The sequence below is a fragment of the Myotis daubentonii genome, chromosome 1 (assembly GCF_963259705.1).
Source record: "Myotis daubentonii chromosome 1, mMyoDau2.1, whole genome shotgun sequence".
NCBI classification, from domain to species: domain Eukaryota; kingdom Metazoa; phylum Chordata; class Mammalia; order Chiroptera; family Vespertilionidae; genus Myotis; species Myotis daubentonii.
Window position 1 is genome coordinate 50,602,429 of NC_081840.1, and position 72,089 is coordinate 50,674,517.

At 37.8% G+C, this 72,089-nt stretch overlaps 2 protein-coding genes and 1 long non-coding RNA gene across 7 annotated transcripts in view; all 3 read left to right on the plus strand.

Moving 5' to 3' along the window:
* Positions 1-21,959: 21,959 nt before the first annotated feature.
* Positions 21,960-60,667, plus strand: BNIP2 (BCL2 interacting protein 2). Of its 5 annotated transcripts, XR_009453319.1 has the most exons (12): positions 21,966-22,099; positions 26,364-26,470; positions 28,238-28,305; positions 28,727-28,903; positions 30,436-30,612; positions 33,625-33,727; positions 34,529-34,660; positions 35,802-35,888; positions 36,009-36,107; positions 55,772-55,890; positions 56,666-56,770; positions 60,372-60,667. XR_009453319.1 is itself a non-coding variant. In XM_059699637.1 (11 exons), the coding sequence occupies exons 2-11, from the start codon at positions 26,421-26,423 to the stop codon at positions 39,737-39,739; spliced, it is 981 nt and encodes a 326-aa protein (XP_059555620.1). In that variant the 5' UTR covers positions 21,966-22,099; positions 26,364-26,420; the 3' UTR covers positions 39,740-44,296. The 5 variants fall into 5 exon arrangements, 4 of the variants coding, with proteins under 4 accessions (XP_059555630.1, XP_059555620.1, XP_059555626.1 ...); XM_059699637.1 differs by lacking the exons at positions 55,772-55,890; positions 56,666-56,770; positions 60,372-60,667 and adding exons at positions 37,167-37,202; positions 39,688-44,296; XM_059699647.1 differs by lacking the exons at positions 28,238-28,305; positions 55,772-55,890; positions 56,666-56,770; positions 60,372-60,667 and adding exons at positions 37,167-37,202; positions 39,688-44,296 and having other exon boundaries at positions 21,960-22,099.
* GTF2A2 (general transcription factor IIA subunit 2) lies at positions 55,772-60,667 on the plus strand. The gene is made up of 4 exons (XM_059699664.1): positions 55,772-55,890; positions 56,666-56,770; positions 57,654-57,780; positions 60,372-60,667. Exons 1-4 carry the CDS (start codon positions 55,819-55,821, stop codon positions 60,395-60,397), a joined length of 330 nt encoding a protein of 109 aa, XP_059555647.1. The 5' UTR covers positions 55,772-55,818; the 3' UTR covers positions 60,398-60,667.
* Positions 60,668-71,791: 11,124 nt separating this feature from the next.
* Positions 71,792-72,089, plus strand: part of LOC132236448 (uncharacterized) — a 1,599-nt gene continuing 1,301 nt past the window's right edge. Inside the window, exon 1 of the long non-coding RNA XR_009453313.1 lies at positions 71,792-72,000. This is a non-coding gene — a long non-coding RNA (uncharacterized LOC132236448). The remainder of the gene's footprint in view (positions 72,001-72,089) is intronic.

The following is a 72,089-nucleotide window of genomic DNA, read 5'->3' on the forward strand; positions in this document are numbered from 1 at the left end:
ATGACTAACTGAACAGTTCATTGGAAATCAATCATGAACTTTATTCTGATATCTTTCCTGCTACCATATTGAACTATTATTGAAATATTCCACTTGGGTTTTGTGTATTAGCTTCTCAGCTGAAAGACAAGCTCCTAGCAGACGGAATTATTTAAACTTCACTGAATTCCTTCATGGAATCAAATGTTATAGATGTGAAATGATTTAGTTAAGTTACAACATACTCCACCACATGCCTATTACACTGGCTCAAATCAGAACAAGCTAACAATATCAAATGCTGACAAGGATGCAGCACAAGTGGAGCTGTCATGAATTATAGGGGCAATGAAAAATGGTATAGCCAGTTTAGAAAACAGTTCGGCAGTTTCTTATAAAGTTAGACATATGCTTATTCTACAACCCAGAAGTTCCACTCTTAAGTATTTACTCAAGAAAATTAAAAACATATACAAACACAAACTCCCTATACCTAAATGTTTATAGCAGCTTTATTCAAAATCGTCAACAAATGGAAACAACCCAAACATCCATCAACTGCTAGATAAACTATAATGTTTTAGGTTCTATACACCTGAAACTAATACAAAATAATATTAAATGTAAACTGTAGTTGAAAAATAAAATTTAAATTTTAAAAATGGCTACATGCTCTATGGTTCCATTTATATGACATTCTCAAAACTATAGGGACAAAGAGTAGATCAATGGTTGCCAGGGACTATAGTTGGGGGTGGGTAAAAGGGAATATCTCAGGATAATAGAAATATTCTATATCTTGTTTGTGGTAATGGTTGCAAGTCTGTATACACTTATCAAAATTCATGAAACTATATATCTAGACATGGTGAATTTAAATGTATGTAAATTATACTCTGATAAGCTTGAGTTAAGAAAACAAATTACAATACAACAAGCACTCTGTAGGCCAAGCATGTCAAACTCACAGCCCGCAGGCCACATGCGGCTTACAACAACTATTTTTGTGGCCCAGCCAATATAACAGTATGTAAGAAATGTTTTAATAAAAATTTTGTAACTTAATTTTTACAATACCCTGTTATACTTAATTATTAATAATGAACTACAATATTCACTAATGACTGATTACTATAATCATGTTGCATTCATTTCCCTTACACACCTTATGCACAGGCGCACCATTTCTCCCCACCATACTAGCAGCAAATATTTTAGCAGCCGATGGCCATGTTATTAGTCTTGGACTGACTTGTTTGGTGTGCACAACAGAAACTATTTCACTTTCAGAGAACAAGAAAAATAGGTTTACTAGTATTTGCGTTATGCTTATTGATTTGTACAGTTATTCAGTGTCCGGTAAGTTAATGTTCACGAAAAATATTAATTTTTATTAAAATGTTCTATTATTTTATGTTTATGATGACTCATTTATTTCAGCCCTTTGTAATCAGCATGTCTCTATCAAAATAAACCTACATTTCTATGAAAATTGAAGCTTTTGTTTTTTTGCAGCCACATAAACTTAGACCTTGTTTACTTGGCCCATGTTAGCCTTTGAGTTCGATATGCTTGCTGTAGTAGATTTGTTATCTGTCTAGTGATAGGACTTTGCCCAGATCTTCACAGCTTTTCAAGGCTAGAGGCAAAGCATAGCATATAATATCCTCCCCTCTCCCATCTCTCACCTCCCATCCTTTGTAAAAAATATATATGTATTAAATTAAGTAAAATAATTTATTTTTACACTGAGAAATCCAACAAAAACAACAGTTATTATACGAAAGGAGGAAAGAAAATATGTCAAACGGGCATGTTCAGGGCGAGGAAAAGGACTGGAAATAAGGAGGGGCTGCCAAGCCAAGAGAGCATATTCATGCGACTGTGTTCCAGGGCCTCCAATCTCTTTTTAGCAACAACAGGTAGTACCCACCCATCTCCACTCTCTTCGGCGCCATGTAGTAGCAGCTGCTTAAATCCTGAAAGAGTTTAGACCCACTCCAAACATGGGACTGTAGGCCGTTTTATCCCTACGTCCCTATCTTAAAGAGGTCTCTGCCTATAGCTAAAATAGACAAGTACCTATGGCAGGCCACTCCTTAGGAAGTTCTGTGGCAGCATTCCCATGTTCATACTTCTATTGATATAAAATGCAGATATAACTGGTAATCTCCTATTTATACTTAAATTGACTTGAATGTAATTTCTGTTTAATTGAGGGAGTAGTCTGTTATAAGACCCATCTCTAATCTTAAGGAAAAGGACAAGGGTTTACCTTATTCTCTTCTTGCAATCTCATAAACAGCACACAAACCGCTCGGGCACCCGGATGTCACAGTTTAGGAAAATACGTCAAATGAGAAGTTGGTGTCTTGGTGGAAAAGGAAGGAATAATAACAGTAGCACTAGTTTTAGTGAAAACATTCATACTAAGAGGACATTAGAAATGAAAGGTGAAAGCTCTATTTTAGCATGATGGAATCTTATATTCAGAGATGTACTCATTTCTGTTTTACTATATTGGTTGTCTTCCTTGAGTTTTATCTTTAAATTCAAGATGGGGGTATACATTTTTAAAAGTGATTAAACACCACTCCTTTTGAGAATAGAGGAATTTGAATTTAAAATTAATAATATTTCCAATATGTTAAAAGTTAACTACATCCCATGTTCAATATTTTCTTAAATAACGATTGTATATAATAGACCATTCTGAAGTATAATAAATGATGTCTTCTAAATTCTAATAATGGCTGGCATTACTTATGACCCTCTCGGTAGCCATAGCCAATAAAAAAGATCATATTTTCAGTATATACATATCATTTTGAAGACCTTAACGTTCAGAAGTAAGTCAATTTATTTAATTTATAGGAATGTGAAAACCATTCTAGGAATAATATTTTATGATTCTACTCTCATCAATATTTGATACTCTAAATTTTCTTTTTAAGCATCTCCATTTTCTGTTGTCATGTCTGAATTACCTTTATTATTGTATTTTACCTATTTCAATGTCTACTTCTTTTATTTTATAAATGAATTCAGCAGTTGAAGTCAAAATGAGCTTAGATTTAAAACACACTTTAATTATCATATATCATGCCATTAAGAAAAATCAGATATAGCTCCCTCTCTGATAAGAATCATGTTCATATTTATCTTGTGATTAAATTTGACTTATTAAAAACAATCCTTTAAAGCAATTAAAATTGAAGTATACTAAAAAGTGACTGTACTTTATTTCATTATTTCAAAATGTTTAAATCATTTGAATACTTGTAAAACTATATGTCTGTCATTCCTTCTGCTTGTTCTACTTAAGAAAAAAAAGCTACCAATTGAAAGATGTACATGCAATAGAACCTATACATAAAAACAGGGTGGGACAAAAACAGGTTTACAGTTGTGAGTATGCGAATCACAGAGTTTATTCTTGTAACATTATTTATTATTGTGTTATTTTCCATATGAACAACTGTAAGCCTACTTTTGCCCCATCCTATAAATAAAAAATAAATATATATACACATATATGTCATCAGACAATACTATAAAATGACTCTGTAAAATGTATCCTGTTAAAGATTCTTCCAGTACCAAAGATCAGAAAATTATCAGATATTTCTTTCGTTTAGGAAACAGCATAATTAATTGCAGATAAGCCCCTGTCTGATCAATTAAGTCCATGAAAACTTTCTTCTGGTTTTTCACTCATCATTTATGTTTCCCCGTTACAAATTTTATAACAAATCAGAAGAATAAATCCAATTTGTTCGGATCCAAGCATTATGAGCTTTTACAGTCTCTTAGTTAGCCTCCAGACTACAAAAAGCCCACGTTTACTTTCCATTGGAATGGGCATTGAGAGAAACTAGAGAGAAAAAGAAATATGTCTTTGTTTCATAAAGACTAATTATCATCTAAAAAAATAGTTTATTGTGCATGGTTAAGTATTTGACCCTTATAAAGAAATTGCATGATATGTTTTAGAATCACTTTAATTACTAATTGCATTTAACTGCTATAATTATTTGCAATTCTCACCCATTGCTTAAATTAATTTTCCCTTTGACTAGTTTATTTTAATTATCATGTTTATTTTTCCAAAACTAAATTTTCTATTTTCCATTATAGGATTAATAAATTTTTCTTGCTCTAATAACCTAAATATGGTGCATGCATATCTATTATTAAATGTGTTACAAAAGTTTCAGGATTAGATACCAGAAATAGAAATTGATGCCAATTTTTAGGAATTTTACTGAAAAGTTTTATGACACTCCTCTGGTCCCAATTTATAGGTGAGAAACTAAGAGCATAAAAATCCAACCTATAGATCAACAAATAAATAACTAGGCCTGACATAAATGTTTATTTCTCATGAACATGTCTCATCTACCCTGCTAGCTGATTAGCCTTTCTGGGACAGAGCCAAAGTCATGCCCCCTTGCATCTAGCATATGCCCAGTAAATATTAGGAAATAAATGTTTGAATTGGTTTTGTAAAACAAATGAATCTTTGCCATGTATATTTATTTATCCCAAAATATGTTATGCCACTTAAGGTGTTCAGCTACTAAATTATTTGCACACCTGGTGAGTTCTGCCAGTCTAACAAGTCAGTTAACTTTAATTTCTATGGTGAGTACCTGAGTTTACATTTCTTCAATATACCGATCACACGGGATGGGGTTGCTTTTGTTGCCCTAAGAGTGTAGGTCAATCTTCACAATATTCTACAAAGCAGACCATTTCTTTTAGAAAATAACTTTTGTTCCCAGCTTACCCTTTTTGCTTTTGACATTGACATTTTATTCTGGTAGAAAAAAATAAAATTATTCTAAATGTGCAAATGAAATAAAAGCCAACAAAAAAATGTTCCCTGCATTGGAGAATAGAGTTTTAATGTATTTCTGCTGTCGGGTTGGTGTATTTGTGTGATAATTTTATGTGACAACATAATTAAATTGTAAAACAATTCCCATTTCCTATGTATTTTATCTATTTATCATCATTTATTTCTTTACCTTCTTTTTCTGCAATAAATATTATTGTAAGGAGAGTTAAATAAGTTAAACCAATGCAATTACTTTTACAGATTGAAATTAACTTCATATATCAATTTGTACACATTTATACAAAATACCTACAACTTGCCTGGTATAAATAAATGTGTTTATTGCAGTATATTTATGATGTCACTATGGTTTCTATGTTTGCCTTCCTCTTGAGTAATGATCTATATGTTTAAACTTGACATTTTAACAGTATTTTCAAACAATTTCATTCATTATCAAATAACCATTTATTACACTATGGCAATTTCATACCATTTACTGGACCTTTTAGACACTCTTAAACAATGATTTATCAACCAATATAGAGTTTTTAATGCTTATCACAGCAAATATAGAAAGTAACATTAAACAGTGACTTGACGAGAGATAACTAAATTACCTTTTTCTTAAATCTTGATGAGTCATGTTTAGTAATAGCCAGTATGCACTTATAGCTACACTAGAAATTAAGAAAAGTATATTAGATTGTTATAGTCTTCAAGTATTAAGATGGTTCATTATAAATTCTATATGCACATCAACCATATAACCCCAAATGTTGATTTTTTTTTTTAAAGGAAAGAAGGAAGAAAGGATATTGTAAATGATTTGGATGTTGACCAGTTAGGTAGCTTTTTGTGTCTGGACTTTGCCATAGTAGGGACAACATTTCCTGCTCAGGAAAGTCATCTCCTGGTGACAAATCCAGGTGATATAGATGGATTGTGTTGTGTGAAACCAATGGCTAGTTACAATAATCCTATCTGCTTGCTGCACACAAGACATACCCAGATCATCCTCATGAGGTCTGACCATATTATCCTTGCCAGAGCATCCCACACAAGTTATGTGGTTGTGAGCTTTATTAAGGAGAAAATTTAATTTCTCCACCCAAAGGAGGCAAGTCACACAGCTGATCCAATGAAGACTCCCGTCCTTATAAAATACAGAGAGAAAATTTAGGTTTAAAAACCAACAAGGACGGAAGGGAGGAGAGAAAAACAAGACAACCTTCCTTTCAGGTAGGATCATTTACATAAAATATTAAACCTGATAAAGGTTTCTGTCTGTGTGTTGGGGGGTCTGTATTTCTTTAGTTACTCACATCCAGAATGAATTAATTTGACACTAATGGCAGAAGGATTAAATTTATTCAATCTTTATAGACTATTCCTTGACTATTAAAATTAAATGAAGAGAAAAATAAATTATTCTTTCCTAGATCAAAAATTAAACACCAAGCCAATTTATGAGGTTGCGGGGGTGAAACAGGCAGTGAAGTTCACAACCTGTGACTTTTTTTCCCCAGAGTAGATTAAAATAAGAAGCTAATTTAGGATAGATTTATTAATTTAACAAAAAGATCTCTTATTTAGGAGGCACTAAGACATGTTTAGAAAATATACCCTAGCTATAAGAACCTAAAATTATAGTATACATTTTTATTAATACTTTAATAATATATAGCTATGCCAAGAAATTGATTTCCTGGGGAACGGCGTTTTAATACCCAAAACACAAAAAGAATTATTAAAAGGAAAAAAGAAGGATAAGTTTCAAGTGATTTCATTTCAGCATGTGTCTTCCATAGATACCTCCAGGTCTGATAAGGAACTAAAGCAAGGACTATTATAAGAAGAGGCAATCATAAACTAAACTTTGAAGGAACACCTCATTTTCAGAATGGAACTTAAAAATGATCAGCTTAGACGCAGCCGTGGGCAAACTATGGCCCGCGGGCCGGATCCGACCCGTTTGAAATGAATAAAACTATTGAAAAAAAAGACCGTACCCTTTTATGTAATGATGTTTACTTTGAATTTATATTAGTTCACACAAACACTCCTTCCACGCTTTTGTTCTGGCCCTCCGATCCAGTTTAAGAACCCATTGTGGCCCTCGAGTCAAAAAATTTGCCCACCCCTGGTAGAGCAATGCCTGAGACTCCCTGATACTGCCATCTGTTTTCCCTTTGCCATGGCCTGTTTCCTAGTCTTAGAGAATGCATATTGCATACTGGCATAGATATATGTATGTATATGGATTGTCTTCTTTTTTATGTCATGATGACATGTAAGATGTGTAATTTTCAGATGTTTAACATCCACATAACATTTTATTGAATTCCTGAAGTTTAAGGAAAGGAAATGATAAGCCCCGCTTTAGGCAAAATGCTAAATTAGGTAAAAGGAGTCTTCGGCACCTCATAAATTATTGGCAAGGAAACTGCTGAAGTTCTAGTGAAGATATGCAACTTATTCAAGGTCACAGAGACTGTTGCTGAATAAGGACTAGAATGACTCTTAATCCCAATCCAGTCTCAGCCTTCCATTTTAGCAAAAGGTTTATGTGTTAAACCCTTCTGTGAAAAAATAATTGCATTTAAACATGAATCGGTGTCATAAACTAATTAAGGAAATACTAATAATGTAATTTCAGGCATTAGTCATCTTATTGATTCAAATTCACCCTCACACTCCCAAATCCCAAACTAAACTCATAAGACATATGATATACAATTTTTATAAATTGTGTAAATAGTGCCTGGGTAAAATTGTTAAATGAAATAGTATCTTGCCGAAACTGGTTTGGCTCAGTGGATAGAGCATCAGCCTGCGGACTGAAAGGTCCCAGGTTCGATTCTGGTCAAGGGCATGTACCTGGGTTGCGGGCACATCCCCAGTAGGAGATGTGCAGGAGGCAGCTGATCGATGTTTCTCTCTCATCGATGTTTCTAACTCTCTATCTCTCTCCCTTCCTCTCTGTAAAAAATCAATAAAATATATTTTTAAAAAAAGAAATAGTATCTCAATTTTATATAAATTACATATATATGTATGTAAAGTCCCTCATATTAATAGGTGGTCTACTGAAGAGTTAGTACTACTTTTAAAAAATCTATAAAGTACAGCATAGGGAATATAGTTAATATTGTAGCCTGGCCAGTGTGGCTCAGTGGTTGAGCATTAACCTATGAACCAGGAGGTCACAGTTTGATTCTGGTCAGGGCACATTCCTGGATTGTGAGCTTAATCCCCAGTAGGGGGTGTGCAGGAGGCAGCCAATCAATGATTCTCTCTCATCATTGATGTTTCTATCTCCTTCACCCTTCCTCACTGAAATCAATAAAAATATATTTTTAAATAAAATAATAATATTGTAATAACTAAGTATGGTATCAGATGGGTACTAGACTTGTCAGGGTAATTAGTTCATAAATTATATGAATGTCTAATCACCATGTTGTATAGCTGAAACTAATATTGTATGTCAACTTTTAAAAAATTTTAATTCTTAAAAATAACATTTTTCTTTAAATCTAGAATTTTAGAGATTAAAGATCTTTTAAAGATGATAACTCATGTTAAACTTTTGTCATTTTGTCTCTCCTCATTACATTAAAACCCTGAAACTGGAAACGTTTTCTTAGTAAAGTATATTTTGGTGCTTTAGCAATTATATTAGAAGTAAGTGTTTGTATTTTTTAAGTATCATAGGGGAAACATGTAAATGAAAAATAATGCTATAATATTAATATTTTCTCCCCATTTGTACTGAAATTTATTAAAAATAATTGAATTAGTACATTTTACCTACAGAGTTCCAATGTTTTAAAATATAATCACCTAGATTCTCTCAGTTGAGGTAGTTACTTTAACTAAGTTAAGTATCTTTGGAAACACATTTGCAGAACATTTAGCCCATTTCAATAGTAAATTTTAATTTTTGATATTTGATTAAGTAAAAATGCATTTGCCTTATATAGATCAATGTTAGCATTTTGTTTTATTAAATAGAATGAAACTCCCAATTAGCCCAACAATGATTGGTGTATTTTGAAATGCACTTGTTTTCTTGAAACAAGATTGTATTTTGACTCTAAAGATGCAGAATAAATGGTTGATGCTTTGATGAATGACAGTGTTCTAATTAATGTTGGGTTAATCTAATTGCAGGGACTATAATTGATTGCAGAATAGTTTACCTTAGTTTATCAATTCTCGCTTTTATTTACCCAGCCCAGAAAGAATTTAAAAAGCATTATCACTGGTAAAAAATGATCAATAAAGCAATCAATTGATCAATCAAATTCTGCTTTTTTCCTAATTGGGGGCTATTACTAATTTGTTTGTTTCTAAATATTTATGATTGTACTGCTACTAACATTTCAAATCTTAAAGAAGAGTGAAATTTACTTCCCTCTTTGAAATTAATATTTATTTTAGTCATAAGCCAAGCATGTGATATTATGTTCAGTACTTTTATAAAAGCATTAATTAATAAATGGAATGATTTTTTAATTACCCTTATTCAAGTTAGATGGATCTCTGTCCATTGTCTTCTTTCCAAATGATAAGCATGATCTCCAATGTATTTGTTATGATTTTGCCAAATCTTATGCTTTTATATTATAAAATGTATACCCTCAGTTTTAAACTCATTTGACATTTCCTTTATGACATTGCAGAAATGTATTCACAGAGGACTTGAATATGTACAATTGGTTCATACTAAGAGTTTTGATGAATGATCTAAAGTAATACTAGCCTTTCCTATCTTGTGTTGGATGAAGTGCACATCTCTCATCAACATGACTAGTCTAAATCTGAACTCTTGCTCTCACATGACTTCAATCCATAACTTAGGTAATTCCCTGAATGAGTTGAATCCTTAAAGTCCTGTGAACTAAAATTATCCAGCAAATAAGCTTAGTTTTCCCCTTGAATGGCCATAATCAAACTGTACATATGGAAGTACATGGTTTGGCAAAAGTAGGTTTACAGTTGTTTGTATGGAAAATAATACAATAATTAGTAAATAATATAAGAATAAAGTCACAGCTGTAAGCCTACTTTTGCCCCAACCTATATTTCTTAGAAATGTTTGCTGCTGCTTCCCTCTATGTGCTCGTGGAATGTGGAAGCATCACACAAGGTGATGTGTAATATATGTGTAGGTTCAATTTGATTTTCTGAAGTATGGAAGTACAAATTCTGTCTGGAATAATTTCTTTTATACTGGTTCATTATAGAAAAGAAACTTATCACCATGCCAAAGACAAAACTGCTTCTAGGTTAATTTTGAATTTTATAAAGTGAATAAGTGAAAAAATATATGTACATTCATTTCAGACTCAAGTTATAAATAATTAAATGACTATATAATTATATCTGGTTTTACCCTCGAGCTCAACCAGCAAAGACATATTCAGCCCATGTAAAAAGAATACTTTTCAAAAATTATGAGTGAACTGCCACACATCACTAAACATGTATGCTCATAGGCAAGAATAAAAATCTGTCTGTAAAATTATACATTGAAGAGTGTAATGGCATTCAAGAGTTTTGTTTAATGTACATTATGCCTTCTGAAACCTAAACTTACACAAGCATTTTCTTCAGGGTGTCTTAAATGTCTTTTTCATTATTTCTTGTCTTCTTTATCATCTCTTATCTTACCTCTAGTCTAAGGTTGGGGTGGATCTTGGGAGCAGGTACAGACTCAGCAGTCGGACATCCCTCTCGTAATCTGGGACTGCTGGCTCCTAACCACTTGCCTGCCTCCCTCATCGCCCCTAACCACTCACCTGCCTGCCTGATCACCCCTAACCCCTATGCCTGCCTGCCTGATCACCCCTACTAGTAACCACTCGCTTGCCTGCCTGATAGCCCCTAACTGCTCGCCTGCCTACCTGATCACCCCTAACCACCTCTGCCTGCCTGCAGAACGACGTCTGGAAAGTCATCCTGTCTAATTAGCATATTATGCTTTTATTATTATAGATAGAATAAACTTGCTTATTAGACCTGCTTTCTGATTTAGCTAAAATTTTTCCAGCCCAGTAAAGAACCCCCAACTTCTCTTTCAGGTGATAGTCAGCAATACAGCAATAAATATCAACACAAAGCAGATTATTATTGTAGATCACCAGGGAGAACAAAGAATAAAATATTCATCTGCAACAGTGTTTGACGATATTCTGCGCAGTGAGAAAACCTGAAGTCATTTTCAAGGTCCACCATTTCTTTCTTCTTTTCAGTCAGGTCAAGTTTCTAAACTTTCTAAATAACCCATTTTCCAGGTAATGAAAAGAAAATAGGATTCCAGTGAGTCTCCTATCTACCTACTCCAGGACTTCTGTGAGGATCAAATGAGATGAGACACAGGAAAATGCTTCACAGACATTTGGTTAGAGTGTGAAATGTTTCCACCTGGCTATAAAGCAAGTCGTGCTCCTGGGCTGAAGAAATTCCAAGGAGGCTAGTCACTAAGAAGAGGAAGCCAGGCGTTGCTACATGACATCATTACCCAGCACCCACAGCTACAGTTTCCAGGCTGGCCATGGGGTCTCAGCAGCGTCGGCTGTGATTTGGTGGGCTGTCACTCTGGGGTGGTGGCAGGGCCTGTGTCTCACTTGTGGGAAGCCGAGTGTTGGTTTGTTGGCACCAGGTCCGTGCTGCTGTTTCTCTGTAAATGGCCAGTGCGCATCATGGCAACTCTTGCGTTGAGCATCTGCCCCCTGGTGGTCAGTGCATGTCATAGCAACCGGTCAGATGGGCAGAAGGATACTTAGCATATTAGCCATATATATATATATATATATATATATATATATATATATATATATATATATATATATATACAGATTACTGGCCTTTCACACTGACTCATCCTCTCACTGTTTGTGCTCCAGTCATGATAAAAATGTGCAGTTCCCAGCAGACTTTTTGCATTTGTGTATGCCATTCCTTTTGCTTGAAAGCTCCTCCTCTTATTACTGAAGATCACTTCCTTTAGAAAATCTTCTTTTCTGACCACACCTCCCAACCCCCCAATCTGTTTAACTACCTTCTATTTATCTGCACCTTGGAAGTACCAAAGTCACCTCAATCCACCAAGGTGTTGAGTGTCTTCATTTGCCACTCTCCCTAACTAGTCAGTGAGCTCCCTGAAGGTAGACATTGTGTATTTTTTATCTGTACCCTCAGGGTCCAACAGTATTGACTCACAAGATTGTTCAATAGAGGTTTGTCCAGTGATGGCTTGTGAATGGATATAAAGGTTTGTCATACGATTTATGAATAGAAATTTGAATGAAGTGGGTAACTTAAGATAACTCTGAAGGCAAACATTCATTTGATTGAGACCTAGTACAGTTCAAGAATTACTGGAATATTTAATATATGATATTAGGCAAACTATTTCATCAGTTTAGTAAAATCAGATTCCCTCATTCTAATAAGTATATAGACCCAATTCCAATTAGATTTAATGTTCATGTTTTGTAAAGGTGAAACAAGAAACAACTATGACTGATTCTATAATTTTAGGGTGAGGAAGGCCTATTCTAAACATAATACCTAAGTCAGAAACCACAAAGCATAAGTTTAATGGTGGCTCTGAACTAATCTATCACTTTCCAAATGATACCTTCTACTTAGGGAATGGAAGCTATACTTTTTCCCTCTGAATTATTTTCCAAAATTTTAAAAGTCTAAATATCTGACTATTCAAGGAGATACATGGAAAAAACAAGTGATTATCAAAAATACACTAAAGATTATCCAAAAATCTGGAAACACAGGGAAATAATCTTTTTTACACTTTCATCAGATTATAGCTGGACCAATTATTTAGAGGCATTTCACCTAAGTGTTGAAGGAAAATATATTGAGCATATTATTTGAAAATGTTAACTAGAATATTGTTTGAAAATGTTAGTCCTATGTTTCTGACATTTTAAGCATTCTATTAAGTGTCATTTAACTGTAAAAAAAATGGAGCAACCTAAATGTTCAATAAGGAATTATTAGTACATAAATTATCCATACTAAAAATTTTATTGAATTTTATAAGACCTAAAAACAAGTTCATGATATACTAGTATTTTGAAATGAAAAGAAAAAATTAAATTAATAACTATTTGTTACAAATTATTTCATTTTTATAAAAACACATATGTGCTATTTATGTAGAAATGTATATAAAAATCTGAAAGGATATACATAAATATATTAATACAGATTATCTTGTTTGCTTTACTAGGTGTACCAATTAAAAATGCAGATTTTTTACAGAAAGTGAAACTACAGAAGCAATCCCATTTACCATTGCACCAAAAAAATTAAAATACCTAGGAATAAACTTAATTAAGGAGGTAAAAGACTTATATGCCAAAAACTACAGGACACTGAAAAAAGAGATAGAGGAAGACATAAACAGATGGAAGAATATACCGTGTTCATGGATTGGTAGAACCAACATCATCAAAATGTCCATACTACCCAAAGCAATTTATAGATTCAATGCAATCCCCATTAAATTACCAACGGCATATTTCACAAATCTAGAACGAACGTTCCAAAAATTCATCTGGAATAAAAAAAGACCCCGAATAGCTGCAGCAATCCTGAGAAAGAACAAAGTAGGTGGGATCTCAATACCAGATATCAAACTGTATTACAAAGCCACTGTTCTTAAAACAGCTTGGTACTGGCACAAGAACAGACATATAGATCAATGGAATAGAATAGAGACCCCAGAAATTGACCCAAACCACTATGCCCAATTAATATTCGACAAAGGAGGCAAGAGCATACAATGGAGTCAAGACAGTCTCTTCAACAAATGGTGTTGGGAAAATTGGACAGATATATGCAAAAAGATGAAACTAGACCACCAACTCACACCATACACAAAAATAAACTCAAAATGGATAAAAGACTTAAACGTAAGATGGGAAACCATAAAAATACTAGAGGAATCCACAGGCAGCGAAATCACAAACATATGCCGAAGGAATTTCTTCTCTGATAATGCTCCTAGGGCAATGGAAACTAAAGAGAAAACAAACAAATGGGACTACATCAAAATAAAAAGCTTTTGCACAGCAAAGGAAACCATCAACAAAACAACAAGAAGACCCACTGCATGGGAGAACATATTTGCCAATGATACCACCGATAAGGGTTTAATTTCCAACATTTACAGGGATCTCATGAAACGTAACAAAAGGAAGATAAACAATCCAATAAAAAAAATGGGCAACGGACCTAGATAGACACTTTTCAAAAGAGGACATACAGAAGGCCGAAAGACATATGAAAACATGCTCAAAGTCACTAATTATATGAGAGATGCAAATCAAAACGACAATGCATTATCATCTCACACCTGTCAGAATGGCTATCATCAACAAATCAACAAACAACAAGTGTTGGAGAGGATGTGGAGAAAAAGGAACCCTTCTGCACTGCTGGTGGGAATGCAGACTGGTGCAGCCACTGTGGAGAACAGTATGGAGTTTCCTCAAAAAACTAAAAATGGAACTCCCATTTGACCCAGTGATCCCACTACTAGGAATATATCCCAAGAAACCAGAAATGCCAATCAGAAAGGATATATGCACCCCTATGTTCATAGCAGCACAATTCACCATAGCTAAGATTTGGAAACAGCCTAAGTGCCCATCAGCAGATGAATGGATTAGAAAACTGTGGTACATATACACAATGGAATACTATGCTGCGGAAAAAAAAAAAAAAGGAACTCTTGCCTTTTGCAACAGCATGGATGGAACTGGAGAGCATTATGCTAAGTGAAATAAGCCAGTCAGAGGAAGATAAATACCACATCTCACTCATTTGTGGATTATAGAGAACAACCTATGTTGTTCCTGATGAAAAGGGACAGACCCAAAGACTGAGAAACAGCAATCAGGCTATCAATCCCCAGAAGGAAAGTAGGGGAGGGCGGGGGTAAGGGGAAGAGATCAACCGAAGGACTTGTATACATGTATATAAGCCAAACCAATGGACATGGACAACAGGGGGATGGGAGCATGAGTGTGCGGGGCGGGGGGTGGCGCGGAGGTCAGGGTTAATGGGGGGGGATGAGGACACATTTGTAATACCTTAACTAATAAAAAAAATGCAGATTTTTTTCAATAGATGGAGTTACACATATGTTGATATATATGCGATTTGATATGTATGCTATTTTGTTGTATTGACAGCAAGCTTCAAAACTTCATATGTCAAATTTTCTGAAGGTGTTAACATGACAGATATTTTTACTCTTAGAAATGTTGAATTTCGTGCCAAAAAAAAAGCATCTGTGGGAAGTTTTAATTCATTACTTTATTTTGAAGAAAAATGCTGCTGAAAGTTATCATATACTTGGGGACGCTTATAGTGAACATGCTCCATCTCACGATACTTGTGAATGCTGATTTAAATGCTTTAAAAGTGATTTCGATGTGAAAGACAAAGAACGTCCAATTCAACCGAAAAAGTTTGAAGACCAGCAATTACAAGCATTATTGGATGAAGATGCGTGTCAAACTCAAAAACAACTTGCAGAAAGATGAAACGTTGCTCAGCAAACAATTTCCAATTGTTTACATGCAATGGGAAAGATTTTAAAGGAAGAAAAATGGGTGCCACATCAACTGAACAAAAGACAAATGGAAAACCAAAAAGTCATCAGTAAAATGTTGCTTCAACAGCACGAAAATCTTTTTGTGTCAAATTGTGACTGATGATGAAAAGTGAGTTTATTTTGAGAATCCCAAATGCACAAAATCATGGGTTGATCCAGGTCAACCATCAACATCAACTGTGAGGCCAAATTGCTTCCGAAAGAAGACAATGCTCTGCGTTTGGTGGGATCAAGAAGGTGTGGTGTAGCATGAGCTTCTAAAACCAGAATTAATACTGATTGCTACCGACAACAAATAATCAATTTGAAACACGCTTTGATCGTAAAACAAGAAGAATGGGCCAGAAGACATGGCAAAATAATTTTGCTTCATGATGACGCACCATCACACCCTTCAAAACCAGTTAAAGACATGTTAAAAGATCTTGCCTGGGAGTATTAGCCTACCCGCTGTATTCACCAGACCTTCCTCCTTAAGATTACCACTTGTTCAGATCGACGGCACACACACTTTCTGAGCAGCACTTCAAAACATATGAAGAAGTGGAAAATTGGATCTCTGAATGGTTTGCCTCAAACCAAGAAAAGTTCTATTGGGATGGTATGCACAAATTACCTGAAAGATGGGAAAATGTGTATCTAGCGATGGACATTATTTTGAATAAAGCGCTTTTGATGTTTCTCTTGAAATTTTTGTGTTTCCTTTGGATTACAAAATCTGTATTATTAACCAGTTAATAATTAATCTGCATTATTAACCGATTAATGGTTAATTCATCTGCATTATTAACTGGTTAATAGTTAATCCACACTATTTATTAACCAGTTAATAATTAATCCACATTTTTTAGTAAATCTTTATTGTTCAGATTATTACATTTGTCCCTCTTTTTTCCCCCCCATAGCTCCCCTCCACCCAGTTCCCACCCCACCCTCTGCCCTTACCCCGCCCACTGTCCTCATCCCTAGGTGCACAATTTTTGTCCAGTCTCTTCCCGCATCTCCCACACCCCTTTCCCCACCAAGAATAGTGAGTCCATTCCCTTTCTATGTCCCTGATTCTATTATAATCACCAGTTCATTCTGTTCATCAGCTTATTTATTCACTTGATTCTTAGATACACTTGTTGATAGATGCATATTTGTTGTTCATAATTAGTAACTTTACCTTTTTCTTCTTCTTCCTCTTCTTAAAGGATACCTTTCAGCATTTCATATAATAATGGTTTGGTGGTGGTGAACCCCTTTAGCTTTTCCTTATCTGTGAAGCTCTTTATCTGACCTTCAATTCTGAATGATAGCTTTGCTGGATAAAGTCATCTTGGTTGTAAGTTCTTGGCATTCATCACTTTGAATATTTCTTGCCACTCCCTTCTGGCCTGCAAAGTTTCTGTTGAGAAATCAGCTGATAGTCGTATGGGTATTCCCTTATAGGTAACTGACTTTCTTTCTCTTGCTGCTTTTAAGATTTTTCTCTTTGTCTTTTGCTCTTGGCATTTTAATTATGATGTGTCTTGGTGTGGTCCTCTTTGGATTCCTTTTGTTTGGGGTTCTCTGCGCTTCCTAGACTTGTAAGTCTATTTCTTTCACGAGGTAGGGGAAGTTTTCTGTCATTATTTCTTCAAATAGGTTTTCAATATCTTGGTCTCTCTCTTCTTCTGGCACCCCTATAATTTGGATGTTGGTACGCTTGAAGCTGTCCCAGAGGCTCCTTACACTATCTTCGTATTTTCGGATTCTTTTTTCATTTTGCTTTTCTGGTTGGGTGTTTTTTGCTTCTTCGAATTTCAAATCTTTGCCTTGATTCTTGCGCTCCTCTGGTCTGCTGTTGAGAGTCTGTATAATATTCGTTATTTCAGTCCATGTATGCTTAATTTCTAGTTGGTTCTTTATCACAACATCGAGGGTCTCATTAGATTTCTTGAGGATCTCAATAACTTTATCAGCGGCTTCTAGACAGTTCTTGAGAGACCTTAAAAGTGTGGCTCTGAACTCAATATCCTCCATTGACAGTTTTGTCCTATTTCTTTGTCTCCGCATTTTTTATGCTTTCTTGGTGCACCCCCTAGTGGTCTTTGTGCACAGTCTTGTTGTAGTTAAGCCTTGATTGTTGTAGGTAAGACTGGGGGGGATTTGACCTCCAGGCCAACTGGCTGTGAGAATCAGCTGTGTCTGCAGTGGGAAAACTTCTGTCCTCTAGGGAGGTACTAATCTAGCCTTTGCCTGAGGCTATCTGGCAAATGGCTCTGCACAGGGCTTGGGCAGGGCGGGTCGCATAGGATCAACAGAGCGGGTGGAGGGAGCAGTTATGGCTGCTCTCAGTCCCGTCCCCAGAGGCTCTGCCTCTCAGAGTCCCAGCAACCGCTGCAAACCTCGGAGAGAAAGCTGCCTTCGAGTTCCAACCGATGCCAGACAGTCCCGCTTCTCCCGTTAGAGTCTGGGTCCCTAGAGACTCGCCCAGAACTGGAGCTCAGAATCTGAGACTCCCTCCCGATTGAAAACGACAACCACGCCCTCAGCTACCAGCCCACTCCGCACGCACCTCCGCACCTTTGTATTTTCTGCACTGCGCCTCCTCTGAGTCTCGTATGCTGTTCTCTTTCCTTCTAGTTGAAGAATTTCCCCTTAGCCAGTCTTCCTGTGGTTCTGGGCGATGTCCGTTCCGTCTTTTAGTTGTATTTGTGAAGTGGTTGTTTGAGGCAGCTAACTCCAGTGTTTACCTATGTCGCCATCTTGGTTTTCTCCCCCCCCGCCCCCCCCCCTGCGTTAATCTGCATTTTTAACAGGTCAATAGTTAATACGCATTTTAACTGGTTAATAGTTAATCCGCATTATTAACTGGTCAAAAATTAATCCCCATTAATCTACACTAATAAAAGAGAAACATGGGAATTGGTGTACGACCGCTACCCTTCCCATTAGCTAATCAGGGCGATATGCAAATTAACTGTCAGCCAAGATGGTGGCAGGCAGCCAGGCAGCTGAGAACAGGAGGCTTGGTTGCCCCAGCGATGAGGAAGCCAAGGTTCCCCATCGGCAGCTGCAGGGGCTCTGAGCTCCTGAAGCAACAACTCCAAAAGACACAATGTTTCAATTATAGAAGCTAAAAGATGGCGGTTAATTTGCATACTCAGGCTCCAAGCAGAGCGAAGCCAAACAGCCCTGAAGCGGCAGGGAAGAGAGGCCTCAGGGCCCTGGGAACAGTGGAGCAGACAGGCCTCCTGGCCTGGGATCAGAGGAGCCCAGAGGCCTCCCGGCCAGGATCAACAGAGCCTCGAGGCCTCAGGACCCCGGGATCAGCGGAGCCGAGAGGCATCCCGGCCCCAGGATCAGCGGAGCCGCGAGGCCTCAGGACCCCGGGATCAGTGGAGCCGAGAGGCCTTCTGGCCCCGTGACCAGCGGACCCAAGAGGCCTCCCAGCCCTGGTTATCAGCGGAGCTGAGAGGCCTCCCGGCCCGGGATCAGCAGAGCCGAGAGGCCTCCCGGCCCCTGGGATCAGCGGAGCCACGAGGCCTCAGGACCCCGGGATCAGCGGAGCCGAGAGGGGTCCTGGCCCCGGGATCAGCGGAGCAAGGAGACCTCCCAGCACCGGGATCAGAGTGACAGGGGGCAGCGACCAAACCCCTGATCGCCCTGCAGCTCTGTGTGTGACAGGGGGCGTGGCCACAACCTCTCTATTGGCCCTGCTCTGTTCCTGACAGGTGGGAGCTCCTCAACCCCCTGATGGGCCCTGCTCTGTGACTGATAGGGGGCAGCGCCCCAACCCCCTGATTGGCCCTGCTCTGTGCGTGACAGGGAGTGGCGCTGCAACCTCCCTATCGACCCTGCCTTGAGTGTGACAGGGGGTGGTGCCCCAACCCCCCAATCGGCCCTACCCTGAGCGTGACTGAGGGTGGCATCGCAACCTCCCGATCCGCCCTGCTCTGTGCATGACAGGGGGCGGCGCCCCAACTCCCCAATCAGCCCTGCTCTGAGCCTGACCAGGGGCTGCACCTAGGGATTGGGTCTGCCCTCTGCCACCCGGGAGCAGGCCTAAGCCAGCAGGTCATTATCTCCCGAGGGGTCCCAGACTGCGAGAGGGCACAGGCCGGGCTGAGAGACACCCCCCCCCAGTGCACAAATTTTTGTGCACCGGGCCTCTAGTTGGTTAATAATTAATCTGCATTATTAACCAGTTAACAGTTAATCTGCATTATTTTTTTCATATATTTTTATTGATTTTAGAGAGGAAGGAAGGAGAGAGATTGAAACATCAATGATGAAAATTATTGATCGCTGCCTCCTGCACGCCCCCTACTGGGGATCAGCCTGCAACCCAGGCATGTGCCCTTGACCGGAGTCAAACCTGGGACCCTTCAGTCTGCAGGCCGACACTCTATCCACTGAGCCACACCAGCCAGAGCTAATCCAAATCATTAACCAGTCAATAATTAATCTGCATTACTAACCGGTTAATAATTAATACACATTATTAACTTTGTAATCAAAGAAAACACAATATTTTCAAGAGAAACATCAGAAGTGCTTCATTCAAAGTAATGTCCATCGCTAGCTACACATCCCCCCCATCTTCAGGTAATTTGTGGATACCATCCCAATAGAATTTTTCTTGTTTTGAGGCAAACCATTCAGAGACCCAATTTTCCACTTCTTAGTATGTTTTGAAGTGCTTCTCAGAAAGTATGTGTGTCATCTTTCAGAACAAGTGGTAATCTGAAGGAGCAATACAACAAAATAGCATACATATCAAATCGCATATATATCAACATATATGTAACTCCATCTATTGAAAAAAATCCACATTATTAACTGGTACACCTAGTATCTGTAAGCTTCTAACGTTTCAACTATAAGTGTAGATAATTCATGAGATGGGGATAAGAAGACAAAGATTAGAAGGCCTTATTCAAAACTAAAGCAAACACTGATTAAGCTTATTAAACAATAAAGTTACTGAAATGAAAAATAAACTACAGATTATGAAATCATTGTATATGATTTCAAATTATTTCCTGCCACCCTGTGGAGAACACTACTCAGTGCAGGATTGAAATAAGCAAAATCTGGAACCATGAAAAGTCTGTAAATGCAGATGAAGTTACAGGAGCATGGCCCAAGAAGTTTAGTTAAAATTGTTCATCATTTGATCAGTTTTGTTTTCTCTGCCAGCTATTTAACAAAATCTCTAGAAGGACGATAATAATACCTAGCACATATATGATTACCATATGCCATGTACTGTTCTCATATACAGAGTCGCTAAAGTAAGTTTACAGTTGTGAGTATGCAAGACAGTTTATTCTTGCATTATTAATTATTGTATTGCCATACGAACTGTAAACCTACTTTTGTTCACCCCTGTGTATGTGTGTGTGTGTGTGTGTGTGTGTGTGTGTATGACTTTATCTCACAAAAACCCTATTAAGTAGTTATTAGCCCCTCCCTGCCCCATTTTATCCATGAGACACAGAGAGTTTAACCACCTACCAACAGTGAGCAAATGTTAAAGCAGTGCAAACCCAATTGCTGCATTTTGGATCAATGATTTATTTAGATTTTTGAACTTTTCAGTTACTCTATGCCCCACCATTCCCTAATGCTTTGCCCAAATAATAGACTGCTGGGCCTTTGTAGGGATTTAGTGAGATTTCTGTGCAGGATTATGATGTTCTCCAAACTAACCCCTATTTCCTTGAAGTTGTAGGGCAGGGCTGCTACTCAAAGTATGATCCACAGATCTGGTCCCTTTAGAGAACTGTTTGTTACTTGGTCTGCAGCAAGAATAGCACAGAAATTGAGAGTAAGCGTTTAGAAACCTTTATGGAAATTAAGCAGGTAATTGATGGGTACCGGCTCTAATGATAAAATGGTTATCATATTCTTATCTTACCAAAGCATGGTTCACAACTAATTGGAAATTTTAAAAAATAATAATAAACTGATCACTTCCCACATTACAGTTTGGGAATTCACTGTTTTAAGGCTGTTCACCCTCGAGTTTTACCAAACTCTGGATTCTTCTGAGGGCTCGTTCCCCAAAATGAGGCCTCGGATACCTTTCCTCCCTTCATTTTGTCCATCTTATAATATACAGTTACTGTAGCGATCCATAATGCCAACATAAAGAATATAAAAATGGCTATTTGGGACGCTAGGCTGCGTCCCAGCGCAGGTCAGGGTTGCGCCTACAGCCTTGGAAGGGCCCCAAACAAGGCGCCCCGCCAGCCGGGCAGTAAGGAAGGGCGGCCGCGCGGCGCATGCGCAAGGTAACTCTCCGCGGGCTGAGCGGGTAGGGGAGGGACTCAGGGATTTCAAGAGGATGCCGCGCTTGCGCCTGCGCCCCGGCCTGCGCCCCCGCCCGCGCCTGCGCCTCCACCGGGTGCGGCGCCTGCAAGAAGGTCCGCAGGTAGTCACTTCCGCCGGGGCTGCCCTCTGCATCCGGGTCAGCGACGCCGCTACCGCTACAGCTGCATCTGTGGCCGGGGTCCTGGGCTCGAGTCTCCACGGCGGTCCGAGGGGAGCGGGCTCCGCTCGGCGCTACCTTCTGCGACCTGGCCGTCAGCCCCACGTCGCCGGCCTGGAGGGGCGAAGAAGACGAGGGGGCCAAGGCTTCCTCCGGGGTGAGTGCGGCCCGGGAGGGCTGGGCATGCCGGGTCCGGGCTGGGAACCAGCGTAGGGGCGAGCGTCCGAGGGTCGCGTGCCCCCGGAGGGCCAGCGAGAGGCAGCGCGGAGGGTTACCCTTGGTGGGGGGCGCCCTAGAACCTGCCCGGTGGCGCTTCCCGGATCCCGCCCAGCGTCGGCCCCCGCCCTTGGCTCGGCTCCTGTTTGCTTTGCCATCCTTGCACCTCCACCCCCTTTTCCGTTCCTGGGGTTGTACACCGGCTGCAACCTACCCCCTTCCCGACCCTCCACCCCCGCACACACCCCGGTCTGGGTGCGGTGACTGGGCCACGTCGGTCCCCTGTTTGTGACCAGCCTCCGTCCCGGTGCAGAACAAAGAAGCCTGGGCTTCTGATGTGCCCCCTACCTTCGCAGAGTCAACACGGAAGCGGCATCTGCCATCAGGGCGTCAATAGACCTTCCCGCGTGAAAAGCCGGGTTTCTGCGTGCATTCGGACGCTATCTTTTGCCTAAGTATCTGGCGGAAAATGGTTTCGGTGTCCTGGGTGCATTTGCTGCCACTGGGGATCTAGGTCAACTCACGTGAAATGAAAAATTTATTTGGTTCTGCTGCGTTGCTTTGAAATTTCCTTGGTCTGTTCCGGGAGCTCTTTTTTTCTGCCAAGAGCCGTTTGGATATTTCTAACATCATTCGAGGGCCACACAAAATTATCAGCTTAAAAATTAGCCCGCTGTCTTGGGTCGTCCATTTAATTAACGCACCCCGAATGCCTTGGCAGGGCCAGGCCAGATGATTTCCCCGGCCAGATGCTGCCCGCCCCTGGAGGTGGTCGCAGCGCCTTCCACCTAGTGGAAGTGTGTGATTGCATTTTTCATCCTCACCTTTTTTTTTTTTTTTTAATGAAGAGCTCTATTTCTCCTAATGCTTAACTTCTTAACTTTTTAAATTAAATGTATTCTTTCTCTGATCGTTTGTAATTCGCAATTTGTAAATGATAAGATTCCTCAAAATTGTACCTGAAGTTAGTTATTACCCTGCAGGCTATTTTCTTGATGATCTTACACTCCTTCTCCTATTTCTTGTCATTTTACATTTTCTCTGAGCTCTGTTAGTCTTCATAATCTTCTCTGTTGCAGCCTGCTATTGTTGGGCTTAGACAGGAAGTATTACAGGTCCGCGTCTGCAAACGTGTCAGTATTGTTGGCGTCCTTAGGCATTACAAGACCTTTGAAGCTAAGTGTCACCAAATCTGGCATTACAGGCTTATTCTGTGTAAAGTTGCCAGTGAACTGGAGACACTGCTGTGTTAGAAACAGTCTAGGCCTGGGGACCAGGGTGTAGTGTCACTTGCCTCATCTATGTGATAAATCGAGGATAATAACACCAGTGCTTTTTATACCTCACAGACTTGTTGGTTGGCACATAATGTGCAGGTGGTTGGTAAATGTGAAAAGCCCTCTTTGGGAAAGCAGTTCTGTTCATTCCGTCAGGAGTAATGCTGGTAGAAGGAGCAGGGAGGAAGGAAGGCATGGAAGAAAGGAAGTGGTATATTTAGCCAGATCTGAGAAATTAACCCTGGCTGGCCGTGGATTGAAAGACGTCTTGTTAAGCTTACCTTCTGTAAAGCAGAATACTAGCATAATATGATGATAGTAATATCCCAAAATTATAATATTTGTAACTACAAGAAAGTGTTAGAGATCAGTTATTAGACTTTAATCCTTTAAAAGGTCTCAGCATGTGTCTTTTATAGGTGGGATAATTATTCTTTGCTTTATTTTCACAATTTTAAGAAAAGTCATCACCATTATAATTTTTCTTAAATTTTGTGTTAACATTTCTGATAGAGTTTCTCATTTCATTCTTTGTTTTAATGGACCTATAATTGACATAGAACATGTTAGTTTCAGGTGTACATGATTTGATATTTGTATATATTGTGACATGTTCACCACAATTAAGTCTAGTTAATATCCATCACCACACAGTTACAAAAATTTTTTTCTTGTGCTGAGAACTTTTAAGATCTACTCTTGTAGCAACTTTCAAATATATAATACATTATTATTAATTGTAGTCGCCATGCTGTACATTACATCCCCAGAATTTACTTTATAACTAGAAATTTGTGCTTTTTGGCCCCCTTCACTCATTTTGCCCATCAATCTGTTCTGTGTATCTATGAGCTCAGTTTTAATTTTTTGTTTTTGTGTTGCTGTTTAGATTTCCACATGTAGGTGAAGTCATACAGTATTTGTCCTTCACTTAGCATAGTGCCCTCGAGATCCATCCATTTTGTTGCAAATGGCAATATCTTCCTTTATGTGCTCAATAAGATTCCTGTGTGTGTGTGTGTGTGTGTGTGTGTGTACATGTGTACGTACACATATACACATACCACATTTTATCCATTCATCCATTAATGAGCACTTAAGTGGTATCCATATTTGGATATTGTAAATAATGCTGCAGTAAATATGGAAGTGCATATATCTTTTTGAAATAGATTTTATTTCCTTTGAATAAATACCCAGAGTGGAATTGCCGACTCATATGGTGGTTCTACTTTTATTTTTTTAAGGAGCCTTTATACTGTTATCCAGGTAGTTGCACCAATTTACATTCTCACCAACAGTGTACAAGGATTCTTTTTCCTCTACATCCTCCCCAGCGCTTATTTCTTGTCTTTTTTGTACTAGTCGCTCTTACAGGTATGAGGTGACATTGGGTCATTTCATTCTAAAAAACCTACATGACCTTGCTTTCAAGGAAGCAATGACAAGAAAGCATATAGGATTTTTCCAGGAGTGCTTGGTGATCTTCATAAACACATAGGATGTCCTAAATTATTTTCCTGTAATGCTAACAGTGTTGCCAAACTCATAGGAAAAATGAACATAAATATTTAGAATGAATCCCTTTCACTTAAATGAGGAAGTGAAAAGCTTGCCTGGGCATTTCCTTCTGCCAACTGTAATTGATTTCAGCATAGATGTGGTTACTAGTACCTATTCCAGCAGCAGTGTTAAGCTACATAATAGTAAAGTTACCATGTAAAATTATAATTCAGACAGTTCTAAATATGATCTTAATATTTAACTTTTGCTTATACTGCTAAGCTGCACTGGGGAAATCCCCTTCTTGGTGATAAAGGAGGATATCCATTATTTCCTTGATTTTTAATCTCACTAAAGTGAACGACTGTTTTTTGTTTTTGTTTTTGTTTTTATATTTTATTGATTTTTTTACAGAGAGAAAGGGAGAGGGACAGAGAGTTAGAAACATCGATGAGAGAGAAACATCGATCACCTGCCTCCTGCACACCCCCCACTGGGGATGTGCCCACAACCAAGGTACATGCCCTTGACCGGAATCAAACCTGGGACCCCTCAGTCCGCAGGCCGACGCTCCATCCACTGAGCCAAACTGGCCAGGGCATGAACGACTGTTTTTAATTTATCTGTATGACCTTCACTCATAGCTGGCAAAAGTAATGAAATGCTACAACTATCATAAGTCGGTTGAGAAATCAGGTTATTCCTGTTGCATTGGGTTATTTTACTTTTATTTTTTAAATATATTTTTATTGATTTCAAAGAGGAAGGGAGAGGGAGAGAGAGAGAGAGAAAGAAACATCAATTATGACAGAGAATCAGTGATCAGCTGTCTCCTGCATGCCCCCTACTGGGGATGAGCCTGCAACCTGGGCATGTGCCCTTGACTAGAATTGAACGCAGGACCCTTCAGTCTACAGTCCAGCGCTCTATCCACTGAGCCAAACCAGCTAGGGCTACATTGGGTTATTTTAACAAGTAGTCTCTTAAATTATTATTTCCTCATTCCTTTTCCCCTCGTTCTAATTTACAAAAATGGGAAGCAGCCAGTTAACTTCTAAGTCAGCAATATCCTTCAGTGATTGTGCTTGTATTGCTCCTTTCTTGTTTGTTTCCTGTTATTAGAGCTGCTGATAAAGTTCTTCCAAGAACAGTAGTCTCTCAATTGTTTCAACTGTTTTTATCTACCTAGTGTACTTTTCTGCCTAAAGTTTGTGACGAAATGTTTAAGAGTGAATATATCTTTCACTCATTATTTTCTACTCAAATTTCTTTTTAAATGGTAGTTGCAACCCAGTAAATTGATTTTATGATGAGACCATTGAGCTAAAGCTAGGGGTGTGAGCTAAAATATAAGATTATTGTACCTTTTCAGCCAATAAAAAGTAAAATGACAAATAAGTTGTTAAAATTTTTCTCTTTTCACAGGACATTGGCTCTTTGGATTATCAGGAGTTTGTAGTTGACATTGAGTCCAAGTTGAGGATGGAAGGTGTAGAACTTAAGGAAGAATGGCAAGATGAAGATTTTCCAATGTAAGCAGTGCTCATAAATGAAAAAAAAATTAGAACAAAACTTCAAACTTTTTTTATTCTGATGTCACCTATATTAAATGACTATTGGGTTTAGTGTTCTGCTTTTAATCTTTTTAAAAAATGTATTAAATAAGCCGGCTTTCCCAGATCTTGTGGCCGGCTACCTTGACAGATTTGCATTTGTATTTACAATTGTATTGGCACCAATAGAGTTGATTAGAATTGATAGAAAAAGAACAAAGGCAAACCTTTTTATTTCCAATTTTATTGAGAAATAATTGACACACATCACTCTAAATTTTAAAGACATACAGCATGATGGTTTGCAGATCTTATATTTAAATGATGTCTCCATACCATCATGGTTAGAAAACCATCCAGTGCGTAGTAAGGTTCCGTAGCAGTTGCAAGGGATTGGTGAGAGTACTGAGTCATTGCATAGTTAGTACCTGATGATAATAGTAATATGGAAATGCTAATACTCAAAGCAGTTACCATAGTCCCATTGTGAGCAATGATTTAGCTTCATCATACATTGTATCATGTATCACATTAAATTTATGCATTTGAATTATATTTGTTTTGTAGGTTTATAATTTTTATATTTGTTTTATAGTTGTATTTAAGGGCAGTTACATAAGGAATTTGTGTTTACTTTTGTGTTACTGATATAAATATGTCAGTCAACTCTGACAATCTGAAAATATTTTCTTTAAAAGTGTTTTGTAAAGTCAATTTTCTACATAATTGTTTTTATAAGCTTTTTTTTTTATCTTCACCTAAATGCCGGGAGCCGGTCCATCCTTGCTGTTTCAAGGGACCTGGCATATATGGCATACGGTTCTTAATATGTTTGCTCACCTTCTTGGCGCTGTGTTTTAACCAAGGTCACCTCTCCGAGAAAGGTTAAATCCCCGGGTAGGGATTTTCCCCTGAAGTTAGGGAGGGAATAAAACCCCTCAACTAAGTGCCAGGCGGGTAATTAATCACTTTAACTACGAACAATCATGCTTAAGCTACATAATCTTTACTCCCTGGAATGGAGATAAGAAACGCCCTAACCTTTGTAATAGAGATTGATAGGATTGAATCAACTGGTATAAATACAGATGTAACTAGACAGCAAGACACAGAACTCAGGAGACAGAATTCAGAAGACAGAACCTACACGGAGCCTGGAGACAGAAGAACTTCGCTGGAGAGAACATGGCAATAGATCCTGGACTGAACCTGACTATAGAACATGGCAAGAGAACCTGACTAGAACCTGGTGACTGAACCTGGCTGGAGATCTGAAGCAGAACCTCTCTGGAGATCGAGACCAGAACTTGGCTGGAGATCCGGGCTAGAGATCCTGGCTAGGCTGCTGATCAACTGAACACTGTCTCCGTGTCCTTTCTTCTTCGCCGACTCCGTCTACGCCTTTGGGAACCCCTGGACCCGCTGGGGTTGGACCCCAGCACCTAAAGATATTTTTCCATTGATTTTTAGAGAGAGGGGAAGAGACAGTGAGAGAGAAACATCAAGTGAGAGAGACACATCAATTAGTTGCCTTCCACAAGAGCCCCCACCAGGGCTGGGGATGGAACCTGCAACCCAGGTATGCCCTTGACCGGAATCAAACCCAGGAACCTTCAGTCCGAGGGGCAATGCTCTATCCAATGAGCCACACCAACTAGGGCTATAAGCTATTTTTAATAGAACTTGAGACTTGAAAAAAAAATTTTTTTTTAATTTCTTACTTAAAAGTATGTCTTTGTCTTCTAGACCATTACCAGAAGATGATAGTATTGAAGCAGATATATTAGCTGTAACTGAACCAGAGAACCAGCCTGGTAAGAACTTGACACTTTTGGTTTCAGTAAAGTGATAGACTGTGCTATTTTTGAACACATGTCTTTGTCAAGGAAAAAATAAACTTAGTGTTTGTTTCATCATAGAGAGCAAAAGATAAGTTGAATGTTGAGGAAAGAATTTTTGGAATACTTTAGAGGTTTCTGGAAATTTCTACACTAAAGGGATGAGAGTAGATCATTTTTAGTAGTAGAGGTGACTATGAGATCTGCCTCTATTTAAAAAGATGTCTCTTTGCTGGGATACACCATCTTGCCACGATGTAGAAGCAGTCGTGATCAAAATCCAAAGTTGTAAATTAGTGCTTTGAGATTGTGTTTAATTTTATTTTTCCTAAGGATGAAGTGGTGGACATTTAAACATTCCTTCTAATACATCTTTCACTTCGTTTACCCATTCCAGGCTCACTAGAAGTTAATGGAAATAAAGTAAGAAAGAAACTAATGGCTCCAGACATTAGCCTGACCCTGGATCCTAGTGATGGCTCGGTGTTGTCAGATGATTTGGATGAAAGTGGGGAGATTGACTTAGATGGCTTAGATACACCATCAGAGAACAGTAATGAATTTGAGTGGGAAGGTAAATGTTTCATTGTTTTGATCTAACTTTTATTAATGAATGTTTGTCTTTACATACATGCGTGTTTTTTGTAATGGCATTCTCATAGGATAATTGGAAAAAACTTAAAACTTGACGTTAAAATTAATGATTTTTTTTTCTCAATTGCTGTGAAGTTACATTTTTTTCATGGTCGCTCCCAAAATATTGCTTGATGATTATGGCATAGTCTTACGTTCAGTTGATCCACTAAAAAAAAGCTTTGAAGAGACATATAATTTAGGAGATGTGCTAAAAGCAGTTAAGGGTTTGCAGAGAGAGAGTCCTAAAGGGAGTTTTTTGAGGATGATTTAAAAAAATAAAAATAGGTTTGCTGATATTGCTGCACTTTGTAAACAACCAGCTTGAATTAATGTATACTCTAGCCTCAGTTTTATATTTGTCATCATTTGTTATTTGAAATCCAAAGGAATTTGCATGTGTTTTGCTTCGCGTGCTTTCTTTAATTAGATACTTGTTGGCTACAGTGTCTTTGTATTGTTGATAATTTATATGTATATACCATCTTTAAAATTATTTTTACTTCAAAGCAGTATTTAGCACTAAGTATATTATCTACAGTGAAGTGTAAGATCCTTGATGTGCTGTACCTTTTGTTCCATTTTTCTTCCCTGTTTATTGGTTCAATAAACAGTCCAGTAAGAAGCAATATTTTATAAAGATACTGAAATAGTTTTCTGCCTATGTGTTTTGTTTCTTCTTTCTTTAATGCATCTCTAGTCATTTCCTGGAAGGATATTTTCCGTTAACTGCTTTATCTTGGAAACAAACAACTAACATACAGTAGGTTTCCCCTCCCCCCATCTTTTGGTAAGGATTATGATACTAAAATTTTGAAAATCATTACAGCATTAAAAATCATCTAAAATACGATCTTGAAATACAAATTACACCTAATCATTGGTGCTTATGCTTTGGCTAATGTCAATTTAAAATATACTTTTGCATGTATACTTAAGAATATTATCAATAAATTTCTGCTTTAAAAAACTGATCAAATGAGCAGTAATCATTGACTGGTTAACCACTTTCTACTGATACCATAATGTTTGGGGAATAATTTATGTGCTCAATAACAACAAAAAATGATTGGCTCCCAGATAATTAAGTAACCTATAGTGTTGATAACTGTCAAGGACAGTCTTGTTATAAACAGAATCTGGAAAGGCATTGTAGGACCAGTGTACTAAGATTTTGATGGCTGTATGAATTATCTTTTCTGAACTTACAGATATACCTCGTACTGTAATTTGGTGCTTTCTGAATTAGGCAATACAAAAAAAGTTAAAGAACCTGGATTTCCAAAAGCATAAAATGACTTCATCTGAAGAGCAAGCCTTTCCTTCTATTATGAAAGAAATATTTAATATTCCACAAAAAGTATAATGAAAAAGTCTCCAAACATTCTAATTGGATAGCAAAGTGGTTAACATGTAATTTTATTTTGTGGTATAAGTAACAATTTGGGATTCAAAAACCTTTTATTTTGACAGATGATCTTCCAAAACCCAAAACTACTGAAGTTATTAGGAAAGGCTCAATTACCGAATACACAGCAGAGGAAGAAAAAGAAGATGGACGACGCTGGCGTATGTTCAGAATTGGAGAACAGGACCACAGAGTTGATATGAAGGCCATTGAACCCTATAAAAAAGTTATCAGTCATGGGGGTAAGAGTTACCTAAGATTGTTTAGATTTTTTACTGCAACATCAGAAACCTAATTGCTTAAAGAAACTCTCCCTTGAGATAGTACGTAATTTTGAAAAAATAATAAATATTTATCATGCCATTTTAGTAACATAACAGGTTTGAACCAAAAGACTAAAACCAGCATTTAAAAATCATTAATACATGCACTATAGTAAGTTCAAAAGTTCTAAGAATGTGCAACGACAATTCTCCCTCCCACCCTATCCCTTGACACCATCCCCAAAACTGAGACTTTCTCCCCTTTTGTATCCATTTATAATTTATATATGCAGTGAAATGTTCTAAACCGTTTTTGTAGCATTTGCAAATTTCTTTTTTTTCCAGCTTCATTGAGATATAATGGACATATAACATTGTATTATAAGTTTAAGATGTATAGCATGTTGATATGATACACTTGTATATTGTAAAGTGATTACCACCATACCCTTAGCTAACACCTCATCAGATTACATAATTACTATTTCTTTTTTGTGGTAAGAACATTTTGAAATCTTAGCAACTTTCAAATACATAACACAGAATTACTAACTATGTCACCATGCTATACATTAGATCCTCAGAACTTATTCATCTTCTAACTGGAAGTTGGTACTCTTTGACACATCTCCCCTTTTCCTGCATCCCATAGTAACCACCATTCTAGTCTTTTTTTCTGAGTTTGGGTTTTTTTTAGATTCCACATATAAGTAATATCATATTTGCTTTTATTCTGTCTGACTTATTCCACTTAAAAATGTTCTAATCTTAAGTGTACAGTTCATTTAGTTTTGACAAATACCCATATAACCATATATACCCCTATAGCCTACACCCCTAGACATACAGAACATTTTCATACTCCCTCCCAAGGATTACCTCTCCAGTAACCACTATTCTAATGTCTACCCCCTAGTTAGTTGTATCTGTTATAGAATTTCATGTAACTAGAGTCATATGGTGTACACTCTTTGATCTACTTCTTTTGCTCAGCATAATGTTTTTGAGATTCATCCATGTAGTTGCCTGCATCTGTAGTTTATCTAGTCTTCTTTTGATGGACATGTTAGTTGTTTCAAATTTGAGCTATCATTATTAAAACTGCCATGAACATTCTTATACCATCTTTTATGGATATAAGTAAAACCTGGCTTTTTAAACTATGATTCTTAATTTACCTTAAAACCCTGAACAAATCATTCATCTTTACTACAAAGTGGAAAACCAGTTCATTCCACATTTTTATGTAGGTTCTACCTTGCATATTTGTGGGATATACAAAAATGTAAGGCTTTTTGTCCCTTCCCCTAAGAAATTTATAAGTCAAATAGGTAAAGCTATGAAGACAATTGTAACTTCTGTCAGTCTGTCTTGGCTGTATATAGAAGTTTACCTTGGCATTGTGCAAACAGTGCTAGAATGTTAGTGCTAGCCAAAATGCAACTCACTCTGTAGAGCATGTCATGTTACCTGAAATCCGGCTAATGCAGGCAGGGAGCCACATAGGTCAAGCTGATAGGTTTTATATAGAATTATTTCCACTTAATTTACTCTCTGCCAAAGGCACCCCCTTGCTTATTTCTATAGTCTTCATTCATCTGAGAGCAATTCACTTGAATATTTGCAGTTACATTATTCTGCCTAATTTAATCTTACTCAGATGAAAAACAAAATACCACCACAGGATAATATAGATCAGGAAGTCCACAGACATATTAATTCAGATAGTTCATACAAAGCAGGTTGTGAGACCTAGCTCATGGCTTAAACACAATATTTTTCAGAAATAATACTTTATTTTTCTTAAAATAATTAGGGCAAGTGTATCTTACTGGATTTTTCACTATATTTTGTGACTAAGGGATTAAGAAAGATAAGATTTTAATGTATTTGAAATGTTCAAATCTTTTTAGTGCATGTTTGCAAACAATAGAAAAGAAAGTTAACAGCAAAAATATTTGTTATTGCTTATACTTAATATCTAAACATTACAATTCAAAAATACATATTTTAGCTCTGTTTTTCTAGAATTATATTAGAGAGATGATGTTTGTTTTCTTAGGTATTAATGCCCTAAAATCTACAAAACATTAGGCAATGTTGAACGTAACTCTTTTTTATTTATTTAGTTTGTTTTTGTTTTTGAAATCCTCACCAAAGAATATTTTTCCATTGATTTTTAGACATGGAAGAGAGAGGGAAAGACAGAGAGAAATATCAATATGAAAGAAACACATCAATTAGTTGCCTCCTGCAGGAGCCCCGACCAGGGTCCAGGCCGGGGAGGAGCCTGCACCCGAGCTACGTGCCCTTGACTGGAATCATACCCAGGACCCTTCAGTTCACAGGCTGACGCTCAAACCAGCTAGGGTGAACATAACTTTTTTAAAAAGCATCCGTTTAGCTCAGTTGCTGTGGCTCTGTTGGATGAGCGTCATCCCATGCACCAGGAGGTTGCTGGTTCAATTCCCAATTAGGGAACACACCCAGGTTGCAAGTTCAATCCCCAGTACGGGGCCTATAGGAGGCAACTGATCGATGTTTATCTCTTCACTGTCTCTGTCTCCCTCTCCCTTCCCCTCTCTGAAATCAATAAAAACATATATATTTTTTAAAGACTTAAAAAAAAAATAAAGCACCCACTCTAACCTGAGTTGCATTAGAATGTTTTATTGCAGATATTGTTGTATCGTGTCTGCTGGGTTATATCGTTATATTTGTTTACTTGTTAAAACAAGTCTGACTTTCTGATTATGCTGGTTTAAATGGGTTTCTGCTTTTTATGTCTACCCTTTCCTCTTCATCAAATGTTATTGTTGTCTTTTTGACAAGAGGGTATTTAAAGATCTAAAAAAAAAACACACATACAACTTTTTGATCCAAAATTTTGTGGAAGGTAAACCACTTATACTCTAGCAACCATACAGATGTCCTCTGAAAAATCTTCAGAGTAAAATCATGCTGGTGATTTTATCTTTGGTTTCTTTTCAGGATATTATGGGGATGGATTAAATGCCATTGTTGTGTTTGCTGTCTGTTTTATGCCTGAAAGTGGTCAACCTAACTATAGATACCTGATGGACAATCTCTTTAAGTATGTATATCTTCACAAAATGTTTGGACAGAATTCCAAGTTAATTAGATGTCCAATTTAAGGAAGTGAAGTTTAGCTGGGTAAAATTAAAAATATCCCAAGTCTGGTTGTTTTTAAGTACTTACTCTTTAGCATTATGAAACTATTTGTTTTTCATCTTGACTGAAAAAAAATTGTTATTTTAAAACTGGAAGGGATATTTCAGATGATCTGTTCCAGCCTCTCTATTTTATAGTTGAGGACACATTGAGGATAAAGAAGTGACTTTTTTTAATTTCAAAATTATATGACTAAATTACATTTAGCCCTGAAAAGCCAAATGTAACTAAGCTGACTCAGTTCTATTGTATTTCCACAAAGTCATTCTATTTCTCAAATTAGTGAAGTTTTTTAAAAATTTCATTGTGGAAAGTTTCAAACATATACAAAAGTAAAGAGCAGTGTATTGAATCTTTGTGTACCAGTCACCCAATTCCACAATCGTCAATTTAGACTTCATTCCCACAATTCAAACTTCCCCCACTGTATAATTTTGAAGCAAATCCAGACATCATATTTCATTTATAAACATTTCAATGTGTATTTCTAAAAGGTAACTCAACCAATGGTATCCCAATAAATGTAATTAATTTTACAAATAAACAGAAGATCACTTTAAAAAAAATAACCATTATACCAACTAATGCTGTTAAAATTTTAATTGGTTTTTCTATCATTGAGGGGAGGGAAGGGAACTGTATAATTTGGATAACCTAGTTTGGTTCACAGAACTGTTATTTGAAGTTTTAATTTGCTTTTCAGGTATGTTATTGGCACTTTGGAACTATTAGTAGCAGAAAACTACATGATAGTTTATTTAAATGGTGCAACGACACGAAGGAAAATGCCTAGTCTGGGATGGCTCAGGAAATGCTATCAGCAAATTGATAGAAGGTACTATAAATACAAGTTGACAGCTAGTCTGAATAATTTTTATAATGGCCTTATATATTATTTTCTGTTGGCACTTAAAGGTACCATGTATATACTTCCTAAATTACATTTATTAATTTCATAGAAAGTTTCTATTTTCTCAATACAGTATTTTTAAATGTTATGAAGGAAATTAGTTTTGATCTGTTTTATAAAGAATAACTTTAATTCCTTAAAACAGATTTATATACTAGCTCTTTATTCCTCCTTATTTATACCACGCTGAACATTTTCCAGTAATTTACGTTATTGGGAAAGGATGGAGAACTTGGTACATTTTCTATTTTATTACATTCTGAGTTTTGCATAACTTATAGTGTTAACATATTTTATGTTACAGTGCTTATTTAGCTGTAATCTTTCTTTGGAATGAGCTCTAGAAGTGTATTCTATTGGAAGTTAGTTAGTCATCCATGCTAATGGAAGGAACTTTGTTCCTCTGATTGGTTTGATTTGACCATAACTAATTCAAGCTAGTTTAATCAACTCAGACCCATTAATAGGTTTCTCTTCATACCTAACCATGACATGGACTCGTTCTTGTCATTTCAAAAAGATTCACAACAATCACTTTATTTAACTGCAAAATATGTGTGATAAAAGTTATCTGGTCATTTTAAATTGTGTAGAATAATGCCTTTCATTTTTAATAAAAATTTTAGACTTTGTAAGAACTCATGAGATCTAATTTATGCTGCCGGTTACTGTGGTGATCTCCACCCCCAACTTTTTGCTTGCACAGTGCCTTTCATGGTGTTGAGGAAATTAGTACCAGTTTCTCCCCAGTCCTGAAAAATGTGAACAGTTTACTTCTATATTCAGTATTAGCCTCTACCCTTGGGTGGCAGTCCTGAAGACAAGTGCTATACATAAATGTAGCCAAAAGAAGTAAAGTTTATTTCATACCAGTAGGAGGGAACATCACAATTCAAGAGTGCATTATCTTGTATTTGACGGAATATCACATCTAAATGAGAACACTTAGGTGAGGGATTTTCAATTAATTTTTGTTTCAATTTCCATATACTTGTTGATTGCTTAACTTCTAGCATTAGAATTTGTAGAGCTTGTTAAATTTTTCTTTCTTTCTTTTTAACTCCAGGTTACGGAAAAACCTAAAATCTCTAATCATCGTACATCCCTCTTGGTTTATCAGAACACTTCTGGCTGTTACAAGACCGTTTATTAGGTAATTTTTTGAATGTCATTGACATTTTTAAAAAGCAGGAACACAAACTCCTTGTATGAATTTCTTGTCAGTGCTGCTGGTCAGAAATATTGAGGTAATTATTTTTATTTTCTTCCATAGCTCAAAATTCAGCCAAAAAATTAGATACGTCTTTAATTTGGCAGAACTAGCGGAACTTGTCCCCATGGAGTATGTTGGCATACCAGAATGCATAAAACAGTATGTTTTGTTTTATTTCTTTAATTGTATTGGATCTTTATATTTTGATATGCAAGAGATCAATATTTTTAATACTCATTTTTTCTCATTTCATAGCTTGTAAGTATTTTGTAACTTCTCTTGTTTTTTGTAACAAAATAAAAAAAAGAACAAGCTAGCCCTAGCCAGTGTTGCTTAGCAGTTAAGAGTGTTGGCCCGAGCACTGAAGGGTCTTCAGTTCGATTCCCAGTCAAGGGCACGTACCTGGGTTGCAGGTTTGATCCCCATCCTTGGTCAGGGTGGGTGCAAAAGGCAACCAATTGATGGGTCTTTGTTCGTGTTCTCTCTCTTTCTCTCTCTCTCTCTCTCTCTCTCCCCCTCCCTCCCTCCCTCCCCCCCCCCTTTCCCTCTTCCTCCCTCCACTCTCTAAAAATCAGTAGAAAAAAATACCCTTGGGTGAGGATTAACAAAACAAAAGAAGAAGCCATTTTCCAGCACCTTTCCCATAATTCACCATTTTCTTCAGTCTGTCAGTTGAAGAAATAGGAAGTATTATTTCTGGTTGTGATTCATTTATATTTGTAAAGACTGGCTTACAGTATGAGAGATGATTTCCTGATTGGTCAGTGCTAAAGAACATTATCCAAATTTGGGCACGCTCATGCTGCTCTCCTAATTTGAGTAAAAGCTTGTCATGACATTGAATAATATTACTAGAGAAATAAAATGTTATTTAGATCAGCATAGCCTTAATACTTTCCAGTGACTAGAATTTATTCTGTTTACCAAATTAACTTCTATCTAACTTTTTTAAAAGAGCTTGGTAGAGGCTTTTAGTGTAAAATACTTGAGTATCACGGTGCTATAATGTAGAAAAAGTGTCTTTGTTCTGTTAATCTGAGGTTTTAGTCTGTTGAATGTGTCAAAGCCAGTTTTCTTAAGTCAGTTGTGATTTTCTGTATTACTGTATTAAATATTTTTTGTTTTGCCTGCAAACCTAAATGATTTTAAGTGCCTTTTTTGAGTTTTTGTTTATCTTTATAACATGTGTATTTACTCAAATAACTCTTCCCTACCAAGGTATGAAGAAGAAAAGTTAAAAAAGAAACAAAAAAGGTATATGCACACCTTGACTGGGTTGCATCTAGACTAGTCCATTTGCATTGCACAGACTAACTTCCTTACTGGTTGGTTAGCTTGTAGACAAAGATAATAGCATTTGTAAATATAAGTACACCCCAGAATCCAAATGCAGAGTGAATCCAATGTTCCTGATGCTGCCTGTGGCTTGGATTTACTCTGTTTTAACACTATATATATTGCCAATTAGTAATTAAAGGCCACAGCCTGCGCTTCCTTCTTTTGGGTATAAATACTGATGGTAAACCAGAAGAATTACTAAGAATACAATTTGAAAAATCAATTATTTTTAATATTTTATCATTTTTACCATATTTTTTAATCTATAATTTGTGCTTTCAAATTATTTGTGCACTTTTTAAAGAAGTTATTTTACTTTTCTGGGGTTAATGATTATATTTAAAATGCACATATTCTTTGGCTAACCAACATTGATTTCTTTGTATGCTTAAATGGCCTGCTAACCAGTCAGATTCTACATGTGATAAAATACCTAAAAGATCAATGTACCATTTAATAGTTAAACACCCTGCTTTCCATCTTAATTTTAATTTTGAATACTTCTGCTTTGAGCATAACAAACTATTATCTATTAATACCTTGGCATAGAAGATGAAAGGCAAGGGTATAAAACAGCTACATTTTATATAGTAATTTTAAAAAGTGTAGGATTTGGATCTAACTTGTTAATGGACTTAAAATATTGACAATTAAATTAGCAATACAGTTTAATGCAATCTTTCTTAAGAGTTAAGGTGAGAGATTTATGTAATTATCATTTTGACCATTCTAAAGAACCAATTGTAAGTAACTGGAACATTCTTAACTTTGGACATATTTTGTCTCTGATGATAAGCAGAAATTCAGTTGACCACGTGATAGAATAATCGCTTTACATTTCTATATGACACTTTGCAGTTTATCAAATAGTTGAACAGAGATATGGGCAGTGATATTTAGATCTGGCTAATTTCTCGTTCCTTTCTAGGCATTGGTGTACATTTGCTAGATAAATGGCTGAAATTAAAATTATAACCTGTAATTGTAGAATATTTTGAAAACAGCTGCTTCATGGATTTCAAAATGAATTGCCTTTATTGATGAAATCTGCTATATTGTGCCTTTTTACCAAGTTCTTAGTATTTAGTTATCTATTAAGTGATTTAGGCATCAGAAAAAAGTGGAACTGTACTTTTTATTTAAATGTATTGTTTGGAACCTAACACTGCTATTTTATCGTGTTGGTTTTTTTGTGTTTTTTTCTTTATGTTCTCTTTTTTTTACTTTTGTTTAACCTTAATAGAATCATTATGTATATCTTTTAGGCACTTCTTAGTTTTTATATAAAGTTTAACCTTAAAAAATTCATAAATTCGTGTTAGCTTGAAAATGATAACATTCAAATTTTAAAAATAGAGGGGCATGTTTTTAAAACCAAAAGTTATCAGGCTAAATGTGGGGTAGCTTACTTAAAGTGAAATCTCTATGATGAGTGAGTACTGATGAAAAGGACAGTTCAAAACTGAGCATTGAAGTGCAGTCATGCGTCACTTAACGATGGGGAGGGATGTGTTCTGAGAAATGTGTTATTAGGCTATTTTGTCATTGTGTGAACATCCACAACCCTTGATGGTACAGCCTACTGCACATCTAGATGATATGATACAGCCTATTGCTTCTAGGCTATGTACAGCATATAGCTGTACTAATACTTAACATACTATAGACAGTTGTAACACAGTGGTAAATGTTTGTCTAAATAATTCCAAACATAGAAAAGGTACAGTAAAAATATAGTGTAAAAGATAGAAAATGGTATACCTGTACAGGACACCTATCATGAATGGAGCTTGCAGGACTGGAAATGAGTGAGCGGTGAGTGAATGTGAAGGACTAGGACATTACTGTCTCGTGTGTGCTATGGCCTCATAATATCACTAGGTGATAGGGATTTTTAGCTCCACTACAATCTTGTGGGACAGTTGTCATATATGTGGTCCATCGTTTACTGAAACATCGTTACCTGGCGCATGACTGTAGTGGCATTTTAATATACCCCTTAACAAAATCATTTTTGAAAGAACTGTTTTTCCTACCACTCGCTTTTCACTCAGATCCCTACCCCAGCTATGCTACAATCTAACATTTCAGTATGCCCTGTTGTTCAGGATGTAAAGTTCAGTAATTTGAACTTTTAATAAAGGTTATGTGCATTTATTTGTACATAAGTATTTTATAATTTTTAAAAAAAACAACAGTTAGGTTTCTTGTCAGTGTTCTCTTGACTTTAAAAATTATCTTTCCTTGTTGGGGAAATGTTTGGTAACCTTTTTACTGTGTCTGCTTCTGGCAAAGCTTTGTTTTTAACAGAATAATATTCTATGCTAAAAGTGATTATTTTTAAGAAGAAAATTACTCGGTTGCTAGTGTTTTATTATCTATATTGTTTTTCATTAAACAGAGTTGATCAAGAGCTTAATGGAAAACAAGATGAACCAAAAAGTGAACAGTAAGTTTGGCATCTAGTCCAAACAAGACTGAAGAATGTGCTGATGAAGCAGTGCTCTTTTTTGCATTTATAATGAATGCATTTATTGGCCCTGATTTTTATGTAACCTGTTACAAAATCGACTTGACTTTTTATCAATGGACTTTTGTATAAGGGACTGTTCACTACTGTTTTGGTTTGTAAATCTCTTGAATTTAGCTCTTTACTAGCTAATGATAATGTAATCATTTTATATTTTATATTGCTTAAAGCAGAGATCCACACTTTATATAAAGTGGTTTTTGCATTTGTTTATTGAATGATGCATCTTCTTCAGTAAAATATTTATATGCCTAATTGGTCAAGGAAAGAGATAATATATATTTTTATGTTTTGAGCAATATTTTTTAATGTATACCTGTCTTTTGGAAGAATATGCAGATAAATAAGACCATGATTTTGTAAAGTGCATGTTAGAATTTTTGTGTTTTATAAAAGACTAACTACATTTCTTGGGTAACTTAAAAAAACGAAGTGGCTCATAAGGTTAGGGACAATTAAACTGGTTCTCATGAATACCCAAAGGTCATGCATATAATCTAAGTAGATTAGTACCATCCTAAGCTTTTTTAATCACTGAACATATATTGTTCCTTAATTCAGAAGCACAATTACAAGTGTAATGCACACTTTTTCCTTTTTAAACTTAAAGACAACTTAAAAAGCCAGTTTTAGAACTGGAGAATTTAAGAGGGTAAGAATTGATGTTTGTACATATATGTATATATATGGGACATTTTATTTTCTGGCCAAAAGACAGACCTTTATAAAAATCTTAGATTTGTTCACTAATGTGAAATAAGCTGTGTCCAGGGTATCACTGTTGTGAATTTGTGTGGGTGCAGAGAACATGATGAGTTATTCACTGTCACTACTTTTTTGTAGAAAACAGGAGCTGCTTTTTTAATTGCTCCCAATCTGGGCACTTTACCATAATACTTCCCTATCAGTTATTTGGACTTGGTAGGTAGCCAGTACAGTATGTTTTCACATTTCCTATAAGTTAAGCTATTTTCTAAATCATAGAGCATCATTGTATTATACTGTTTTGGATGACACATTTGATATAGCATATAAACTCCTTGTTTAATTTGGTAAATACCTTGACTCTACGTTGAAATCAATTGTACTTATGCCTCCAAAAAGAACTAAATTTACCCACAAAGTCATCCTAAAAGCCGATTGGTCTAATGTTGTGTCATATACTTGTGTGACTCATACATTTGGTAAATTCCAGATTTGAGGGTCACATCACATTCCAGTCCTTCCTATAAGGTAATTTACAAGAGCGTCCTGGAGTAGCATAACTGAAGTAGATGAGAGCTAAACTTTTAAGATTCATTCTATCCTGGACTGAAGACACATGTGGCTTTTACCACTTCCGCTTTTAGTATAAAGTTCCTGTTACAAAAGGGAATTTTTCTTTACCTTTTGTGTTCTTCAGTCATAAACTTGCATGCTAACTTAAGTCCAGTTAAAGGGGATGCTGGAGGATTCCCAGGATGAGATGCCCTCAGTTGCCTCCTGACTTGACTTGGATCCAGCAGCTATAGGCAGATCCCAAACTAATGTCACTGTAGTGAATAAAATCAAACCCTTATTGCTTGCTTAAATGTTAGAAACACTTTGTACTGAAACACCAAATTAACATTAATTTAGGTATTCCTTCTGACTTCACTATATAAGGATTATGAATAAAGGATAATATTGAATTTAATTGTGATTAGAATCTATATTTGTAGAGTGCTTTAGCCTTTTATCTACAAGTCTTCATCTGGCTCAAAATGGGCTGAGCTTTATTAAAATGGGTGGTTTTCCTCTACATCAAGTACCCAGTTCAGTTTCAACTTTATTGTGTTTATTGACTTTTCCTTTTGTAAGCGTTGTTTCTAACTACAGATCCAACGTGTTACAAAAATGATGTGTTCTTTAAATAATTTTTAAAAGTAGAATTAGCCTGTATTCTATTAGAACATTAAGATTCAGAAGGTACAGTGATAACACTGGAATATAACAAAAGGGATGTGCTGTGAGTCACTAGATTCAAAGGATACCTGCTCTCACACCTTAATGGAACCTGGTATAGGGACATGCCCCATAATAAACGTTTCATAATTGTAAGATTTAAGACTTAAGTAGGTTAGAAGAAAAGCATTTATTAAATTTGTAATTTGTAGCTATGTTAACATTTCCCCCAAAGCATTCAATTTTAATTTTACACTGCTGATTGAGGTCAAAGTACAGATATTTGTATTATTTTATCTTTCTGCTGGGGTCATGGATCCAACTTAACTGGTTTAATTTGATGATTCTTTCACTTTTTGTGTTATACTTGGGCTATGAGTGCCTTTTTTTAGTCAGTAGTTTCTCATATAAAGTAATTTGTGTTCTACTTGGTTATATTCCTAAGTACCACCAAGGAAAGATGCTATATTGACCCCATAGTTTAAGCTTAATAGTCTAACTCTGGAAATCAGGGGATGGGTAATAAAGAAATATGATTCTAAGTAGAGCCCAGCAGGTAGTTGGAAAAGGTAACAAAACAAGGAAGTAAAAGAAAGAAAACTATGAAGGGGTAAAGAGTTAGCTGTTATCTAAGATGCCACTGAGTGTGTCCCTGTTACATTCATACTGGCAGCTGTTGGTACCATTTTGTGTACCCAGCAGGAAAACCTACATGCTACACACGGAATATGTGACGGGGGAAAGGCTGATACTTATAATGATAATTCATATTTTCTTCTGCTATGTCCTTTCATACAGAAGCAAGTTTGAACAAAGAGGGTCAGCAATTTATAGTGCACAAGTTAAAGTTTAGGACTAGGTTATTTTTCATATGTCATGGTTGGTAAATATTAATGTAGTCTTCCAAAATAGACATCACTATTTAGTAACTGCACTGAATACTGAAATCTGCTGATTGACAAGTATATTTTGTTAGATAGGAATTCTTCAACTGTAATTCCAGAATTTAAAAAAGTAAGAAGTCTGGTTTTTGATAGAGACTTTGTAAATGGCTCTATAGTGTTGCTATTTGGCTGTTTTTATGTTGAGTGCTCAGGGAATTTGAAAGTGATTTAATGCAAGCAGTGGCTTTTTAGATTTCTCAATTGATAGATAAATTAGCATTAGGATATGTCGGATAGAACAGGCCAGTTTCCTAATGAGATTGGTAAGGTTGTATATAATGTGACAGCAGCTTCATTTTCCCTTTTCCTGTGTCATATGGAAAATTGCTAATATGGTTCAACCAGAAGGGAGGAGGGGATAGGCTAAAAATAAGAGGTTGCTATCCCATTTTATTTTGTTTTCATGCATATATTTTCCCCATCATATTTAGATTTTTGAGAAATGGATTACAATTCTCAGAAGGATGGGATGGGTAGAGGAATTACTGTACTTACAGTAAGACCAATTATTCTATTAGATTTTATCTTGTCATAGGGAATAGGAATTATATAATTTGAGCTGCCGAGAGAGTCAAGAATTTAGACTTGCATAGGAAAGTCAGCAGGATAGGGAAGTAGGAGACTATCTACTCGATGTTCTAAGCACAGAAGAATTACCTACTAGCTTTTAACTCCCCTCTTCCTGTCCCAAGATTCTGAATGAATTCGAGTTAGACCAATGGTGAGTCCCTGTAATGCAATTTTCCTTTAAAGTTATAAATAGTAATTGAAAATAAGGTAATGTGTTGAGCAGTAAGGAGTGACACTAAAATTTGAACAGAACTGTAACTTTGTTGTATATGACAGAGCTACTTAATATTTTATGTTTTGAGAACTACTTTAAAAAATGCTACAAAAAGTTCACATGAAGCACTTAATAAATCAAACACCAGATGAAAATCAAGGTATAATGCTTTCAAGTTAAAGAATTACAGTAAGCTGTGCGTTTCAGATAGCTGTCTGATTCTGTCTTATAAGACATTCTACAAGAAGCTAAGACATTTGCATTTAAAAATTTTGTTTTCATATTCTTTGTGGATAAGGAGGAACTTGGAAGACATAAGTTAGCTACTCCACTGCCCTTTTTGTATATGGACATTCTAAAGTTTGCTCCTTAAACAGTTTATTTACATACACCTAGCTAGTAAATATTGGTGCTGTTCAAGGCCACTAGCTTGCATAGCCCTTGGGGCATTATTCAAATAGAAAAAAAATCAGGGTTTGTTCGATACTAACACACTTTGATATGTATTTCAAAAATTCAAATATTTTTCTTATCATTGGTTCACATGTTGCCATTTAAACTAAATTAATGTACTGTGATAATTTTACTACTATTCAGATGATTTTGCCTAGCTTAGTGCTTTCATTTTACAGTGTTTGAGAAATTCAGTTCTGATTGGTGGCTGTGTGTGCAAGATGTTTATGTGGTCCCTGTAAGAAATACTAGGGTTGGTATTGATTTACTAAGGAGATGTAATATTTTATTTAGGAATACAGTAACTTGTGTCCTGATCTGTTGCACATCGTACTTTTGCAACGTTAATGAATTTAAATAAATTAATTGGAAAGTTTGTTTTTGTCTCATTTTATCACATTTTTTCCGTCTTCCATTATGATACTGAATTTTTACACTGAGTTATCTTGTCTTTCAAATTGTAGACCATTACTCTTGATTCTCTTCCTATAATCTGGTGCTGCTTCATATTGTCCAGGGGGCGTGAAGAGTCCACCTGCTTTTAATTTTAATACTATCTTGTTTGTGTTTGTTTTTTAAATAAATTCCCAGACTTTATTAAAATTCTTTAAGATTTTTTATAAATATTGACAAGATCTGATTAAATTGAATTCCAAGTGGGTATTATAATTCTGTAATGAAGATTTTTTTTAATTTTATTTTTCAGTTACAGTTTGCATCTAACATTATTTTGTATTAGTTTCAGGTGCACAGTATAGTGGTTAGACATCTATTTTACAAATTGTTCCCTGGTTAAATGTTATCTTAACTATAACCAAACTTTGTGTTTCATAGTTTAGAATTCTTTTGGTTAGTGGGCAATCCAACGATGAAATCAGTTCAATAAGTGGCTGAACACATGGTACAAATGACAACCTGTATAGCTTATAGACCTGTTTAGAGGATCCATCTAGCACTTATTTTGCATTTACTCCTTAATCATTAGTCAGCCACTTAATGGCAAACAGCTGTGCACATTACTGCTGTTTTTATTCCATAGGACAGCATTTGGGATTATATAAACTCAAAATACAGGGTGTCCCCAAAAATGTATACACACCTTGAATAATTATTAATTCCAATGGGTTAAATCTAAAAAGAAACATCAATTGAGCTATCAGTTAAGTGTATCATTTTGGGGGAACGCCCTATATAAGAGTATTTGTCTTGCATTGGGAACAAATAGTAATTACAAATTCTCCCAAATTGAAGTTGTTCATGAATCATAAACTGAAAGCTTTCTGGGCTAAATTAATTGCAGCCCTAATTTGAACGGTAAATTCCTGGCATAATTTTAAGAATTTGTCTTAAATCTAGCATTGCAAGGTTTTAAATAGTATTAACCCTGAACACATCTCAGGCATAAAATATGAATGCCTTGCATTTTCTAACTGTGCACCTTACAGTGGAGAAGATTATTCTTAAAAATTATAATTCCCTTATGAACGATTTAGTAAGCCTGGTGAATTACTCGAAACAGTTAACTGCTCTGGGCCCCACGCCCCTCCTCTCTTCACAACTCCGCCCTCCCCTCGCCTAACTTGAGAGGCGCCCGGCAGGAGTTGGTGGGCGGGGCCTCCCTGGCCCCGCCGTGACGCCACTTCCAGGTTCTGCGAGCACTTCCGGGTCATTGGCCTAGCTGTGCGGTTTCTGCGGCTGCCAAAGAGGTGCTGAGGGAGAAGTGGTAGGAACCTCCTGGGCTCCTGGCGGTGCTGGTTCTGTCCGCTCCGCGGCGGGAAGCGCCTTCCGCACAGGTACGAGTGATCCTGCCCCGCTCCCAGTGCCGGGGCTGCGGTCGGTCGGTCGGGTCTTTTCCGAGGGCTGCATGGAGGCCCTTCGCTCCCGAGCCCCGGGTCGACCTGTTACCGACTTCAGTGCCGGGATGGCCCCGCGGCCGGGGCCCGGGAGGACGGCGGCGGAGGCTTGTTCTCCCCCGGCGCCCGCCGAAAGGCGCTAGGGGAGGCCTGCGCCCGGCCCCGCGCCCAGCTGTGCCAGGTGTGGCCAGGTGACTGTCCAGCACCCAGGCTTTGGGGTGGGGGCCGAAGCTGGGAGCGCGCTCCCTCATTCTTGTGCTGCTGCGCTCGTGTGAAGTCCGCCTCCCGACTTCATGCGAACTTCGGCAAAGGAGTGAATTTAACTGGATAGTTTGATCGAGGACGAGGACTTTGAGTTACTTCCAAATGAGGGACCTTCTAATTTAATTTTCCTTAAACTGCAAATGAAAGAGTAGTAGATTTGTATGGCTGATAACATATCTAAAATATCTCAACATTGCGGAGGAGTTTTTAAGATCTAAAATCATTAAAGCAAGTAATGGTATATATTGTAGAAATGATCACCACCACCGTAGTTTAAATTTGTTTTTCTTTCTTTGTGATGACTTTTAAGATCTCTCTTAGCAACTTTCAAATATGCAATGCAGTATCCTTAACTAGTCGGCATGCGATATGTCAGTGATTTTCAACCGGCGTGCCGCAAAATTTTAGTAATTAGTTTATGTGTGCCCTGAGATGAAAAGGGTTGAAAATCGCTGCTATATATTATATCCCCAGGACTTTATAAATGGAAGTTTGTAACCCTAGGACAATTCCCCGCCCCCTGACCATCACTCTGTTGTGTGTATCTGAGCTTAGTTTGCTTGTTTTGGGGTTTTAGATTCTATATATAAGTGAGATCATATGTCTCTCTCTCACTTATTTCACTTAGCATAACGCCCTCAGGGTCCATCATGTTGTCGCAGATGGCAAGGTTTTAGTATTATGTTATGGCTGAATAGTAAGTATTTTATTGTGTATACTGCAGGACCCCAAATAAAATCGTTTGATTATAATGTTGGTGAAAAAAAATGATTCCAGGGCAGCACCACTATTCGTGTGGAATTTGCATGTTCTTCCCATGTCTGCATGCGTTTCTCCAGGTGCTCAGGTTTCCTCCCTCATCCCACAGATGTGCACGTTAGGTGAATTGGCCTGTCTACATTGTCCCAATCTGAGTGTCTGTGTGAGATTGCACCCTACATGGAAGGGTGTCCTGTCTGAGTGTCTGTGTGAGATTGCACCCTACATGGAAGGGTGTCCTGTCTGAGTGTCTGTGTGAGATTGCACCCTACATGGAAGGGTGGGTTCCCACTTTGCACCCCAAGCTGCTGGGATAGGCTCTTGCCACCTGTGAACTGGTGATGTTTTGTGACTAGAAATAGCCCTTGCGTCTTTTCTAATGCCAATACTGGACAGTTTGATTACAAGTGATTTGTAATATAGATCAAGAAGCTTGATACCTTCAGCTCTTTTTCAAGATTGTTTTTATAATTTTCTTGTAATTACAGTTGACATACAGTAATATATTAGTTTCAGGTCTATAACATAGTGATTTGACACATAACTTAGAAAGTTATCACCTCAGTAAGTCTAGTGCTCATATGACGCCATACATAGCTGTTACAATATTATTGACTATATTTCACATATTGTACTTTACATCCATCCCCATGACTATTTTTATAACTGGTAATCTGTATGTTTTAATCCCTTCACATTTTTTACTCGGCCCTCTAACCCCTCTCCCATCTGGCAACTTTCAGTTCTCTGTATGAGTCTGTTTCTGTTTTGTTTGTTCATTTGTTTTTTAGAATCCACATATAACTGAAATTAAATGGTATTTGTCTTTCTCTGTCGGACTTACTTCACTTAGCACAATACCCTATAGGTCCATCCATGATGTTGCAAATGGCAAGATTTCATTTTTTATGGATGAATAATATTCCATTGTACATATATATGTATACATCTACTGTACCCATTTGTCTACTGATGGACACTTAGGTTGCTTCCATATCTTGGCTGTTGTAAATAATGCTGCAGTGAACATAGGGATGCATACATTTTTTTGAATTGGTGTTTTGTGTTGATCCTCTTTATCCTATATACACACACACACACACACACACACACTCAGAAGTGGAATTGCTGGGTCATATGGTTTTTCTATTTAATTTTTTTAGCAACTTCCATACTGTTTTTCATAGTGGCGGTACCAGTTTACTATCTACCAACAGTAAGCGAGGATTTCCTTTTCTCCACATCCTCACCAACACTTGTTATTTGTTGATTTATTGGTGATAGCCGTGCTGGCAGGTGAGAGGTAATACCTCATTATGGTTTTAGTTTGTATTTCCCTGATAATCAGTAATGCTGGCCATCTTTGCATATGTCTATTGGTCATATGTACATCCTCTTTGGAGAAATGTCTATTCAGGTTCTCTGCTCATTTTTAATTGGATTATTGGGGTTCGGGGTATGAGATTGCATGAGCTCCTTATGGTTTTTTTTAATATTAACCCTTATAGCAGTGGTTCTCAACCTGTGGGTCGCGACCCCTTTGCCGGTCGAACAACCTTTTCACAGGGGTCGCCTAAGACCATCCTCCATATCAGATATTTACATTCCGATTCATAACAGTAGCAACATTACAGTTATGAAGTAGCAACGAAAATAATTTTATGGTTGGGTCACAACATGAGGAACTGTATTTAAAGGGCCAGAAGGTTGAGAACCACTGCCTTATAGGATGTATAATTGGCAAATATTTTCTCCTTTTCATGTTGCCTTTTCATTTTGTTGATGGTATCCTTTTCTACACAAAAACTCTTTAGGCTGATGTAGTCCCATTTCTTTTCTTTTTTTTTTTTTTATTTTGTTTCCTTTGCACAAGGACACATATCAAAAAAAAAAAAATGACTAAGAGTGATGCCAAAGAGTTTACTGCCTGTGTTTTTTTTCTAGGAGTTTTTAATTCATTTTAAGTTTATTCTTATATATGGTGTAAGAAAGTGATCCAATTTCATTCTTTTGCATGTATCTGTCCAGTTTTACCAACATTTATTGACAAGACTGTCTTTATACCATTGTATATTCTTGCCTCTCTGTCATAGAGTAATTGACCATATAGGTTTGGGTTTATTCCTGAGGTCTTGATTTCCGTTTCATCTGTGGCAGCAATTTCAACCTTTTTCATCTCATGGCACACATAAACGAATTAGTAAAATTCAGTAGCACACCAAAAATATATTTTTTTACTGATCTAACCAAAAAAACATAGGTGTAATTTTTATTCATTCACACCAGATAGCTATTGTGTTGACGGTTGTCGTTTTTTTGTTTTTGGGTTTTTTTTACTTGACAATCTAAGAGAAGAGAGGTCAGTGCCCCTAACTAAATAGTCAGGTATTGCATGTTTTAATAATTCTTGTGACACAGCAGTTGAAAATCGCAGTTCTAGATGCCTGGTTAATTTCAGTGAACAAAGCAGACTAAAGTCCCTGCCCCAGAGAAACTTACATTCTATAGAAGGATACAAAGTAAACATAAAATCAGTAAATCATATAATATGTTAGAAGGTGATGGTGCTATCAAAAATTATAGCAGGAATAGGGGATTGGGAAGTTGCAGAGTAGAGGTGGGAGTTGATTTTTAAATATGACAGTTTAGGCCTCCTTAAGTAAGTGCTATACTTGAAGGAATTAAGAGAACTAAGTGTATACTGGGGAACAGTGTTCCAGGTAGAAAGAACAGCCTTTACAAAGACTTACATCGGCTGGAACGTGTCTGTTGTGGTCCAAGAACAGGGAATCCCATGTGTCTGAGAAAGGTTTGAGAACAAGGGAGAGATGGTAGATAAAACTCAGAGAGATAATAGGTAGCCAGGTTATTGTAAGGACTAGTGAAATGGAAGCCATTGGAGGTTTTGAGCAGAGAAGAGTTTTTTTCTAACCTATATTTTCAAAGATTACCTGGCTGCTGAGTTGGAATTAGAGTATAGGGGACAAGCACGGAAGCAGGGATACCAGTTAGGGACCTGTGTCAGTAATCTAAATGACAGATGATAATGGCACACACCAGGATGATAACAATGGAAATGGTTGGATTCTGAATGCATTTTGAGAGTTTACAGGATTTACTAGAGATTGAACTTGGAGATGAACTTGGGGGGAGGAAGAGGTAACTTCAGAGGTTTTTGCCTAAATATGGAGTTATATAACCTGAGATGGGAAAGACAATAAGGAGAGATGTTGAGTAGGCAGTTGGATTCAGCAGTTAGTTCAATGGGAAGGTCTGTGCTAATAAGTGAATTTGGGAATTATCAGCAACTAGTGGCCCAGTGCATGAAATTCATGCACGGGGATGAGGGGGTGTCCCTCAGCCCGGCCTGCACCCTCTCCAATCTGGGACCACTTGGGGAATGTCCAACTGCTGGTTTAGGGGATCAGGCAGTCGGACATCCCTCTTGCAATCCGGGACCGCTAGCTCCTAACAGCTCACCTGCCTGCCTATCTGATCTCCCCTAAGCATTCTGCCTGCTGGCCTGCTCGCCCCCAACTGCCCTCCCCATGCCAGCCCAATTGCCAACTGCCCCCCCTTGCCAGCCTGCTCGCCCCCCAACTACTCCCTTATGCCGGCCCAATTGCCCCCAACTGCCCCTCCTTGCTGGCCTGCTCACCCCCCAACTACCCCTTTATGCCAGGCTCATCACCCCCAACTGCCCCCCTCCATGCTGGCCCAATCGCCCCCAACTGCAACCCCCTGCCAGCCTGCTTGCCCCCAACTTGCCCCCCTCCCCGCCAGACTGCTCACCCCTAACTACCCCTCCTGCTGGCCTGCTCACCCCAACTGCCCCCCTGCCAGCCTGCTTGCTCCCAACTGCCCCCCGCTGGCCTGCTCGCTCACAACTGCCCACCTCTGCCAGCCTTCTTGCCCCCAACTGCCCTCCCCTGCCAGCCTGATCGCCCCTAACCTCCTCTGCCTCAGCCCTGCCACCATGGCTTTGTCTGGAAGGACATCCGGAAGGTCTCCCAGTCTAATTAGCATATTACTCTTTTATTAGCATGGATAGTGTTTAAAACCATGAGACTGAATGTTATCACTAAGGAATGAACATAGAAAGCAGCAGAGAACCAAGGATGGTATCTTGTGAAATTAAGTGTTCAGGGAGAAAGAGGATCAACCAACAGTATTGAGAAGGATGAACCAGTGAATTTAAGGGAACAAACAACCCAAAAAGGAGGGTGTCCCAGAAGATAAGCCAAGATCCATTATCAAAGAAGAGGGAGTAATCACTGTGTCAGATACTAAAGTCCAGTGAAGACTGAGATGAGGGTTAGCTTTAGCAATGCCATTGATGGCTATCACCATCTGTTTCATTTGAGTGCTGGAGGCAAAAACCCATGAGGGGAGTTTAAGAGCAAATGGGAGAAAAGGAGTGAGAGACAGTGATACAGACAATTCTCATGTTTTGCTGCAAAGAACAGAGAAATAAGAGGATGGCTAATGAGGGAAGTGGGCTGAGGAAGTACCCACCTGTTTGTTGATGGGAATGGTTCATAAAGATGGGAGATTTGATGGTGAGGGAGAGAAGGAATGATTGTATTGTTGGAACAATATCCTTGAGTGTTGGGTAGGTCCTAGAAGGGATAGGACCTGATGCATAGGTAGAAGGACTGTATTCAGACAACAGTATGGATCAGTGGTCCTCAACTTTTTGGACCTCATGGACCACCAATGGTCCACAGACCACCGGTTGGCAGCCCGTGGTATGGATAGTTCGACTATTAGTGAAAGGCAGGTAGGCAAAGTATATGGATATAGGTATTGGTAGGGGATTAGATGTAGTTTTGAGAGTCCAAAAGTTTTCATTTTTCAGTTTCCTCAGTAAAGTAGAAGTCTTTGAATCCCACTTAAATACATTTATATTTGATATTAGCATTTTGACATATGACAAAGTTTATTCAGACTAACAAATACAGAGGTTAGCAAAAGTAGGTTTACACACTACAGGTAAACAATACAATAATCTTACCTAATAATAGACAAACATGTAAATTGACCATCCCTCTGCTACGCTCACCAGCCAATCAGGAGAGTATACAAATTAACCCAACAAAGATGGCGGTTAATTTCAATACGTAGGTTTGAAGCGGCGGAGCGAAGACTGAAGGCTCCGGCTGGAGTGAAGGCCTGGGTCCTGGGTGCCGGAGGAAAACCGGTGCCGGCAGCCAGGGGAAGAGAAGGCCTATTGCACGAATCTCTTCATGCAGCGGGCCCCTAATCAACACTAATAAAAGAGAAAAATGGTAATTGGCATACGAGCTACCCTTTTCATTGGCTAATCAGGGCTATATGCAAATTAACTGCCAACTAAGATTGGCAGTTAACTGCCAACAAGATGGCAGTTAATTTGCATATGTAGGCACAATGCAGGGAGGCGAAAGGGAAAGCAGGAAGAAGCCCCCTGCCACTGACAGTGATCGGAAACCCAGGGGGGAGCTAAGAGCTGGGGGGAAGGACAAAGGCGGCCCTGGGGCCGCCTTTGCCCTGCCCCCCAGCCATGATCGGAGAATCAGGTGCCTTTTCTGCCCTGGCCAGTGATAGCAGGAAGTAGGGGTGGAGCCAGCGATGGGAGCTGGGCACGGTCGAAGCTGGCAGTTCCAGGAGCTAGGGGTCCCTTGCCTGGGCCTAAAGCGAAGCCCACGATCGCGGGGCCTCTGCAGCTGCGGGTCCCCGCTGCCTGGGCCGGACGCCTAGGCCAGAGGCATCAGGCCTGGGCAAGGGGCCGATCCTGCGATTGGAGGGTGATGGGGGTCAACGCCTGTGGGCTCCCAGTATGTGAGAGGGGGCAGGCTGGGCTGAGGGACACTCCCCCCCCCCCCACACACACACACACACACACCCAGTGCACGAATTTCGTGCACCGGGCCCCTAGTTAATAAATAATGATACAAGAATAAACGGTGTTTCACATACAATGGTAAACCTACTTTTGCTGACCCTGTATATTGAATACATACTGCATTTTTCTAGATGGTAAATATATAACTTCATGGAAAATCTATGTTAGTGGATGGAAACAGAATAAGCATATAAAATGTCAGCCTCAATTGATATGAGTAAGAATAAAATAGCATAAGTGGGCAGGGAGACAATCCTTCAGTTGGTCACAGAAGTCCTTTCTGATGAAGTAACATTTGGGGCAGCAATCTGAATCAAATGAGGGAGTGAACTATGCAAGAACCTGAGAATACCGTGCAAAGCAAAGAGAACAGCCAGTGCAAAGGTCCTAAAGCAGGAACATCTTCTATTGAAGAACAATAGAAGGGACAGCCTGGAGCCAGTGAATGAGGAAGTGGAGGAGGACCCAGATCATGTAGGTTTTGCTGTCCATTAAAATAACTTTTTTACTGTGAGATCAGATGCTGGCATTGGGATTTTTGAGTAAATGAGTGATGTGGTTTGATTTATGACTTAAAAGGCTCAGTGTGGCTGCTCTGGCGGTGGGAGGTGGGGTAAGCAAGGGTAGGAAGAGGGAGACTCCTTCCTGGGCTATGACAGTAATCATAGTGACAGATGATGGTGACTTAGTGCTAGGGGTGGAGATGGTAAAAGTTGTCAGGTTCTGGCTATATTTAGAAGGAAGTACTGAAAGATTTGCTGACATGGAATGCAGAGAAAGAGGGAAGTTAATGTGGATTATATATAGCAACAAGGGGAAACTAAGGCAGTAAAGCATAGAGAAGACATAAGAAGCCTTCAGGTACTTAGAAGTTGGGTTGCTGGGGAGAAACCAGCAAAAGAAAACTAGAAATACACAGTATCCAGTGAAGTGGGGGGAGAGAAGTGTCTGTGGGATCCCTCCCCCCCCCCCCTCCAAAAAAAACAACAACACACAAAGCAAAGGCTTTAAGAACGCAGAAATGACCTAGTACAGGGGTCCTCAAACTACGGCCCGTGGGCCACATGCAAATACAAATACTGTATTTGTTCCCGTTTTGTTTTTTTACTTCAAAATAAGATATGTGCAGTGTGCATAGGAATTTGTTCATAGTTTTTTTAAAAACTATAGTCTGACCCTCCAACTGTCTGAGGGACAGTGAACTGGCCCCCTATTTAAAAAGTTTGAGGACCCCTGACCTAGTATATCAAATGCTCACATGGTGTGTGATGTGAAGATTGATAATTGGCCATTTTTGCTGAGTTCTGCCTGATGATTAGTCCTTGATTATATCTCCTCCTGTCCATCTCTAAACTGAAAGCTCCATGAGGTCAGGGATATTATACCAGACATGCAGCAGAAGATCAGTAAATATTTGTTGAATCTATACTACTGCCACCTTCTTGGAATCTTCATCCCTCATTCCTTTCTTTTTTTCAATTCTCACCTGGGGATATTTTTTTCATTGATTTTTTTTTTTTTTTTTTTTTTTTTTAGAGAGAGGGGAGGGGAGGAAGGAGAGGAAAAAGTGGGGAGGGGATAGAGAGAAGGGAGAGAGAAAGAGAAATATTGATGTGAGAGAGACACATTGATTGGTTGCCTCTCGTTCGTACCCTAACTGGGACCAGAGATGGAGCCTGCAACCGAAATACATGCCCTTGACGTACCCTCAGGTCTATGGGCTGATGCTCTACCAGGGATGGGCAAACTTTTTGACTCAAGGGCCACAATGGGTTCTTAAACTGGACCGGAGGGCCGGAACAAAAGCATGGATGGAGTGTGTGTGAACTAATATAAATTCAAAGGAAACATCATTACATAAAAGGGTACGGTCTTTTTTTTTTTTTAGTTTTATTTATTTCAAACGGGCTGGATCCAGCCCGCGGGCCATAGTTTGCCCACGGCTGAGACTGAGCAACTGGCCAGGGCCCCTCATCTCTTTCTAATCTTGTACTTAGGTACATTCTTCATATGGCTGCCAAATTGCATGCCCTTTCCTGCCTAAATGCTTTAGTAGCTCCCCATTACCTTCACTAAGAAGCCCTGCACTTCTCCAGATAGAACAAATCCATCCATGCCATCTTTTTCAAACTCATCTTTTACCACTTCATACCTGTACCCTAACAATACAGAACAATTTATAGTTCTCTTTACAAAATACTATTTTATCCCTCTCTGGCTTTAACCATTCTATTCTTTTAGCCTAGTGGTCAGCAAACTCATTAGTCTACAGAGCCAAATATCAACAGTACAACGATTGAAATTTATTTTGAGAGCCAAATTTTTTAAACTTAAACTATATAGGTAGGTACATTGTTATTAACTTAATTAGGGTACTCCTAAGGCTTAGGAAGAGCCACACACAAGGGGCCAAAGAGCCGCATGTGGCTCGCAAGCCGCAGTTTGCTGACCACGAGCCTAGGATGACTTTCCTCCTTTGCTTGGCTAAACACTCGCTTAAGAATCAGGAAGCTTTTGTGAACCAACTCATTCAGTCCACAGTCAGCCTCCATAATACACTGTATGTCTGTATCACAGTTCTTACTCGCTTTTGAATTTAACTTTTTTATATGTCTGTTCGAGTATAATTTTTAGGGTCAGGAATGTATATTTATCTTCCTCTCTCTAGTACCTATTACAGACTATCTCTTCTTGGTACATGCTCTATAAATATCAAATTTTAAGAGAACAGGAAAACGAAGGGGAAGGCATGCAAATGTGACCTGAATATTGTCTGAATCAGTGACTTGACAGAAGAATGGTGTGTGGTAAATTCTAGGCTAAGTCAAAAGGTAAACTTTTGAAAGAAATGATAAAAATGTACATTTTAATAATTATAATATCTATACTTTGTATAAAGGAATATAAATGCCTATGTCAAAATAACATATAATTAGAAAAATCATTTTTAACTATTCCTTGTAATTCTAAAATTATTATATAGTAATTTGCAATTAATAAGAGTTCTGATCGTATATGTTAGAATGTATAGACTTTACATACATAATTTGTAGTGTTTTCTCTTTTTAATACTTTTATATTAAATTTTTAGGACATCAATGCAAGACTGAATAAGAAAAAGTTCCTTCCTCCTAAGCCATGGCATATCAGTTATACAGAAATACCACTTTGGGAAACAGTCTTCAGGAAAGCCTCGATGAGCTCATACAGGTAAGAGACTAAAAATCAGCATTTTTATTTAAAGGGGTCTATAATAATTCTTGTTATAGCCCTTATTCCAGGCAAAGAGGTTAAATATATTAGATTATTTGGCCCAGTAAATCAGTATTCAGATTAATAATCTCAAATCCCTCTGCATTTACACCATCCTACTATGGATCATAAATGTAATGATGATTGAATGATATAGTTGCATATATCTGAATTTTCAAATATTTTTGTTAAACTTAAAGATTAGTGTGTTGGTTTTCTTCTCATATGTATAAGAAAGACATTTTGTGTAGCTTTAAGGTAAATTTGAACAATTTTTTAAAGTTTTTTGAGATTTTAATTTTAACAGAATTTTTTATACTAATCTAAGAACATTAAGTATTTGCATTTGCTTTTATATATTTAATGAGCTTTAATGAGATTTATTAGATTTTTTTAAATGTATTATTGGTCCTATGTTTTTTATTTAAATGAAGCATGATTTCTTCAGTTTATCAAATGCCTCTTTCCAGATACTATAAAGAATGATAGTCAAAGTTTTGTTCAGGCATTGTAACATCACTGCATGTTTTCTTTTCAAAATTACATTGTGTCAAGATAATGCAAGAAAATATTGTCAGGCTAATTGCCTAATTGTCAGGTATGGCAAAGGAAGATAAGAGGTGTGAGCTTAGAGGCTCTGGTTAGCCTCAGTGAAATTTTTTCATGATAATTCGTGTTTTTGTTTATTTTGTCTTTTATGCTCTTCTGATGTATGACCTTTACTTTTCCTCAGTCTCAACAGATCACTCCCCAACTTGCCCTTCAAGTTCTACTTCAGTTTGATAAGGCTATAAATTCAGCATTGGCTCAAAGGGTCAGGAACAGAGTCAATTTCAGGGTAAGGATATTTTTTCCAAAACCTATTAGCCTGAACCAGTGGTTGTTACAACAGTGTTTTTTAGGACCTCTACATATTTATCAGTCATGAAAGGAAGAAATGGCTCAATCAAATTTTGGAGCATGTTTTATAATAACAAAATTATACTAAGTAAGTAACTTGATACTAAAGTTCATCCACTTAATGTGAGATACAAAGTTTATTTTAGATTTTTCTTATTTCATTGTTTCACAAATTAACCTATGTATGTTTGGCTACCTTCCTTGAAGAATTAGTGAGATTTCAAATGCCTAAAATATCTGCAGGTTTGAAGGTAAGTGACAGAGGAATCCATTAAGGTTATGTTTTTCAAACTCCTGCTCCTAAAAAAAAAAAACACCTCATTAGAAGAATGTCATTTACACAGGACAATAATATTGTAGTCTTAGTGGCTAATACAGTAATTCCCTGAGCTAAGTCACAGGATTAAAATTAATGTTTTGTACAGTTGTGGAGAATTAACATACATGTTCTTTTAAACCATGTTTACATAAAAATTCAAATGAACTTTCATAATTTAGCCACATGAGGGCAGTAGATTCAAATTTTCTAAGTGTTCAAGTAGGCAATACAGCTTTCTTTAGATTTCAGGTGAGCAATTTACAGACTTACAATGCTGAAAATAGTCTGCCAACAGAAAATTTAAACTCTTCCCTTAGCAAATTTATCTAGGGATTTTTTTTAATTGTTAGGATGAAAATTAATGAAAATATTAAGCAAGGTAAATATTAAAGAATTATACTATTTTAAGAATTTTGTACTTGGTGGCTGAGTCTCAAATTGCTTTGGAGGAAAATGTGAGGAAAAATGACTTCATATTATCTCTAAATGTTTTGTTTTAAAGGGCTCTCTAAATACATACAGATTCTGCGATAATGTGTGGACTTTTGTATTGAATGATGTTGAATTCAGAGAGGTGACAGAACTTATTAAAGTGGATAAAGTGAAAATTGTAGCCTGTGATGGTAAAAGTAAGTGTTCACCTAATTACTGTGAAAGCAAAGCTACTTGAAATCTTGTTTTATGAGTCTTTAGAAAGTCTTCATCTGAAACTTAGATGGAAAACTGTCAGTGATCCACTCCTAGAAAGAGACCTGGCTTCTCAGCTAGATTCTGAATTCCAGATCTCAAACTAACTTTAGTATAGATATTTCATGTGACACATTGATGACTTCAAGATTGAGTTAGGGGTGTGGGCGGATTTCAGCTACAGATTTGAAGTATTTATCAGGCTTTTTCACCACCACCTATTTTTTTAAGGAAGCATTTAATTTTGACAATTTATCCTTTGGTTTCTGTGTTGCTGGCTAACTGTACATTTTATATTTAAAAAATGGTTATTTAAGATTTTAATTAACCATAAGAACCTTATCAATTATAATAGTAAGTATCCATTTCTAATCTGTGCTGGTGTATTTTCCACAGCCAACCAAAGACTTGTTCAGATCCTTCAATGTTTCAAAAAGTATACATCTTTGCTTTCTGTTTCATGATTAGTTTTCCTTTTGGCTAATTGTATTTTAAATATATACTTAATTTTACTTTATCATCTGAAGCATTTGTTTAAAGCAGCTATTCCTGAAATTAAATAGAGAAGACTGTCCAAGAAGGGGAGTTTTAAAAAGCAAGAGACCTCAGAGGGAAGGTAGGGGAGGGTGGGGGTAAGGGGAGAGATCAACCAAAGAATTTGTATGCATGCATATAAGCAATGGACACAGACACCAGAGCGGGGTGGGGGAGGAGCAATTAGGGGATAAGGACACATGTAATACCTTAATCAATAAAGAAAGGGGGGAAAAGGGCAAGAGAAAGATAAATATATAGAAAGTAACACCCTACATTTCTCAGGTTATGGGTTGGGGTTTTTTGCTCTGTATATTTGGGGTTTTTAAAGAAATAATCACTAAAAAAAAATGTAGAGGCAACAAAAGCATACTGAAGAAAAACATTTGTAACAACATTTGATGTTATCTGAAAGTAACATTTTTAATGCTTTTTTGTATAACCTAGTCTTGTATTTTTACAGTAATATACATATGCATGTATACACATGTCCAAATCTTTTTCAAACATAGTTGGTAACTCTTCTCTTAAACCTGATTTTTAATGGCTGCATGAAATTACACCTTTAGCCCTTTTGAAAGAAATGGTCTCTTCCAGATGTCAGAAAGCCTCTGAAACTAGCAATGTTACAATGACTTGTACCTTTCTAGCCAATTATGAACTTTAAAAGCATATGACTTTTTAATATAGTCATCAGATACATCTTTTTAGTCATTTCAGCAAGGAACAATGTTATTTTATATTTACCGGATCACAAAATAACATTTCTATACTTCAGATAATGTATATTTTTGTTCACATATTTTTATAATTTAGGCTAATAGTATAGCATTCTCATAACCTTTAAGTTTTTAAGTTTTTACTAGAATTTAGGCAATAATTTATAACTCCTAGACCTATCTAAATGAGGTAGCCCAGTACTGTTCTGTAAAACTTCTGTACTGATGGAAACGATCGTTGTCTGGAATTTTGTTAGGGCAATTGAGAAATCTAATGCTTTAATTTTTATTTAACTTCATTAGTGAACTTTAAGTAATTTGAATAGCTGTATGTGGCTAGCCAGTGGCTATCGTATTGGACAGCACAGATGTAGACTAGTAAAGTGTCATTTTAAATCATTGGAAACATAGGGAAGAACCACAAAGTCAGTAAAGAAGGCCTCTGAGTAAACGTACGTATTTTACTCACAGGGGCTCCCAGTTTCTGGTGGTCTTCAAGTATATTACTCTTGTTTAAAGATACAAGTTACCTGTTTTTTTCAAACTTAACTGGATGAAAAGAAGCAGATCAGCCTCATCTATTGCAGTGGCTCCTGAGGAGCTTGCCCTTCTGCAACACATTGTAGTAATCTTCCAAGGAAACCTTGTTGAGTATTAAGAGAAGCTTAGGTTGTGTGCCATTAGTCTGTGTCATCAGAAAAGAATACAATTTTAGAAATTTTCTTTCCAAAATTAAAGCAAATGGTTTGGCATTCAGAAGTTGAAGTTTAAGTAATTAAGAAAATTTCTTTTTTTAGGTATCAAATATATATGGTGCTACTATGAAATAAGCTCATTTTTCCTGAAAGTCAGCTTTCTGAAATAAAGTTATGTTCCTGACAGAACAGCAGAAAAAAGTGATGGTGGCTAGAATTTTGGTCTGTTTCTCATCAGGAATTAAGTTATATAATTCTCTTCTGATTATATGTGATAGCCCTTGTGGTTTAAAATTTTGGGATAGTAGAGAACCTGGGAAAAAAAAAATGGTTGTTAGCAGTTAATAAATCAAATGTAGTATGTGGTTTTTCTCTAGCATAATATGGAGAGCTAAGCATTGTGTTTTACCTCTGTCTTAAAGGGAAAGTTATTTTAAGTCCTCTAGGTATTTTCATGGTCAGCTTCCCCTCTTCTTCCCCACCCCTCAAACCATCATCACCATTAGTTCCTGTTTTATTTTTAAGATATTATTTTAAAAATTAAATTGCTCCTTGAACTTACTCTTTCTCTCCTCTATTTCCTAGATACTGGCTCCAATACTACAGAATGAATAGAAAAGTGGCTTTTTTATGCCATCTTCTGTTATTATTCATCACTTTTTAAAGAGAAGCATAGAAGAGACTTTATTTATTCTAGCATTGCAGAAATGACTACACTGTGCTATACTATCAGAGAATCCAGTAGCAAGATGCTTGTAACTCTGTAGCCTCTTACATTACCTTTATTCTACAGCATGAAGAAACAGACTTTTTTTTAATGACAAATCAAACGTTGTTGCCTTCCTAATAATATTCTTTAATAAATTCATTTTAAAACTCAATGTGGATAATAACTGGTAGAGCTATCAAGCTAGAAATATGAAGATATTAGATAAGCATTTTTAAAGAGCACAATGTTTCTTGCAAAGGAGATTAGGAAATACATTCATTTCAATAAAGTCAGGTTAGTTTTATAATTGTAACAGCTGATAAAAGCATCAGCAGGAGCAAAACCAAATTCTGGATTGGAATTTTACTTAGAAAATCCCTTTTCTAAAAGTACAAAACCAAGAGTAATCACTATAAAAAAAAAAAATACTAAGTACAACTGAATTAGGAAAAGTTGGATAATCGTTAGCTTCCATAGCCAAAACAAAACCAAGAAACTTACTTCCAAACATAAAATAGTCTCCACAAGACATGTAAATTATTTCTTGAACTGGCCATATTGGTCAAGTTATATACATTTTTAACTGATCTACATTTTGCCAGGTATTGGACTTAATAAGAAGGGGGGAAGTTTCTCTTGTTTGTCAACCTAGGACTATATAAATGAAGAAAGTGGCATTTCTGAAATATCACAGGGAGAATGTTGCACAAGGTAGCTGAGCAACTAGAATTTAGAACTGCCTACAGGTGAATCAAGATCAACTATATTTTTTCATCGTTTGTTTTTTGGATCAACTGTTTTTAATAAGGACCCAGCCCTATTTAATACTTATAGTAGACTATTGACAGCCCCCCATTCTGTAGTGAACCCCAATTCAACCCTACTTAAATGTGCTGAAGCTACCATGTAGAGATGAAAACTCACTTTTCTCCAGCTGAGAATCATAGCAGTAATCTTCAGCAAAATGATTTTTCATAAACGTATTAAAATGTTAAATAGTTCTTTATAGTAGACATAGTCCCCTATTTTCAGTTGTAGAAGCATGCTCTGTAATAGATGTGTGTTCTTTCTATTTTTTATTTACTTTTAATTCATTCCAGAGAGAGAAACCTTGATGTGACAGAAAAACATTTATCGGTTGCCTCCTGCACACACCCAAACTGGGGATCAAACCTGCAACCTGGGTATGTGCCTGACCAGGAACTGAACCTGCCGACTCTTTGGTGTACCGGATAACCATCTGGGCCACACCAGCCAGGGCAATAGATGTTATTTTTAAGCAACCAATGCTCAAATCTGATCCATATAGCAGCACAGAAATAAGACTATTTGTAATATAGTAGCCAACGTTACATTATTTGGGTCAGACCAAGTGCTATATATCTTAGATATATTCTCCTGGATAATCCTCACAACCCTGAAAGAACTTTGTTCTCTTTTTATAGATTTAGAAATTGAAACTTAAATTACAAAAAGTTACAATAATTAGGATTTTCTTAATTGCAATTGACCAAAATCTAGGTCTTTTACTTTGGAGGTTCAACATCGAATTTAGGAGATAGGTATGTTATAGTAAACTAAAATTCCTGTTTCTTAAGGAATAAGTGATGGTTTAAACTTTTCCGTTATTAATAGTCACTGAGATCTTACAGAAGTATAGGGCTGGAGTTTGTATTCCTGTTTGGGGATTTAAAATCCTGTGGATGATGTTTGTAGATTGTGCTAGTGACAGTCTCAGCTGGGGAAGCAACACACTGACCCTGGGTGAGCAGTTTCTTGTAAGACAGGGTAACCTGGCTTGACCTACTAGTAGTAATAGTGACTCCAGCCCTTCTCTGGACGCTCCTGCGGTGTTCTCAGCATAGTAGTGTAGTCCTTGACACTCACATAAAAACTCATCCTTGCAGCTCATTCTGTGTCCTCTACTCCAGTATTTCATCCTCATCTTCTTTACCAGCCATCACATGGTCAGCTCCAGTTAAGTTTGAAAAAGAAACAAAGTCAGATCTGAGTTTTACTTCTGTCTTTGGCTATGCAGTTTCCTACATTTTTCCTGCCTTTCAGAATCAAAACCCTACCCATGCTTCAAAACTAAAACCCAGTTGTATCTCTGTCACCCGCATTGATCTCTTTGCTGTTGACCTCATACAAAAAAATTATATGCACGAAAGAAAAACAACAAAGGACAGGAAGAAATTGGGTCAGTCCCAGTACTCACTCATACTCATCCAGGTAACTAGTATGTAATGCCCAGGGTTTATACAGCATTCCGTCAGATGAAACCGGTTCTGAGACTTGGGTTAGCCCTATACCCACCCCTGCTTTTGGCTGGGTGGGAGTGCAGAGTCCTAGCCAGGCATTTCCTCCTATCAGTTCTAATTGTGTACACATCACACGGCTGACACTTGCATTGTGGTGTAGAGCTAATTTTCCACAGTGACACTCTGACTTTACTAAGATTACAGAAAAGAGTGACAGCAAGAGTTCATACCACCTGACCACAGGCTCCAGTGATAAGCTTATTTGCCTGTTAGTGTGGAAGAAGAGAAAATCCATCAATTGTCTACTGTCAGACTAAGAGTACAAGTTGGGCTTTTTGTAATGAAGAGTTGATCCTCTCCGCATGCATTACTAAATGCTATTTTAACACCCGAACAGTGGGCAAAGAATAGCCTCTGGATTTAATGCCGGACTGGTCATTGTTACGCTTGTTTATTGTGAGCTATCTTCAGCTAATTTTATTTCTTGGTAGACATTAATCACAGTGTCCTAAGGTATGCTACCATCATTTTTTAGTGGGTCATAATTAAATCACTAATAAAATTTTGAAATTTTAAAATATGTATATATATTCAAATATATATTTCAACTGGGGAAGCAATTTGTAGGATAGTTAAAAAAAATTTGGACTCAGTAAAACTGAAGAATAAGGGAAGGTGCAAATACAGAAAAATTTGGAGCCTTTGCTTTGTCAGTCCATTCTAAAAATGTACTCTAATTTGTTCATCCAGCTTTTTTTTTTAAGATTTTTTAAATGGATTTTTAGAGGGCGGGGTGGGGAGGGAGGGAAAAAAACATGGATTGGCTGCCACCTGCATGCCCCCGACCTGGGATCGAGCCCACAAACCAGGCATGTGCCAGCAATCGAACCAGCAACCTTTCAATGCACCGGACAACACCCAATCAACTGAGCCACACTGGCCAGGGCCGGCTCTTTTTCATATGCTGTAATAATAATGGAATCTATTATTTTCTTAGTGCATAGGTAGGTAGAATTTGCATGGGGTGTGGAGCAAAGCATTTCACCTTGACAGCATACCAAGATTTAGTGGGGTTAGCTTAAAAAGGAATTGTGCAGAAAGACTTATCAGTATTCTCCCTGGAATGCCCTACTCATTCTCTTGATTCTGTGAACTTCCTGAAGTTCTGTTACAAGAGAAATTGGCTTCAAAACTGGTTCTTTTGCCCCTGGGTAGAGAACTGAGATTGTTCTTACCATTGCTGTACATGCACGGACAGCACTGATCCCTTTTCTGGAGTAAGAGACTGAACACATACTCTGTGCTTTTCTCCCTCTGCTTTTACTCCTTTTATTCCACCAAATGAACCACAAAAGACCCCAAATAGCTAGAGCAATCCTGAAAAAGAAGGGACAAAGGGTCATCTTGCTTCCTGATTTCAAACTCTATTACAAAGCTACAGTAACCAAATAGCAGAATATTGGCTTAAAAACAGACACACGTCAATAGAATAGAGGCCAAAAATGAACCCACACATATGTGGTCAATTACTTTATGACAAATTTATAACAGAGGAGTCAAGGATAGGTATATGTTGGGGAAAGGACAGTCTCTTCAGTAAACGGTGGTAGGGAAACTGGGCAACCATGTTGCTGAATGAAGCTATCTTATACCGTAACAAAAATCAACTCAAAACGGATTAAAAAGGAACATAAGACCTGAAACCATAAAACTAAGAAAATGGGGTAAGCTCCTTGACATTCAGTCTTGGCAGTGATTTTTTGAATTTGGCAACAAAAGCAAAAGTAAGAAAGATGGCATCAAACTAAAAAGCTGCACAGCAAAGGAAACCAACAAAATGAAAAGGCAACCTGTGGAATGGGAGAGAACATTTGCAAGTCATATCTGGTAAGCGGTGAATATTACAAAATACAAAGAACTCATATAGCATATGTGTATATACAACTCAATAGCAAAAAAAAAAAAAAAAATAGGGGCAGAAGACCTCAATTGACATTTTTCCAAAGACAACATAAATGGCCAACAGATTAGAATGGCTCTTATCAAAAAAATAAGTGTTGGCAAAAATGTGGAGAAAGGGGAAGCCTTCCATACTATCAGTGGGGATGTAAATTAGTGCTTCTCACAGTTGGTGGGAATGTAAATTGGTGCAGCCAAAATACCATTTGATACAACAATTCCACTTCTGGATATATGCCCAAAAGAATTGAAAACAGAGACAGAAAACATTTGTACAGCCATATTTATAGCAGCATTATTCATAACAGCCAAAAGGGAGAAGACATGCATGTTCCCCCTCAGAATTTCTTTTTTAAAGATTTTTAAAAGGTAAAATATACATGAAGTGAGAGCCTGCAGAGGGACATTCCCTGTCTTGGTCTGGGCCCAGTGAAACTGGTTGGGACTTGTGGTCTCCAGGACCGTGAACAGCACCTTTCTGCTGTTTTAAGGCCCCAAGTTTGTGATAATTTGGTCCAGTGGCCATAGGAAACTATTAGTCAAAAATGGAGCGTTTTTAGCATCATCAAAACAATTGCAGTGAGTCACAGCATGTAAATTTTGTTTTTAAACAATTCATGAGTTCAAGATGATACCAAAACCCATCCCTACACACACAAATTCACTTATCATTAGGTAACCAATTCCTTGCTCTGAAAACTGATAGGAGGAAATAACTTCAGATTAATAATACAGTTGAGGAAAGTTTCAGTATAGGAAAATGTAAAGAATTACTTATAGAATTGGGATATATATTACCATTTTACAAATTGTTATGAAATAACAATGATCATCGATGGCTACTAAAACAGTTAGGAGAAAGTGTTATGGGAAATTTATAGCCAGGCTGACAACTTCCAAACCCCACAGTTCAAACATTAAAAAAAAAAAAAAAAAGACAAATGTACCTTCTGGTTATACAAAATACCAACTATGATATTTGCTTGACAAAAATTAAGCTTTTAACTCTAAGTATCAGTTTATAAGACATATCAAGGGCTGAGGAGTAAGTCACATGATACTACTGGGATTCTATGAACAGAATCCCAAATATAGGGAGCTGTAGAGGAAAGAGACCTAGCTTGTGCAACAAATAAATGGCCAAAATAAAAAAGATGGAAGGACAAATCTAAAATTGAAAGACATTTGAGAGATTTATCAACCCAATGGGTCCTTATTGAAATAACCAAACTGTAAAACATGATTATGACACAAGGGGCTAAATTAAAAACCGGTTTGGCCCAGCCAGTGTGGCTCAGTGGTTGAGCCAGGCACCAAGCGGTCACCAGTTTGATTCCCCATCAGAGCACATGGCCTGGGTTTGGGGCTAGATCCCCTGCAGAAGGCAATTGATGTTGCACCAATGTTTCTATCTCTCCCTCTCCGCTCTCTCTAAAATCAATAACATTTTTTTTAAATAACTTTAGAAAAAAACTGGTTTGGTATATGATTAAAGAGTTATTGTTATGATACAGTTGGTTGTGTTTTTAAAATATTCATTACCTATCTTAATTGAAAGATACCAAAGAATTAATGAATGAAATAATATGACATATAGGATTCAGCCCCATTTGGTTTGGAAAGTTAATGGGAGTGTAGCTAGAACAAGACTGGGCAGCAGTTGATAACTGAATTCACTATGACATTCCCTCTACCTTTGTATGATTGAAGATTTCTTTTTAAAACATCTACAGATCCTCATTGCTTACAGATGAACCCCAAGCTCCTTGACAGCAGCAGAACACCAGGTCTCTTGCCATCTGGTCATCTTTCAGGCTCACCTTCACCTGCCCTCCTCACAAGCTACATTCAATTCCCTGAACGTACCTCCTATTTTCATACATTTGGTAATCAGATTTGCCTGTGTGGAACACCCTTTATCACTTTTGTTATTTGGTGAACTCCATGGCCCAGTTCAGATGTCACTGTTTCTGTAAACTCTAATAGACTCCTTAAAATAGAACTACACACTCACTTTAAAGCAATCCCAACACATCCTGGACAGGACACTCCACGATACCCCTATACTGTCCCATCGTCATCCCCTCCCCTCCCACCTTACCCAGATTAAATTCCATGGCCATCATGATCACCGCCCTGTACATAATCTCCACTCCTTTGCCTCTCTTACACTCACTTGGGTAAATCACAAATCTGGGTAAGTCCTCTGCCTACACTATGCTCGAATTCTTGCAGCTGAGTGTGGATGTGTGGCTGATTTTTAAACTGACTTTCCCTAAAGTCAGTGGGTCCTTAATGCTGCCTGACATTTTCCCCCCTTGGTCTAATATTTATTCCAGTTTCCAATCTGAAACAATTACGTTATACCTTTTTCTTTTTCCAAACCTCCAATATCTCCTGTCGCATCCTCATTTCATAAAATCATCTTGCTCTTTATTTCACTGAACAAAAGAAAGTAATCAAAAGAGAACTTCCAGAGTTTCCAATTCACTAATAAGCATATGAAACTACTCAGCATCATTAGTCCTCAGGGAAATGCAAATTAAAACCACAATCACAGCCCTGGCCAGGAAGCTCAATTGGTGAGAGCATCATCCTGATTCACCAAGGTTGCAGGTTCAATTCCCTGTCAGGACACATATAGAATCAACAGTGAATGCATGGATGGGTGGGACAACAGATCAATGTGTTTTATTTATCTTTCCCTTTCTAAAAATAAATTAATAAATATTTTTTAAAAACAAACGTAAACTACAATCACCACCACTCAGCAGAATAGTTAAAATGACAAAGTAATATTAGCAAAGAAGTGGAGTAAATGAACTTTCACACCTTGCCAGTGGGAGTTAAGTTGGCAGATCTTGTAAAACTGTGTGAGCATTCACCTAAGTGAACATAAGTGCATCTGACAGCCCAGCAACTTCACTCCTAGATACATACCCAACTGCAGTGTATACACATGTTCTCTCTAACACATGTTCAAGAAAGTTCATAATAGGAGCACAATTCCTAATAGAAAAAGCCATCATCAATAGTACAATGAATAAATTATGATACTACACAGTAGTGATAATCATTGAACTACTATGACACAACAACATAGATGAAACGCATAATGTTGAGTTTAAGGAGCCATAAACAAAAATGAACATAGAACTTGACAAGGAGAAAATTCTGAGATGTCCTAAATTAAATTACAGCTGGCCGGAGAGTAGAAGGAGGAGACAAAAGTTAACAGCTGCAGGCCAAATCCAACCAGACTGCTTACATGCCTGAGTGGATGTTGGAACTGAATCATTTCTGTGGTTTGTAGACAGAACAGCTGACCACCGCATGATCTTGCAGGTGCTCATAGGCAATTCAAACAAGACAGGAAGCCTGTAGAAGTGGGTTTTTAGGGGAAGATGAGGAATTTTATCTCAAGCATATAAAAATGGAGGAGTCTGCCCTCGCTGGTTTCGCTCAGTGGATAGAGCATCGGCCTACAGACTGAAGGGTCTCAGGTTTGATTCCAGTCAAGGGCACAAGCCTGGGTTGTGGGCTCAGTCACCAGTAGGGGCAGTGCAGGAGGCAGCCCATCAATGATTCTCCCTCATCATTAATGTTTCTATCTCCCTCTCCTCTCTGAAATCAATAACCAAAAATTTATATAAATGGAGGAGCCTATCAGACATCTTTAGGGACTAGGCATCTATTCCAGAACTAGCCCCAACTTCCCCTTCTCCTGACCCTTTTATCTATAGCCTCTGTAAATTCTTTCAAAACAACTTACATCTTTCTTCCTCAAACTCAGTTTTTTAGTGTGTTTTTAATGTGCCCCATGTGTGAAACAGCTCTGGCCACCAACACAGGCATCAGGCTAGGATGAATGAAGGGTTATGTCTGCTTTGCTCTGACCATATAAGAGCAAAACCACTGGTTGGGCGTCTCCTTGCCCATTGCCAGGGTGGTTCAATCAAGTTCTTATCTCCATACTCCACAAGAACTGCTCTTATCAAAATCACCTCACAGCCCTAACTGGTTTGGCTCAGTGGATAGAGCATTGGCCTGCGGACTCAAGGGTCTCAGGTTCAACTCCCGGTCAAAGGTATGTACCTTGGTTGCAGGCACATCCCCAGTGGGGAGTGTGCAGGAGGCAACTGATTGATGTTTCTCTCTCATCGATGTTTCTAACTATCCCTCTTCCCTTCCTCTCTGTAAAAAATCAATAATATATATTTTTTTAAAAAAATATCACCTCACATCGTTAAATTCAGTAGTCACTTCATCCTGTTACCGACCCAAAAGAGGGTTTGCCGCCCTGTGCGTAGCAGAGCCAAACACTGTACGCCGAGGTTTGCAGTGGAGAAACTAAAGCCGTTTTATTTGCAGGGTGCCAAGCAAAAACAGGAAGCTATCGCTGAAAACCCAAAAGTCCCTGCTGGCTTTTAGTCAAGAATGTTTAATAGCAGAGATTGAAGGTTAGGGGTTAGGGCAAACAGGCTGATATACGGAAGCGCTGGCCATGTAGGTTTGGGTTGGGGGACTTCAGACCTTGGTCATTTACTGTAAGATAAGGGAAGGGCTTCAATACTGGGTCTTCCTAGACAACTGACACTGCACTTCTGGAAAGATTCCAGGGTTCAAGTCCGGTTAAGTCTCAGTCCTTTGGTTCCATGGGTGGGGGCTTACGTGAATCTGGTTCTGGGTGCAGCTGGAAATCAAAGTTTTCTCCGCTGCCTATGCTTTGGCTGCTTGACTTGTGGTTTTGGTCTGCCGTCTGCCGCCTCAGAAAGGCAACCCAGTATCTTGTTAGAACCAGATAGGATTCTGAGCTGGTTCTTGGGTTACACTCATCTTCAGTGACTTTCAGCAGCTTTAGGCACAGTCATCAACCTCTTTCCTGAAACACTTTCTCCTCCAGGCTTCCAGAACACTAACTACATCATTTCCCTTCTACCACCCCTGCTGCTCCTTTCCAACTTTCTCTTGGTAGTTCCTCCTTATCTCAGTTACTCTGTGTTTTGCAGAGCCCCAGAGTGCATACGGCTGTCCACTCCGTTGGAATTCTCCAATTTCATGGCTTTACACTATTCATAAGCTAATGAACACCAGCTAAACATCTTCAGTTCTCTCCTGGCCTCAGATTCCTGTTGTATTTGTCTCCTCCACATCTCTACTATTCAGAGGTCTAATAGGCATCTCCATTTTTAAAAATATATATTTTATTGATTTTTTTTTTACAGAGAGGAAGGAAGAGGGATAGAGAGTTAGAAACATTGATCAGCTGCCTCCTGCACGCCCCCTACTGGGGATGTGCCCGCAACCAAGGTACATCCCCTTGACCGGAATCGAACCCGGGACCCTCCAGTCCTCAGGTCGACGCTCTATTCACTGAGCCAATGGGCTAGGGCAGGCATCTCCATTTTTATATGTTTGGAATCAAACTCCTGATCTTCCCCTAAAAATCTACCTTCACAGTTTTCCTGTCTTGGTTAATAGTAACTACCCTTCCAACTGACCATCAAGACAAAACATTTGGAGGCATTCTTGACTCTCATAAATAAACTCAATCTGTTAGCAAATCCTCAAATTGAACCTCCAAAACATTTCCAGGATCTAACCACCTCCCTTTCTACTGCTGCTGTGCTACCCTGATACAAGCTGCTATGGCTAGTGTCATGATTATTGCCACAGCCTCCTAACTGGCCTCCCTGCATCCACCAACACCTCCCCATCAGTCTGTTCTCAATGCAGCATGAAAATGTTAATCAGATCATGCCAGTCCCCTGTTCAAAGCCTTCCAGTGGCTTAAGGCACTCAGACAAGATGAAGGCCATGTAATGGGTTACTGAGGCCTTCACAACAGCCCTGCTCCCCTGTGCTCTGCACTCTTCTTCCCCCCCCCCCCCCCGCCCGCCCCCTCCTTTTCCTCTGCTCTGTGTACACTGGCTTCCTTGCTATTCCTCAAACATGGCAGGTGTGTTCCTGCTTCAGGGCCTTGCCAAGTCTCTCTTCTTGGCCTAGAATGCTCTCCCTCCATGGGCCCTCATGGATCATTCCTTCGTCGCCTTCAGATCTTTACTCAAATGTCACCGTTTCATTAATGGCATCCCTAACCACACTATTTAAAAATTTAAGCATCCTCCCTCCCCACCCTGCTCTCTTAAGGTTTCTAGCACTTCCTTCAATTTCTCTTTAGCTGCAGCACTTGTCTACACACACAGTCTCTGGCACTTCCTTCAATTTCTCTCTAGCACTTGTCTTCTGACACACACACACACAATTTGTTTATAGTCAATTTCAAGCTAGTATGTGAAGAACATGAGAGTGGAAATGTTTGTCTGCTTTGTTGATTGCTATATATCCCCAGGGTCAAGGACAATGCCTAGTAAGAACTTAGTTAATAGTTGTGGAATGAATAAAGATTCACTAAGTGGAAGAATAAGTCTTCAGTTCAATAAAGTACTTAAGCCATATAATGTATTTAATGGTTCTTTCCATTTTTAAAAAATACATTTTTTTAAATTGATTTCAGAGAGGAGAGGAGAGGGAGAGAGAGGGAGAGAGAGAGAGAGAGAGAGAGAGAGAGAGAGAGAGAGAGAGAGAGAGAAACATTAATGATGAGGGAGAATCATTGATGGGCTGACCCCTGCACGGCCCCTACTGGGGATTGAGCCCACAACCAGGGCATGTGTCCTTGACTGGAATCAAACCTGGGACCCTTCAGTCTGTAGGCCGATGCTCTATCCACTCAAACCAGGTAAGGCAGTTCTTTCCATTTTTAATCCAAATACATAGTCTCCTCCAAATAAGTTACGTCATCTGTTCCTAAACAAGATTAACTGTCTTTTCTTCCTTTCTTAAAAAAAAATTCACTCGCCCTAACCGGTTTGGCTCAGTGGATAGAGCGTCGGCCTGTGGACTCAAGGGTCCCGGGTTCGATTCCGGTCAAGGGCATGTACCTTGGTTGCGGGCACATCCCCAGTAGGGGGCGTGCAGGAGGCAGCTGGTCGATGTTTCTCTCTCATCGATGTTTCTAACTCTCTATCCCTCTCCCTTCCTCTCTGTAAAAAATCAATAAAATATATTTTAAAAAAAATTTCACTCAATCAAGAGCACAAAGATTATAATAGGCAGGCTGTACATCAAAATAGTTATTAAAACAGAATTTACCAATAGTCCACAAATCAAAACTAAAGAAGTAATTCAAACCTTGAGAAGTAATACATGCCTAGTTGCTCATTCATTTATAAGATTTTTCCTTTCCAGAGAGAGGTTAAAGAAACAAATATGGCCCTGACTGGTTTGGCTCAGTGGATAGAGTGTCAACCTGCGGACTGAAAGGTCCCAGGTTCGATTCCGGTCAAGGGCATGTTCCTTGGTTGCGGGCAC

Excerpts from the sequence above, each read along its gene's own strand:
- BNIP2 (XM_059699637.1), top strand. The coding sequence starts at position 26,421 with ATGGAAGGTGTAGAACTTAAGGAAGAATGGCAAGATGAAGATTTTCCA. Across the intron at positions 33,728-34,528 it reads CTGATGGACAATCTCTTTAA|GTATGTTATTGGCACTTTGG; the intron begins GTATGTATATCT and ends TTTGCTTTTCAG. Across the intron at positions 34,661-35,801 it reads TATCAGCAAATTGATAGAAG|GTTACGGAAAAACCTAAAAT; the intron begins GTACTATAAATA and ends TTTTAACTCCAG.
- GTF2A2 (XM_059699664.1), top strand. The coding sequence starts at position 55,819 with ATGGCATATCAGTTATACAGAAATACCACTTTGGGAAACAGTCTTCAG. Across the intron at positions 56,771-57,653 it reads GGAACAGAGTCAATTTCAGG|GGCTCTCTAAATACATACAG; the intron begins GTAAGGATATTT and ends TTTGTTTTAAAG. Across the intron at positions 57,781-60,371 it reads TGTAGCCTGTGATGGTAAAA|ATACTGGCTCCAATACTACA; the intron begins GTAAGTGTTCAC and ends TCTATTTCCTAG.